The sequence below is a fragment of the Strix uralensis genome, chromosome 31 (genome assembly GCF_047716275.1).
Source record: "Strix uralensis isolate ZFMK-TIS-50842 chromosome 31, bStrUra1, whole genome shotgun sequence".
In the NCBI taxonomy this organism is placed as follows: domain Eukaryota; kingdom Metazoa; phylum Chordata; class Aves; order Strigiformes; family Strigidae; genus Strix; species Strix uralensis.
Window position 1 is genome coordinate 2553011 of NC_134002.1, and position 71316 is coordinate 2624326.

Here is a 71316-nt window from a genome sequence, read left to right on the forward strand (position 1 = left end):
GTCACTGCTCAACTGGGCAAGTCCTCGCTGGCCCTGATGCACGGGGCCTTCCGTGCATCTTCCTCCCAATGAGGGAATGGCCATGTCTCCTTGGAAACATGAAGAGGTTTCTGTTGGCCAAATCGCCGAGTTTCTCAAGGTCTCCCTGGAAGAAGGTCCGTTTGGTCAGCTGTTAATGTCTGTGTGCTGATGGCTCATCCTGACTGAGGTGTGTCTCACACAAAAACAGCAGGAGGACTCTCAGTATACTGCAGGAAATAAAAGGATGTACTAGTTCAATTTCTGGCCCACAGGAGAATTACTGTAACAACCATCTCTAACAACAACAAAGGAGGGTTCAAAGTAAGCAAACGAAGAGCCAATAGAGTAAGGGCAAATAAAGTTTGATGTGTTAGGCTGTGTTAGTGGCCACTTCCCAGCAGTGCTACAGGCTTGGGGAGGAGTGGGTAGAAAGCTGCCAGTCAGAGAGGGACCTGGGGTGTTGATTGATAGCCAGATGAACATGAGCTAGCAGTGTGCCCAGGTGGCCAAGAAGGCCAATGGCATCCTGGCCTTGTGTGGCCAGCAGGGACAGGGAAGGGATCTTACCCTTGGACTCGGCGCTGATGAGGCCGCACCTCAATTTCTGTGTTCAGTTTTGGGCCCCTCACTACAAAAAGGACATGGAATTACTTGAGCGTGTCCAGAGAAGGGCAATGAAGCTGGTGAAGGGTCTGGAGCACATGTCGTACGAGGAGCGGCTGAGGGAACTGGGGTTGTTTAGTCTGGAGAAGAGGAGGCTGAGGGGAGACCTCATCACCCTCTACAACTACATGAAAGGAGGTTGCAGAGAACTGGGGATGAGTCTCTTTAACCAAGTAACAAGTGATAGGACAAGAGGTAAAGGCCTCAAGTTGCACCAGGGAAGGTTTAGACTGGATATTAGGAAGCATTTCTTTACAGAAGAGGTTGTTAGGTGTTGGAATGGGCTGCCCAGGGAGGTGGTGGAGTCCCCATCCCTGGAGGTGTTTAAGAGTAGGGTCGACATAGCGCTAAGGAATATGCTGTAGTTGGGAACTGGCAGTGCTTGGTTAACAGTTGTACTAGATGATCTTCAAGGTCCTTTCCAACCTAGATGATTCTGTGATTCTGTGATTCTGCATATGTAGTGACCTATATAGAATCATAGACAATATGGATCCCTCCAGGAGATGGTCTTAGACCCTCTGTTTACCCACGAGCTGGCCCACACTCTTCTTCCCTCTCCTGCTGACCCCTCAGCTCTCTCCTGACTCAGACACTAAAGGAAGCAGACAGAAGGTGGAAGGAGGGATGAATAACCTGGAAGAAATAACCAAACACTGTCCAAGCATGCAAGGATGAGGTTAGGAAAGCTAAAGCCCAAATGGAAATGAATACGGCCGGGGATTTCAAAGACAACAAGAAGGGCTTCATGAAGTATATATGTAACAAAAGGAAGATGATGGAAAATGTGGGCCCATGGCTCACAGAGACCGGGGACCTGCTTACACACACATGGAAAAGGGTGAGGTACTGAATGTCATCTTTGCCTTGGTATTTACGAGCAAGATGGGCCTTCAGGAATCCCGGGATACAGAGAGAAGACGGAAAGGATGGAGCAAGGAAGATGTCCCCTTGATAGAAGAGTATCAGGTCAGGGAACACTGACCTGATGGTGAAGTGGCCAAACTGGCCATGGACTGGTGATACAAAAGTCCTTGGGCCCTGATGGGATGCAGTAATGAGTGCTGAGGGAGCTGGCAGATGTCATTTCAAGGCCACCCTCAATGATCTCTGATTCATTATTGTGACTGAGAGAAGAGCTTGGAGACTGGAGGAAAGCAAATGTCACTCCTGTCTTCAAGAAGGGCAAGAAGGAGGAACCAGGGAACAAAAGGCCAGTCAGCCTCACTCTGACTGCTGAGAGGGTGATGGCATTTTAAAGAGAAGAAAATAATCAGGAGTAGTCAGCACGACCACATGCTTACCAACTTGATAAAATTCTCTGATAAAGTGGTGGCCTAGTAGATGAAGGGATAACAGTGGATATTGTCTGCCTGGACTTCAGGAAGGCTTTCAACACTCTCTGCCACACGAATCTCACAGAGAAACTGTCGATGTATGGGCAGGATGAGCAGACTGGGTGGTGGGTGGAAAAGGGGCTGAATGGCAGGACCCAGAGGGTGGTGATCAGCAGGGCAAAGTCGAGCTGGAGGCCAGCAGAGAGCGGTGTGCCCCAGGAATCCATACTGGGTGCAGTCCTGTTTAACATTTTCCTTAATGAGGTGGAAGATGGGGCAGAGGAGGGGTTGATACATCAGAGCATTGCGCTGCCATCCAGAGGGACCTCAACAGGCTGGAGAAATGGGACAAGAGGAACCTCATGAAGCTCAGCAAGGGGAAGCACAAAGTTCTGCCCCTGGGGAAGAACAGCCCCATGCACCAGTATATGCTGGGGGCAGCCAACTGGAAAGCAGTTTGGCCGGAAGGGCCCTAGGGGTCCTGGTGGACGCCAGGTTGAACCTAAGCCAGTAATGTGTCCTTGAGGCAAAGAGGGCGAATGGCATCCTCGGCTGCACTGGACCAAGCATTGTGGGCAGGCACAGAGAGGTGATTGGTCCCTTTATGCAGCACTGCTGAGACCACCCCTGGAGTCTGGAGTCCAGTGCTGGGCTTCCCAGTACAAGAGAGACATGGACATACACAAGGGTGATGAGGGGTCTGGAGCACCTCACATGTGGGGAAAGGCTGAGAGAGCTGGGACTGTTTAGGCCAGAGAAGAGAAGGCTCAGGGGGGACTTTCTTATGGTCTAGAAACCCCTGAAGGGAGGGTGCACAGAGGTGGAGCCAGGCTCTTTTCAGTGGTGCTCAGTGACAGGACCAGAGGCAGTGGGCACACGAGGGAACACAGGGGATTCTCTGGGAACATCAGGAAATGCTTTTTCACTGTGGCCAAGCACTGGCACAGGTTACCCAGGGAAGTTCTGGGCTCTGTATCCTTGGAGCTATATAAATGCTCTCTGGACACAGATCTGGGTAACGAGTTCTGGTGGCCCTGGTTGAGGATGGGGTTTGTTATAGACTATCTTGCCAAAATGATGCAAGTTAGGACAAATTAGATTTTAATTATTTATTTTAGCAAGCGGCAATAAGCAAAACAGCGCTGGGCGGCCGGGGAGTCTCTGCTCCACCAACGGCGCGCACTCACTTCCCGAGAGTCCGTCTTTTTTATATCCTCCGCCTTCCGTTATCGGGTCTCTCTGAGAGGTGTATCCTGCGTCTGCGCACTTTGCAGCTAGGGGGTCGCTCCATCCGGGTCTTCCTCACGTCACCAGCTTCTCGTATTTCCTACTTTCCTGAGAGTGGCTCACAAAGTCTTTGTTTATATCTTACAGAATATAGACACTACCCCCCTTTTTTTTTCTTCTTCTCCCCTTTGTCTTTCTCCCCTTTGTCCTTCTTCCCTTTCTCCCTCTTTTCAGTCTTTTGCCTAGTAGAAGTCCTTGCTTCAGCATTTCAACTTAGATAAGCACTTACAGTCAGTTAGTCGTTACACAGTGTAATAGTTAAGATTAAGCTTAGGCCAACATAGTTTATGGAATAACATGTCACGAGCTCCCAGTATCTTCAATGGAATTTGATGAACAAACAGTTTACTGTCTATCACAATCCCCCCTTTTTCTTTTTATCATTTTGTTCATCAAATCGTTGCAATTCTTGTTGACTTAACAGGAGAGTTTTTTTCAATTTAAAGTCATCATCTAATTGATTGTTTTTGGCTTTAATGAGTATTGGACGGGTGACAGATATCAGATATGTTACCCGTTGCATCATTTTCCAAGTTATGACATATAATATTATTGACAAAGTCAAACTGATTAAGATTAATATCAAGAGAACCACAATGGGGTGACACAACTTGTTCAAGATGTCTGTAGTAGTAGGTGACCATCCAAAAAGGGTGTCCCACCAGTTATGTTCTGCATTCTTTTTTGCTCTTTCCAAGACTCGGTGTATTTCTTCCACATTGTGATGAACAGTTATTAGAGTTTTCTGTCCGTTTTCTCTAACTTTCTCTAAAATTCTAACTAAGTCTTTGTGTTGAAGTAACTGCTTAACCAAAGTGAGATTCATTCCAATGGGTGTAGGTTGTAGATTATGTATTAATGTATAATTGGATTGCAGGAGTTGGTAAGACGTGACCGGGGTTAAATAGGAAAAGTCACATCCAATTACCTTTGTGAAGTTGCAAACACAGAGATTTGAATAATTTTTTTGTCTCTGTTATGATCTTCTCTACGGTTAAGAATTCACAAACCGTCCTCAAACATACACAACCTTCGCCAATATATATAAGTACTGTTTTAGGATTTTCATTGGGATGGACCTCAAAGTGACAAATATTTTGTTCGGTATCTAAACAAATATCTTGTGCCTCAATTGCATTGCCTTCACAAATGAATCCTTGTTGTTCCCGTACAATGCAGGACTCTAGATTGACAGTTTGCCATTTTTCGTTTACCTTTCGGGCCCATACTCTATGCTCAGAAGGATAGAGTATGGTTCCGTTGTGATTCAGCCCTAATGCAATGACAGGATAAATTTGGTATATGGTGGCATTGTAAATAGTGAGTATAAAGGTAGTAGCTGTGTTTGTGATGGGGTCATAGGTAAAGTTTACCAGGTTCCACCAGGATTGGAGTTTCTTTTCAAAATTAGTAGCACTGTCCCAAATTATTCTCCGAATTTCAGTAGGAAGAATACCTTCTTCACCTTCTCTTATAATTGAGGCAGCTATCGACTGCATCCATATTTGAGCCTGGATGCAGCTGAGAGCTAACGAGAGGTTATTTTGAAGCACACTGAGTGCATCTGTAATCAATTCATGATCCTTTATATTTACCTTTTCCCCTTTTGGTAATATATTCGACAACAGCCACTGGTTAGCCCCCAAAGCCAATAAGGAAGATCGCAAAGGCCTTTGTATATTAGTTAAATCACTAATTGAGGTAGCCAATTTGTTCATTATCACCTCCGAATCAATACTATTTAAAACTCCCAATCCTGTTCCCAAAGCACCGGTTAAGTCTCTCTGCGTTCTTTTTGTGTGAGGAGTTTGTTTTTGCAGCCAGGTTGTCCATCCCTCGTAAGAAGTCTTTAGGAAAGGTGAACATGCTGGCTGAATATTTGAAACATTATTTTGCATTAACAATTCAACTTGTTTGAGAGACCACGCCGGGTTAAACAGCATTTGTTGTTTACCTGTATTTCTAATTGCATATGGTCCAATTTTAAAAATTCTTGGGCTAAGCACGACTGTTGGTTGTGTTGGAACAGTATGAGTAGTCTGAGTAGTCTCTTTGGGAGCGTGGGTTGTGGTTGTTGTAGTTTCCTCCTGTATATTCAATGGAAATCGGAAAGATATAGCTTGATCTCCTGACCTGGTCCCTCCCAAACAAACTATGGACACCGGTTGGGTTGCAGTAAATGCATACCAACAGGCTTCCGACTCACAACGGGTTTGAGCTATTTTAGATTCCGTTTTGTCTCTGATAACGATTTGAGTAAAAGGGGGCTGACGGACGGTTTGAATTAAAGGGTGCCGACTTATTATCACATTTACATTGAATACTCTGCAGCCTATCTGTATCTCATCTCCTTTTTTAGCTGTCCAGGTATGGGATGAATTCTCCCATTTATATGTTTGTAGTGTTAGGTTATTGCTTAGTATGGCGGTTGCTAACTCTGTCCCATACAAATCTGCATCCATACTTCCTGTATGTCCATAATAAGCATCTGTCCAAGGTCATATAATTTGATTAGTTAGGGTATGTTCAAAAGGTTGGTGGGATTGGTTAGTCCTTCTAGCCCATCCTGGTAGTGTATTCATTGTGGCTAATACACCTAGCCAGACTATCCAATAGCTCCAATAGAAGGCTGACGGGATTCTATAGATTTGCATATTTTTTCTTAGTCTCTTTTGTATCGGGGTGTCTGACACTCTCGTCTGGCCCTTCTCCCTCAGAGGTCCTTTTTTCTTCAGAGTAGGGCAGTAAAGTTTTCCCCACTTTGATACGTCTCTGCCTCCTCTGCCTACTCTGTTGCTTAGAGCAGCAGGGTGTTCCATCTTCTCGGCAGCAGCCGTATTCTTCAGGGGTACGTTTGCCTCTACTCCGGGACACATAGGTCTCCCAGTTTTTATCTTTGACCTCGGGTTCACGACAGGGGACCCAGGGGATGTGCTTTCTACAGATCACCCTTAGGATCTGAGAGTGCTATTGAGTAGGCCAATTAGAGTGAGTGCACTCTCTTTCAGGATTTATCCCTTTAGTAAATATTTTCTACCAAGTTTTAGAATCTCCAGTTTTAGGGCCTGATTAGTTAATCTCCGTTCTCGTTAATAACACTGATTACAACTAGACCGAAGATTTATTCCATGTGCATTATGAATCCCCCAGCCTTCTTTACATACATTACACTTTACATTTTATGCATATAAAAGGAAAACAAATATAAGTTTCAATTGGACAAAAATATCAGGGTCTCACTCATCGAGTCCTTCGTAGGTTCTTATCTCACAATGTGTAGAGAGTTCTTTCAGGTTTTCCGAAGGGTGACTCGTAGATCCCCAGGAGGGCTGGTCACTTTCCAGGCCGGATCCTGTATAGGTCCCTTTACCCGGCTTGCGTGTGTCCACCCCTTCTCAGCAGTCCGAACAGCAGTTTCTGTAGTGATAAGAGCAACATAGGGTCCTTCCCAACGGGGGGTCAAAGAAGATTCTTTCCATGATTTGGTTAGTACTTTATCTCCTGGTTGGATTTGATGCATGGCCACATCCAATGGAGGCCTATGTACTACCATCCCCCGAGCCTGTAGTTGTTTTCTCCTTGTCATTAGCTGTATCAGGTAGGACTTTATCTTTAATTCTTCAAGTTGGGGGTGATCCGGTGGCATTTCTAAATCATAAGGCATCCCATATAGCATTTCAAAGGGAGAAATGCCTACATCAGTTCGGGGCTGAGTTCTGATATTTAACAAGGCTAAAGGGAGACACTTTACCCATGACATTTTAGTTTCTAACATTAGTTTGGTAAGTTGTTTTTTTATTTCTCCGTTCATACGTTCAACTTTCCCTGAGCTCTGCGGGTGCCACGGAGTATGGTATTGCCACTGTGTACCCAGGGCAGCCAAAGTCTCTTTGGCTACTCTGGATACAAAGTGTGGACCTCTATCTGAGTCTATTGCTTCTATTGCTCCATACCGAGGTATAATTTCTTCAAGTAATATCCTTGTTACTGTGTGAGCTGTGGCTCGGGCTGTGGGAAAGGCTTCTACGAATTGAGTTAAATGATCTATAATTACTAATAGGTATTTATACCTCCCCACCTTTGGTAATTCAGTAAAGTCTATTTGTATTCTTGCAAAAGGTCTATGAGCCAATTCTCGCCCCCCATATACTCGTTTTCTTATTTGATGTTCATTTACTTTTTGACAAACGAGACATTCTCCTATCACTTGTTTGGCTATATCATATATCCCAATGCACATGTATTTAGTTGCAAATTGATCCACTAATGCCTGAGTTCCCCAATGAGTGTTTTTATGGAATTGCTGCATTATCTTGGTAGCTATGGGTTTTGGGAGAACTTCTCGGCCGTCCGGGAGTTCCCATTTTCCATTAGCTTTCTGTTTAATCCCCATTTGATTTAATTTTGCTTGTTCTTGAACAGTAAAACTTAAAAGTTCATAGGATTTTCCATGGAAAAAGCACCACTTAAACCCTGGTCTTTCACATACACATTCTATACCGTCTACTCCGTATTCTTTTCAGCAACCATAACAGGGGAGGTAATTATCTCCACAATTAACACACCGCTTTCTGTCCTCTATCGGATCATCCAAGTCCAGTGCTGATAGCGCTGCTCTCTTTGCCTCTTGATCAGTAAGGTTATTCCCCCGTACTAAAGGATTTAGCCCCCTCTGGTGTCCTTTTACGTGTACTACCGCAATTTCGCTGGGCCCTCGTATAGCTTGTAAAATTTGTGATATTAACTCCTGATGTACTAGGCTCTTCCCCCGAGAATTGATTAAACCTCTTTCTTCCCATATTTTCCCAAAGGTATGTACTATTCCAAAGGCATATCTAGAATCGGTGTATATAGTTCCCACTTTTCCATTTAGTAATTGTAAAGCCTTTAATACTGCATATAATTCACATGCCTGTGCTGACCAGCTGGGACTCAAGGGTCCTGATTCTATCACCTTAAAAGTTTTTCCATCAATTATGGTATACCCTGATTTTCTTTTCCCTTCTACCACTCGAGAGGATCCATCTACAAATAATTTTTCTCCTTTCCCTAATTCCTCCTCTTCCAAATCTGGTCTTATCTTAGTCTGCTCCTCGATGTTACGGAGGCAATCATGAAAAAGATCTTGACTAGGTTCTTCATACAAAAATTGGGCTGGATTTTGTAACGATGTTGTTTCAAGGGTCAGGTGGGGGGACGTAATGAGGATTGCCTCATATTTTACTAGTCTAGCATCGGTTATCCATTTTTCTGCTTTTTGCTGTAACACACCTCTAATATTATGGGGTGATAGTACCCTAAATTCACTACCAAAAGTTATTTTATGCGCTTCCTCAACTAACAAAGCAGCTGCCACCACAACTTGTAGGTACGTAGGCCATCCCCGACTTACGGGGTCCAGTAATTTTGAGATATATGCTACTGGTTTCTTTTTTCCTGCCCATTCCTGGGCTAATACTCCAAATGCAGTTCTTTCCTCTGTGTTGACAAATAAGAAAAATGGTCTTTTTAGGTCGGGCAAGCTCAGAACAGGAGCATTTACTAATTCAGTTTTTAGTTCCTTTAACTGTTGATCATCTTCCTGAGTCCATTTTAATAATCCATTTTTAGTTATTTTGGTGTATAAAAACTTTACCTTTCCACTATACCCTTCGATCCACTGCTTACAATATCCAAATAGCCCTAATAGCTGCCGGACTTGTTTTTTAGTTTTTGGACTTGGTAGGGAAAGTATCCCTTTCACCCTTTCTGGATCCAATTTCTTAGTTCCTTGACTTAATCGATGTCCTAGGTATTTAACTTCCTTTTCAACAAATTGCAATTTGGATTTTGACACTTTCAGTCCCTTTAAGCTCAGGAAATTTAACAACTTGATGCTTTCTTCCCGAACCCTTTCCTCATCCTCCCCTGCTATTAAAAGATCATCTACATACTGGACTAGGGTAAGGGTATCTCCTATCTGGTAATCCTGCAAAATTTGTTCTAAAGCTTGCCCAAACAGGTTTGGGGATTCAGTGAAACCTTGGGGTAGGACTGTCCACCGGAGTTGAGTTTTCCTGTGGGTGTCTGGGTCCTCCCACTCAAAAGCAAAATAGTTTCTACACTCCTCTTTTAAGGGACATGCCCAGAAAGCGTCCTTCAAGTCTATTACACTGTACCACCGGTCGTTCGGGTCTAATTGACTTAAGAGAGTGTGTGGGTTAGCTACTACAGGGAATCTAGTTACAGTCCTTTTGTTAATTTCCCTTAGGTCATGGACTAATCTATACCCACCATCTGCCTTCTTGACAGGTAAAATGGGAGTATTAAAAGGGGACATGCAGGGTTCCAATAATCCCTGCTTTATTAATCTCTGAATTTCTGGTTTTAATCCTTGCCTTCTCTCCAGAGGTATGGGATATTGCTTAATCCTCACCGGTACTTCAGGATCCCGGATGGTTACCATAAAAGGTTCAACATTCAATTTTCCCACCGTATCCGGAGTGTACCACACTTCAGGGTTGATTTTAGTCTCATCTTCAACCCGTAGGGGGCATAGTTTGATTTCAAGTTTGTGTTCTGTTACTTCCAAACTAATTCCTAATTCAATCATTAGATCTCTCCCCAGTAGGTTATAATCTGTCTCAGGTATTAACAATAGGGATCCCACCCCCACTTTAGAATCTGTTTCAAGGAGTACATCTTTAATTACCGGTACTCCGAATGGTTCTCCTTTCGCCCCAACTACTTGTACTTTTTCTGATGAAATCTTACATCCTTGGGGCAATGATTGAACAGTAGATTTCTCCGCTCCTGAATCTACTAAAAATTCTACCTCCTGTTGCTGAGGACCTACTTTTAACTTTATCAAGGGCTCAGTTCGTTCTCGGGTCCCCAGCAAATAGAGCCCCTGACACCCCTAATCTTCTTTAAACATTCTCTCATCCATCATTCTCCTTCTGCAGCTCTTCTTTGTGTGACCTTTTCTTCCGTAATAAAAGCAGACAATACTCCCTTTTTCTCTCTCTCTTTCCGGTTCCTTTGATCTATAGCCTGTTCTTTGACCTTCTTGTTTTCTCCCAGCACTGTTCACTCTCTGTCCTTCCCTTATCGCAGCTACCATCATTCTGGTATGTTTCTTTTGAGTCTCGTCCTCCCTTCGGACATAGACTTTCTGTGCTTCTCTCAGTAATTCATCCAACCCCCGATCCTGCCAATCTTCTATTTTTTCTAGCTTCTTTCTAATATCTATCCATGCTTTTGCCACAAATTGTGTCTTTAACAATGCCTGTCCCACTGGGGTATTAGGGTCTAGTCCTGAGTAAAGCTGAAGATTTTTCCTCAGTCTCTCTAACCACTCAGTAGGAGTTTCATCCTTTTTCTGATGTTCACTAAAGGCTTTATTTATATTTTGTCCTCTAGGGACTGATTCTCTTATACCCTGGATTACAATCGTCCTCAGGTCTTGCATATGACCTCTATCGATTTCATTTTGATTATTCCAATTAGGTCGATTTAGAGGCCATTTTACATCTGCTGCCGGACCTTGCTGATGCTGTTGATCCCAAATTCTCATTCCTGCTCTCCTGATCATATCCCTTTCTTCAACAGTGAATAGTATAGCCATTATGGCTTGTATTTCATCCCAGGTATAGATGTTTGGTCCTAAAAACTGATCCACCCGCTCCGCCACACCTAAGGGATCCTCCAATAGATTCCCCATCTCTTTTTTAAATTCTCTGACGTCCCCTGAATTAAGAGGGACAGTCACATATCCCATGCCAGGCTGGGGTCCTCCCATCGCAACCTCCCTTAGGGGGTACAAGCCACTATCACCCCACCCCATTCTAGTTTGACTACGGGTTATTCGTCTCGGTTCTTTCGGGGATTCAGGTGGGGAGTCTGAATTCTCTGGGTCCTCCGGCGCAGTCGGAGGAGGTGAAGGCGCCGGAGGTGGGGGTGGAGGTATGTAAGGAGGAGGAGAGGTGGGAGGTTCGTCCTCATCACGTACCTTCTTTTTCTTAACTTTTTCTTTTAGAGGATATAGATTTATTCGGGTATCTGATGCTATCCATACCTGTGCATATTCACTCTCCTCTAAATTAAAGGGTTCCCTTGAGTTGACATAAATGTTTAGGGCTTGGCAGACCCATTCTTCAAAGGACCCAAAAACAGGCCAATAGAGATGATCGCCTCTGATTTGTTTCCCTCCCCAAACTTCCATACAATAATAAATCATTTTTGCTTTGTCCTTACCCCGCCTAGAGGGGTAATCTTCCCAATGGTTTAACATCAAGCCTAAAGGGCTATCTGGTGGTATTTGGGGGTACCTCACCTCGGGTCCCAAATCACCCATGGGATCAGAAGGCTTGCTTTTCTTCTGTCCCATCTTCCGGAGCGCCTTCACACACTCACACAATTCGCTTCCCCCTTTTCGTGACCCAGTCCCTCGCGGGATATGGGAACTGCACTACCGAGGGGTCCGCACTCGCTTCGCCCTGCTGGGCGTCTCACACACCACGCTCCGGGAAACCCAACCCCAACCGAACGGTAACTGGCCTATACTCACGCAACCCTGCGTCTTCGTCCGGGCCTTCGTGCACAAAGATTACGGGGTTACCGGTATTTTTTTTGCTTGTTGCCGAGTTTTGGAGTTTGTCGGTAGAGGGCGTGATGTGATAGCACTCAGCCGGGGCCGCTGAACTCAGCGGGGCGCGCCTCCCCGTATGGGGCTTCCCACCAGATTGCCTCTATCCGAGTCACGGCACCAATTTTGTTATAGACTATCTTGCCAAAATGATGCAAGTTAGGACAAATTAGATTTCAATTATTTATTTTAGCAAGCGGCAATAAGCAAAACAGCGCTGGGCGGCCGGGGAGTCCCTGCTCCACCAACGGCGCGCACTCACTTCCCGAGGGTCCGTCTTTTTTATATCCTCCGCCTTCCGTTATCGGGTCTCTCTGAGAGGTGTATCCTGCGTCTGCGCACTTTGCAGCTAGGGGGTCGCTCCATCCGGGTCTTCCTCACGTCACCAGCTTCTCGTATTTCCTACTTTCCTGAGAGTGGCTCACAAAGTCTTTGTTTATATCTTACAGAATATAGACACTACCCCCTTTTTTTTTCTTCTTCTTCTCCCCTTTGTCTTTCTCCCCTTTGTCCTTCTTCCCTTTCTCCCTCTTTTCAGTCTTTTGCCTAGTAGAAGTCCTTGCTTCAGCATTTCAACTTAGATAAGCACTTACAGTCAGTTAGTCGTTACACAGTGTAATAGTTAAGATTAAGCTTAGGCCAACATAGTTTATGGAATAACATGTCACGAGCTCCCAGTATCTTCAATGGAATTTGATGAACAAACAGTTTACTGTCTATCACAACCCTTTCAGTTTAAAACCTTCTTTGCAGGTTGCCCAGCTTGTTAGCAAAGGTAATTTTGTCCCACTTCATCAGGTGAATCTCATCTCTTCCTCAGGAAGGGTCTCAAGGTCATAGAAACCCATTACTAACACCAGTGGCAAAACCAATTGTCTACCTGCAGGGTCTCTTCCCTTCTCAACCCATTTCCCCTCACCGTCAGGACTGAGAAGATCATTGTGTCCAGGATAACATTGTGGCCAAAAAGCAACATCTCTGTGCATAATTTTTATTAATTCTTCAGTTCTTCCAAATAGAGACATTTCCATAGTGTAGCCTAAAACCAGAAGATTTACATATTAAATAATTTTTTTTTTTTCTGTTTTCCTCACTTTTCACCTTCTAGATCAAGAAATACCTACATTCTCCAGTTTATACTGACTCTGCGTGTGCCCTGATGAAGTCTGGAAAAGCAAGCTCAGTGAGGTCACACACTCTATGGCCAACCTTTGTCACTGTGTCCCCACCACTGAGGTCTCTCTTCTCAGCCCCCTGGGCTTTTTCAGATCCCGCCTTTCTGTCTGTAGCTGAAGGTTGCAGCTCATTTGCACCAATTCCCACCTCCTCCATTTGGAGAGCTGGCTGCACATAAAGCTGTTTCTTACTTGCCAGCAAAGAAAATAAAGGAAACCAAAGTTCAACAGAGAAAAAATAAGTCAGTCTTTTGCACCTCCCTTTTCCACAGGAGGTGACTGTATGGGGTGTATGTGACAAGGCGTTGGTAGCTGGAGGAGCTGCAAGTGTGGCTCTGTGGGACCAGCCCAGGGGTTGCCCTGTACCGGACAGAGCTGTTTCCAGCTCCACAACAGTCTCAATACAGGACACAGATCAGCCCATCAGCAAAACTGGTTGTCCCTCTGAGAAAACACTTTCAAGAAAAGGCAGAAAACACCAGATCCGTAGAGATGGAGGGAGCAAACATATTGAGAAACCACATGGGGAATAACAAGGTTGGAGAAAGAGGAGGAGGTGCTCCATGGTGGAGCAGACCTTCCCTGCAGCCCATGGAGGATTACTGCCAGAGCAGAGAAAAACTGTGGGAAGGAAGGTGTAGCAGAGAAAAACTGTGGGTTTGGCTGTGACCCCCAATCCCCAAAATCTCCTACACTGCTCAGGATGGGGGAGAGGAGTCTGGAGTGAAGGAGTGAAGCTGAGCCTGGGACAAGGAAGAGGAAAGGTGTTATTTTAATGTTTGTCTTTTTCCCCCATTACTTGGATTGATAATTAAATCTCTTTTTTAATTGACAATAAATTGAGTTGCTTTCCCCAAAGTAAGTCTTGCCCTCAGTGGGAACTGGGAAGTGATCTCCCTGTCCTCGTCCCCACCCAGCAGCTTTCTCATTCCCATTCTTCCTATTTTCTCCCCCATCCCGCTGGGGTGGGAGAGGCAGTGAGCCAGCAGCTGGGTGACAGTTTGGTTATTAGCCACATTTAACCTACCACAGCAATAAGATGCCTCGGCTGGTGGATGAGGGCAGAGCAGGGAAGGTGTTTCACCTCCATATTAACAATTCTTTTCACGCTGCATCCCGTCACACCCTGATAGGCGTGAGTGAGGTGGACTGGAAACAGGGTGAATGGCTGGATCCAGAAGGCCATGGCCAAGAGCACAAAGTCCCCGTGAGACCAGTGGTGAAGCCCAGTGGCCAATACTGAGTCCAGTCCTGTTTAACCTCTTGATTACTGACCTGGACAACATGACAGAGTGCACCCTCGCAGCAAGTACACAAGTTCACAAGTCTGCATGTTTGTAGGTGATACCGAACTGGGAGGAGTAACTAATACACAAGGTGGTCAGAGGGACCTGGAGAGGCTGGAGAACTGGACTGAGGGGAACCTCGTGAAGTTTGACAGAGAGATATGTGAGGCCCTGCCTCTGGGGAGAAATAACCCTGGGCACCAGCACATGCTGTGGGTCACCTGGCTGGAAAGATCTTATGCATAGAATGACCCAGGGGTCCTGGTGTTGACCATGAGACAGCAATGTACAATTGTGTTAAAGAAGGCCAATGGCCTCCTGAGTTGCACTAGAAAGACCTATAAGGCCAAGGAAGATGGTCCCTCCTCTGTACTCAGTGCTGGTTAGGCCACACCTGGAGTATTGTGACTTGTGCTGGGCTCCTCCCCACAAAAGAGAGCAAGTCTAGCAAAGAGCCACAGTTAAGGGATAGAAGTGTCCTTCATGTGAAAAAAGACTGCGGGTGCTGAGCCTGTTCAACCTGGAGAAGAGAAGGCTCAGGGGGACCTTGTCACTGTTTCTAAATCTCGGAAGGAAGGCTGTTAAGAAGAGGCAGTCAGGCTTTTGTCAGTGGTGCCCAGTGACAGGACAAGAGGCAATGGGCACAAACTAGAACAAGGGAAATTTTAGCTGAAGAGAAGGAAATTCTTTTCCCTACCAAGGTGACTGTCCACTGGACCAGGTTGCCCAGAGAGGTTGCAGAGCCACCACCCCTAGAGATACTCGAAACCCAAATGGATGTGGTACTGGGACATCTGCTCTAGCTGACCCTGCTTGGGCAGGTGGTTGGACGTGGCAATCCTCAGCAATCCCGTCCAACCTCATTCTATTCTGTGATTCTGCAATACCTGGCAGTGTTTCTGAGGACTTTTCTGTAGTTTCCCCACACCTGTTTGACTCCTGTCACCCGCAGGACACTGTCCCCTCTTGGGAGGTGAAATCCTGAGGACAGGATTGACCAGTGTGAGCAAAAGCCACTGACAGCAGTGTGCCCTATCCCCAGCTGTACTTTACAGCCTTTCTTTTGGGTCAGAAGGGACCTCTGGAGTTTCTAGTACCACCGTCTGCTCTGAGCAGGGATAATGTCACAGCTAGATGAGGTTGGTCAGTGCTTTCTCCAGCTGAGCTGGAGATCACAAGCATGATGATTTTTTTCCCCTTAAGCTCACTGGACATTTCAGTGAGTCCCATCGTGACCATTGGGAGCTGCTCTGGTACCAGAGGGATTGCTGGGACTGATGGGACCTGCACTGCCCTCCCTGCCACCCCTGCAGACTCTTGGATCCTGGTGCTCTCACAGTGAGCAGGGGAAGGACCCTGTCTGGCTGCGGGCTGGTGTAATCCTGAGGGCCTGGCAGTGGTGCTTGGAGGGACTGGGGAGCATTTCCAAAGGCACCAGGTGTATCTCCAGCTCTATCAGCTGTACTTTATTAATGGTGACATGAATCACTCTCCAGCCTCCCTTCCCCATGCCTGCTGGGTCTCTTTTTCCTCTCCTAGGGTTGCAGAGTCCTCGTTCACCTGCAGAAACTGGGACTGAACACTTTACGTTTGGGTGACTCGACCTCAGAGAATCTCACACTCTCTGGGGCTCCATTCTCTGCCCACCCCAGGCACACCCTGTCCCTGGAGATCGCCCACGCTCTCCAGCCAGCTCCAGGTTCCCCTCCTGAAGGGCATCGCCTGTCACCTCCCATGTGGGACCGGCCTGAGTATGTTCCTCAGTGCCCACTCATCATCTTCACTGTTACAGGGCGCTGGCAGAGGAGTCTGAAGTCCAGCTGCCAGCCTGAAGAGGGTAAAGGTGACTGGGAGCTCTCTGCTTCTGAAGCCATGAAGATTCATAACAAAAAGCCCCTCTTTTCCAAGTGTAATTCCTTGGGCCTATTCTTGACATCCACACTGGAAGAAGAGCCCAGCCTTCAAGAATTCTAGTAGTGAGGTCACATTTTATTACAGAGGTGTTGTAAGAAAGTTAGAAATGTTTTTACATGGGCTCCAGATGTCACAATAGATTAATGCCTCAGCAGAAGTGGGATGAATCAAAATGTTTGTGTAGGATCATAGTGATAATGATAAAGATGATGATGAGTGTATCATCAGTAAGTTCACAGATGACACCAAGTTAAGCGGGAGTGTCGATCTGCATGAGGACAGGGAGGCTCTACAGAGAGACTTGGATAGATTGGATCAGTGGCCAAAGTTAACAGGATGGGCTTCAACAAGGCCGAGTGCCAGGTCCTGCACTTGGGCCACAACATCCCCCTGCATGGCTACAGGCTTGGGGAGGAGAGGCTGGAGCTGTCTGGAAGAAAAGGATCTGGGGGTTCTAATTGACAAGCAGCTGAACAGGAGCCAGCAGTGTGCCCAGAAAGCCAACGGCATCCTGGCTTGTATCAGCAATAGTGTGACCAGCAGAAGCAGGGAGGTGATAGTCCCCCTGTGCTCTGCACTGGTGAGGCCACACCTGGAGGGTTGTGTCCAGTTTTGGGCACCTCAATACGAGAGAGATCTCGAGGGGCTGGAGCGAGGGCAGAGGAGGGCAACGAGGCTGGGGAAGGACCTGGAGAATAAATCCTGTGAGGAGAGATTGAAGGAGCTGGGACTGTTCAGTGTGAGGAGGAGAAGGCTGAGGGGAGACTCATCACTCTCTACAGCTCCCTGAAAGGACGTTGTGGAGAGATTGGTGCTGGTCTCTTCTCACAGGGAATTAGTGACAGAACAAGAGGGAACGGCTTTAAACTGCAACAGGGGAGGTTCAGACTGGACATGAGGAAAAAATTTTTCACAGAAAGAGTGGTGAGATAGTGGAATAGGCTGCCCAGGGAGGGGGTGGATTCCCCATCCCTGGATGTGTTTAAGGGTCGTTTGGATGAGATGTGGGGTAGGGGAGAGCTCTGTAGAGTAGGGCTGATGGTTGGACTTGATGATCCCAAGGGTCTTTTCCAAACTGAATGATTCTGTGATTCTGTGATTAGGAAACATTTGTTTCCTGAGAGATGATCAAACACTGGAAAGGGCTTCCTAGAACTAGTCAGTGTCCCAATCCTGCAATTAGACAATGCCCTTAATAACATGCTTTAACTTTTGATCAGCCCTGAAGTGGTCACACAGTTGGACTAGTTGGTCACTGTAGGTCCCTTCCAACTGAACTATTCTATTCTGTTCTGTTCTATCTTATGCCATGCTACAGTATTCTACTCATTTAATCCAAAAATGTCACATTTTTGTGACAAGCAATGGACCTACAGCTCTTCCTGGCAGTGCACATTTGGGCCGCAGCACCTCAGCTGGGGCACCAGGGTGGAGCCCAGCCTTCTCCCAGGGAAACCTGAGCAGTCAGTGCTGTGCTGCTCTGTGCTGCTGCATGTACAGCGCGGTCTTCACGCCTGTGCTGTGTTGCACGGGTCCCTTGGCCACAGGACAACCTCAGCAGCTCTTTGTCACAGAGGAGCCTGCAGGCAGCTCCCACTCTCTACTGCTCCTTATGCCACCTGCCTGGCTGTGCCTGTACCTAACAGTGCAGCAAGAAGTTCTCATGAGAACGTTTTTCGTCTTTGACTGCAGAAATGATAAATAATGTTGTTCCCTTCTAAGAAAGTCCCAGAGTAGCTTGAATGTCCAAACCAGGAGACTCTCATCAACAGATCTACCTACACCTGCTCTTTCTAAAATCAGCAGTGGTCCCACAGTATCTCTGTTTGTTCTTCAGCTGTTCCTGAAGTACTAAAAGCTCATCTTGGTGCTTTTGAATTCCTGTTCAAGCTTCAACTGAGTTTTGGTATGGACCATTGTTGTCCTTCTAGGATGTCATCCTTGAAGACAAGATGTATCCAGGCACACTGTGAATATGATTGGTCTGTTCCTTGAATATCCTTAAGGGGGTGAATAAAGACCCCAGTGTGATGTGCTTTTTGTTTTTTCTTTCTCCCAATTTAAAAAAACCCTTCTGTGCCTGATTCCCTCCAGTGCTCTAAGGAAAGCAGGTGGAAATTGCTGCAAAGAAGCTGTCACAGTCAGGTGTGGGCTTCAGTGGAGAAGTCTGATGTAAAGAAAAGTGATGCAAGTCCCAGGGGGCCAATGAAAGAAATAACAATGTTGGTGAGGTGAGGAACAAGGGTGTCCATAGAATTGTAGAATGGTTTGGTTTGGAAGGACCCTTGAAGACCATCTTGTTCCAACCCCCCTGCCATTGCCAGGGACACCTTCCACTAGATCAGGTTCCTCAACCTGGCCTTGAGCCCTTCCAGGGAGGGGGCATCCACAGCTTCTCTGGGCAACCTGTGCCAGTACCTCACCACCCTCACAGGGAAGAATTTCTACCTTATATCTAATCTAAATCTGCCCTCTTCAGTTAAAAGTCATGACCCCTCCTCCTATCCCTACACTCCCTGATCAAGAGGGTCTCCCCAGCTTTCCTGTAGCCCCTTTAAGTACTAGAAGGCTGCTGTAAGGTCTCCCCGGAGCCTTCTCTTCTCCAAGCTGAACACGCCCAACTCTCTCCTCCTGTCTTCATGAGGGAGGTTCAATGACAAGTAAAGGACAACAAGGGCACAACAACTTCCAGCTTCCCCATGGGGCTGCGAGGAGACAACGAGACTCCAGTGCCATGAGGACATGTCTTCTCATGGGCAACTGCCATAGCCAAGGTGTGGTGGTGCAGATCCCCCGGGCCACCTCAGGACCAGCCAACATTGTGTTCTTGTCTTGGTTCCAAGTGCAGTGGGCTGGGACGATCTGGCACGTTTTTATCTTGGCTACAAGTGCAGCCAGTTGGGACAATCTGGTACTTTCATGTCCTGGTTATAACTACAGTGCAGTAGGACGATTGGGCACTTCCTAACTGTACCTGAAACTCCTGCTGCCTGGATCGTAGCGTGCTCTGAGAGGTACCAGAATTACCTGACAAGAATTGTGGCCGATATGAAAAAGATACTGACCAAAGTCAATCATCTCGTGATCCTATAAATAGCGACCCTAAGTGTGACCCTTTGAGCTCTACGGGATAGTAACAGGCTGTGCCCCAGTATCACCCTCTGAGATGGGATGCCTCTTAGGGCAGATTTTGTGAGGATTTCATAGAACAAATTTCATGAAGATTTCCAAGATCGTCTGCTGATAGAAACTGATGAAGAGAAAGGGTTCAAAAATTCTCTGCTGAAAAATGATTAAATGAAGTTTCAGTGATTACTTGGTACCAATAATTTACTATCACACATTAAACTCTATACCCCTCTGTGCGTGTATGTTTGAGTGTGTGTCTATTTGATTCAGGACACTTTATGATGTTGATTATAATGAATTTTATTAAATCAGCCTTATAATCAGCCAGTGATTAAGTATTGCCAAAAATCATTCAACCTAATCTTGTGGTTTACCTTCATAGTGTTAATGCATCTTAACTTTCTGCTACCTCAAAATTTTGTGGGATATATAATCACTCATTACCCAACAAATTAGTGTAAAAAGTAAACAAGATATTTTCCTTAATCTTTATATTAATTCCATTAGACATAAACTCTTGACCAGGTCTGGGACTAAGATTGGATCTAGCTGCACCTAGACTCCTCTCTGAGAAGGCTTTTGAAAGTAAGAGGGCCCCATCTGAACCTCGTGATGCAATGGGAGGGTCCCCCTACACTCCTGCATCTTCGGTCTCTGTGTAAATCATTCTAACTCGATTCTACCTCAATTTTCCTTTCTGTGTTTCTTCCATGTAGTAAGCAATAGAGTGAAACTTGCCATCAAATTTCATTAAGTCACACTCTTACAAATTCACATTAAAATCACTTTTTGCTAATACCTTTCCTCATGATACTTTAAGTGATCTAAAACACTCATCGGTGACACGAGGGGACAAAGACCTGGGTTCTGTTGGTGCCTTTCAGCCTTGCCAGCGCCCTTTGCCATCCCCACCACAGGCTGTTCTACCCTGTCCCACTCCTGCCCCTCTCTCCCTGCAGGCTGGAGCACCCATCTCCCTTCCCCGCCTTGCTCCCACCCCACCATTTCCCGACCTTCACTGATGTTTCCCACTACCAAGGAAAGCTCTACCACCTCAGAAACTGCCCTTCCAGCAGGGAACCCAACCCAAAGGCTTCCTGTGGCCTTTCACCTGACCAGAGAGCAGGAACCCCACCAGGATCTTCTAAACCACATGACCGCTGCTGGCCTTTCAGCTTCTCGGATGGACGTGACCAAGCCATGTGCCTGCTGCTGTCCCACATGTACTCAGGTGGAATGGACATGACAGCCCATGTCCAAGCCCTTCTCCTGGGTAAGGCCTATGGGTACTTTGGCAGAGGCACTTTCCAAGCCTTGTACTTGCTGCTGGGCTTTCACCTCCAGAGACAGAACTGACCTCACGGTCCCCTTCACAGCCACACGCTTCCTACTGAATTGTGAGATTCTGAGACACAACTGACCTCATAAGACCATACGTATCCATCACCCTCCTCATGGCCCAGGACCTGACCAGATCAAACTCTGCTTGTTTATTAACATCTATGAAATGTATTTCTTACTAACGGTCTGAGTGGAGAAACATTCTTCACAGGAACTGCTGTAGTTATGTTTGCACATTTTATAGCTCCTCTTCTGCCTCTTTTTTTATTTCCTTCTTCCTCAGCCTCTTCTGTCATCAGAAACCTCGTCAAGGGAAAGATTCATGGAATCACAGAGTAACTCAGGTTTGAAGAGAGCCCTGAACAACCTCTTGTCCGACTTCCAAGTGGAAGGCAGGGTGAACCAGGTGAGGTTGTTCCAGGCCTCTGTCCAGCTTTGCATCACCCACAAAGGAGCTGAAAGTGCGCTCTGTCACATCATACAGGGGGATGGTAAAGATGTTCAATGTGTTGGCCCAGGTGACGCTCACTGAGGGATGTCACTAGTGACCGGCTGCACTCAGGACTTTGTACCACTGATGACATTTGGGCTTGATCACCCAGACAACATTCCATCCACCCTAACATCCACTTCTTCAGCCCAGGTAGCCCCAACCTGGCTATAAGGACACCACGGGACACCATGTCAAAGGCCTTGCAAAATTCCATGTGCACAACATGCCCTTCTGTCCCCTGCCTGTTTTGGTTCAGAAATCCCTTTTTTGTCCTTCAACTACCTGGAGATGGGTGCAGGAGGACGTGTTCCACCACCTTCCCAGGGATGGAGAGAAGATGATCAGCTTATAACTCTCCCCCTATAATTCTCACATTCTCGTTCCTGCACTTGAAGATGGGTTTGACGTCTGCCTTTTCCATGGACCCCAGAACCTCTCTGATTCCTCTGATACTTTTGAGGGCTCAGTCCAGAATCACAGGCGAGGCTGACGTAGCGAACAGGAGCACTTGCAATGAGCTTGTCCAAGGCAGCTGAGATGAGTCTCACTGGGAGAGTGGGGGTTGTTCCTGGAGTCACACACAGAGACGTGTCAGGGCTCTGTCAGGTGTCCACATCTCAGCTGGCCTCATGCACTCATCTTACACACAGGAGCATTCAGAGACACATGTCCTTCTCTTGCACATGCAGAGGCAGTGCATTGCAGGAGTCATAGTGTCTCTCTGGCCTCCTGCTGCCACTACCAGAGGCTGAGTGACCCCTCATCCCTGTGGTGATCAACCTGCTCTGCACTCATGTGAGATGCCCCATGGCATGAGGAATGGACTCAGGGCCCTTGGTTCAAGGAAACACCTCCCAGTGCTGCATTAAGGTGGTTTCCCAGGTGATGTTAGTCTCAATGAGTAGTGACCTCATGACACTGTTTGTCCCACACACCTTCAAGGCACCCCCAGGAATGGCTGATGGCATTTGTGCTCTCATACTTCACACACATGACGTGCATGCTTACATCTCCTCCTCACAATGCAAACATGGACTTCTGAGCTACTTATTTATGTACCTCCATGGAGGGAAAAAGTTTCTCCCCAGTGTGGGGTGAGAGGCCAGTGCTGCAAAGGGTGTTTGGGAGGGGCTAGAGAGTGATGATTTCCCTGGGTCAGTGTCATGGTTTAACCCCAGCCAGCATCTGAGCCCCACACAGCCACTCACTCACTCCCCTGGGTCCAATGGGGGAAAGAATCACAAGGGTAGAAGTGAGAAAACTCATGGGTTGAGATAAAGACAGTTTAATAGGTAAAGAAAAAGCCACACATGTAAGCAAAGGAAAACATGGAATTCATTCACTTCTTTCCATTTGCAGGCAGGACCTCAGCCATCTTCAGAACATCTGGGCTCCACAATATGTAACGGTGACTTGGGAAGGAAAATGCCATAACTCTAAACGTTCCCATGTTCATCCTTCTTCCCCTAGCTTTATATTATTGAGTGCGATGTCAAAAGGTATAGTATATCCCTTTGGTCAGTCGGGGTCAGCTGTCCCAGCTGTGTTCCCCTCCCAGCTCCTTGTGCATCCCCACCCTGCTCACTGGTGGGGTGGGGTGAGGAGCAGAAAATGCCTTGACTATGTGTAAGCCCTGCTCAGCAATAACAAAAACAGCCCTGTGTTATCAACACTGTTTATAGCACAAATCCAAACCACAGCCCATACCAGCTACTAGGAAGAAAATTAACTGTATCCCAGCCAAACCAGCACAGGCAGCTTCCCCAGTGTGTCCAGTGAACATGGGCACAGACTAGATCCCAGTCCTTCAAGTCTCTCCCAGGAGGCCTGGCTGTGCGAGGACACTGCTGCGTGCCCCCACCCTGCAAATCACACTGTTCAGCTGTTCACTGGTGTTTTCATCTGCGGGCCACTTCCTTGGGCATGTTCTTGAGATCAGGTTTGGAAGAAGACCTCAGCCTTCAGGCAGTACCCTGAGCCGATCCTCTTTCATGATGGAACTGCTCTTATGGAGGCCAGCTCTGTCACAGAAGTGCCCATTGCCTGTCCCTGCCTGCAGTCACAGAACTGCCACGCAGCAGGAGTGTGACCAAGCTGCCAGAGCACTCAGGCCTTACACCAAACTGAAGGGATGAGAAAGAGAGTGTGGAAGTGAAAAGAGAACATCTCTGGAAGACAAAGTGCTCATGGCAGGGCTCCCATGTTGGGACTTTCTTCCCATCCACATCTGCACACAGGAATTGTCCCTGCAGGTCCATAAAATCTCAGAGGAAAGATCTCAGAAGAAAAAAAAGTCACTGCAGGCCCTTTATTATGTTAAAACACACATCATGACTCCTCATTATACCCAGCCAATTAGTCAGAAAAGCAGACAATGAATTAGAAAGGGGATGACAACAGCATTAGAAGTAAAATATCACCACCAACAACAGAAAGAACAGACAAAAGGCTGGTCCTGTACAGAGTTATATTATAATTTTTACAAAGAAGATGAGCAATTTATTGCTTCAGAATAACATTTAGTTATCAGTTTCTTCAGGGCATCCTTGATCTCCTGGTTCCTCATGCTGTAGATGAGGGGGTTCACTGCTGGAGGAACCACCGAGTACAGAAATGACACCACCAGGTCCAGGAATGGGGAGGAGATGGAGGGGGGTTTCAGGTAGGCAAACATGGCAGTGCTGATAAACAGTGAGACTACAGCCAGGTGAGGGAGGCATGTGGAAAAGGCTTTGTGCCGGCCCTGTTCAGAGGGGATCCTCAGCACCACCCTGAAGATCTGCACATAGGACACCACAATGAAAACAAAACATCCAAATGCTAAACAGGCAGTGACCACAAGAAGCCCAACTTCCCTGAGGTAGGAGTGTGAGCAGGAGAGCTTGAGGATCTGGGGGATTTCACAGAAGAACTGGTCCAGGATGTTGCCTTGGCAGAGTGGTAGTGAAAATGTGTTGGCCGTGTGCAGCACAGCCCAGAGAAACCCAGTGCCCCAGGCAGCTGCTGCCATGTGGACACAAGCTCTGCTGCCCAGGAGGGTCCCGTAGTGCAGGGGTTTGCAGATGGCAACGTAGCGGTCGTAGGACATGATGGTGAGAAGGAAATACTCTGCTGTAGCAAAGAAATAGAAGAAGAAGAGCTGTTCCACACATCCCAAGTAGGAGATGTCCCTGTTGTCCCAGAGGGAATTGGCCATGGCTTTGGGGAGAGTGGTGGAGATGGAGCCCAGGTCGAGGAGGGAGAGGTTGAGGAGGAAGAAGTACATGGGGGTGTGCAGGTGGTGGTCACAGGCGATGGTGGTGATGATGAGGCCGTTGCCCAGGAGGGCAGCCAGGTAGATGCCCAGGAAGAGCCAGAAGTGCAAGAGCTGCAGCTCCCGTGTGTCTGCGAATGCCAGGAGGAGGAACTCAGTGATGGAGCTGCCGTTGGACATTTGTTTCTACTGGACATCAGGACCTGTACATGTTGGAACAATCAGTGAGAAGTTAGGGCAGATTTCTCTGAACAAAAGATACTCCACTTCTTGCAGAAACTTTCCAAACTGATTCACCTCTTCCACAAAACCTTTGGCAGTTCCACCTCATGAGCTCTGGTTCCAGCTGGCTGAGGGTACCCAGGGGAGCAGGGGTCTCTGCTGTGGGCTCTGGAGGAGTCAGTGCTATGCTACAACAGCAGGCAAATAGGAACGTGGGGTCATCTCAGATCAAATCCCCTTCTGATAACAAAGACTTATTCATATTTATCCCCCCTATTCACCCAACTGCAGAGCAGAGCTGTAGGGATTTCTTATGTTTAGTCTGTTCTAGTGGCCCCATCCCACCTGAGGAGTGTTCTTAAGGCAGAGATCCTTGGCATTTCTGCTGCACTCCATGGTGGAATCTTGTGAGTCCTTAAAGAAGAAGGGCCTGTCTATTTGTGCACAGTGAGGGCAGCCGCTGTGTCCATCAGTCCTATCCACAGCTGCCTTGTGCCTGCACCTATCTGAGCTGGAGGACAATCGCCCTCAGGTGTTCCCTGCAAAAGAAACTGGACCCTGCTGAGAGCAGAGGATCTCAGCTCTCCCCTCCCAGCCAGGGACACAGAGGTGTCTTTACAGCTGCCCGCATGCATCCCAGCAGCATTTCCATGTCCTTAGCACTGAGATGTCTTCTCCAGGGGGTTGCTAGAGAAAGAATGCCTTGGGGCAGCTGCGCCCTTCTGGAGGGCAGCCTGCAGCCAAGGAGGACCGCCAAGGGAAGGAGTCGAAGAACCAAAATTTGTGATGTCATGAAGGGGGATCAGGTCATTGCCCACCCCACCCACTATGGTGGCTGGAGCCCCAGAGTAAAGCAGGGGACTGAGATGCTTTTCCTCAGATCCATCGGCATGACAGAACCCGCAGCACCAGTGTCTGAGCTGTGCTTGAGGCCTCCCCCTCCACACCAGTGAGTGCAGCAGTAAGAAGAAGGGCAGCAGGGAGAAGAGGGGAACACGCCAAAGTGCTCATGCCAAGGAAGGCAGAACAGGGAGACAATGCTGGGCACTCGGGCATTTCTCCTCCTCTGTTGTCAGGCTGCTGGAAGGGCAACTCATCACCATGTCCCTGTGACATTAATGGCGGGGGGCTCTCCTGGGTGGGAGAGGAGACCAGGGAGTTGCTCAGTGAAGGTGTCTGCACTGCAGGGGATGGCAAAGAGTCACCATCCTCCCACAGCATTACTGGTAGGAACTCCCTCACAATCCTGCCCATGTTTCTGCTGCCTGGAGCTGTCACACTCGGGAGCTGTTTGTCTGTCCCTAAGTCTCCTCCCTGTCAGTGCTCACAGCCCCCATCCCACCCGCTGTGTGCTCAGCTCTGCCCTGCAGACACCTCCTGGCAGCAGGGCCCTGCCCAGGGGCATCTCTGTGTGTGCACAGTCTTAGGAGCAGTATAAACAACTGCTAAGGAGACCTGGGGACTCAGTGCCTTCTCCAGAATGGAGAAATAAATTCCCATCTCCTTGTGTCTACTCAGGCAATGAACAGGGGAAAACACAAAGCACAGACTCTTTCCCTTTCAGTTAAATGCTGGCTTGATGTACTTCTTCAAAAAGGCTCTCACTATATGTCCTAGGGGTGATCTGGAGCTGTGAGCAGCCCTGACCCACGCAGCACCCTCTCCACAGCAGAAGGACCCTGCCCTGCCGGGGGTCTCTCCTTCCCCACACAGCTTCTCCCCACAGCGCTGTGGGCAGCTCCCCGGGCAGGCTGAGTGCTGAGCCTGGCAGGTGGCAGAGTCCCTGCCCCAGCACACAGCCCCTGGGCTGCAGGGACCCTGCTCTCAAGGACAGCCCTGGGCACCCCTGGCTGCACCCGCACCTGCACACCCCTGCAGCCGTCCCCGGGAGAAGGCAGCCGCCATGGCCTGTCCCTCTGACAGTGCAGCAGGGAAGCCCTGCTCTGGAGCACTGCCTCCTCCTCCAGACACCAGGGACATTCCTGGCGGCTGTGCCGGCTTCACCACATCCCTCCACCACCTGCAGCTGCATTGCCCTGCACCCAGAGACTTACTGTGTCAAGGGCTGCGAAGATTTCTCCTCCAGTGAGCTCTCAGCATCGTGCCACTGCCGTCTGCCTTTCCCCTCTCTGTGCCCGGCTCCTCTGCCCTCGGTGCCTGCAGGCAGTGCCCTCAGCCCTGCTGCGCTTTGCAGAGGAGCTGCTCCTGGGCAGAGCTGTCTCTCTCAGCGCTGACCACTTGCCCTCAGCTCCCTCCGTCCCAGGAGCACGGCCCAGCTCCGCAGCAGAGGACCAGCCCAAGGCATTTTAATGACCCCTCAGGTGGGTTTGGTGCTGAGTCCATGAACCTCAGACAGCAATAGGAAGTTGAAGATCCCTCTGAAGACATCCAAGCCAGATGCAAGCCAAAAGATCCTTGGAGTGTTAATGGGTCCCACTGAGGACCATTACTGACCAAGCCTCCCCAGGGGCTGGTTACAGCAGAAAACTCCAGGCAGAGATGACAGGTAAACAAAGGTCATGTCAGGGTGGAAGAGATTCTCAATAAATCTGGATGTTTTTCATTAAGCCTAATGCGGAGGTCTGATACCCAGCCCTTGGATCTCCCTTTCCAGGGCAACATGTCCCTCACACATTGCTCAGGGCTCTTCCTGGGGCAGTGTGATGTGGGGATGGGCAATGCCAAGGGCAGGACTATGGTCCAACACCTCCCAGGCTCTCGGGTGGGGAAGGGGAGGCCATGAGACCCAGTGCTGGAAGGGGAAGGTGCTTCCTCATTAACATCAGTGGCAGAGACAACAGCCAGAGCCAAGGGCAGAAAGAGCTCATCTCTGCTGGGGGATTTTCAGACTTTCCTCATCCCTCTATCGTCTCCACCACAGGCTGTCCCACCGTGTCCCACACCTGCACCTCTTTCTCTGCAGGCTGGAGACATCCACCCGGCTACCACACCTTGCTCTCACCTGCGCATCTTCCTTCCTTTACTGAGATCTCTCCACCCTCCCTGGCTGATCCTTGAAACACAAAGCCTGGGACTGCTCCAGTCTCCCTCTGGGTGACTTGTTACACCACAGCACTGCCCTTCGAGTGACATTTCTCTGTGTCCAGTCTGGGACTCCCCAGCTGCACTTTAAACCATTATTTCCTTGTAATCCTGTGTCTTACTAAAAAGAAAAGCTCCATCATCTCTGAAATCCCCCCTCAGTGACTCCTATAGTTCCTGGAGCCTCCACACCACTGGGCCAAAGAACTCCAGGTCCCTCAGCCACCCCACACAGCTCATGGGCACCAGGTCCCAAACTCCACCGTGTCAGACCTTCACTCAACACTCTCCAGGTCCCCTCTACTTCTCCAAAATGGGGAGCCACAACCTGGGACTCACCCATGTGTGTGGGGACACAGCAGTGCTGAGTGGAGGGGGATGGTAACTCAGGGTATCTGGGTAGCCCACGCTTCTCCGAATGCAGCCCTGTAGGCAGCTGCCCTTGTTCATTGTGTCCATCCTCTCCTGGCTCATAGGGCATCCCTCGTAGTGGCCAGGCCCTTCTCCTCAGAGTTGCTGCTCAGCTGGTCAGGTCCAAGCCTGTCCTGATGTACGAGGCTGTTCGCCCCCTGCTCCCAATGATGTAGGATTAGCCGCTTTTCCTTGTAAAACGTCAAGTTTGAGAAATCCCAGGTTTTGTCAAGGTTCCGATGGACTGTAGAAAAGTTTGTTCAGCTTTTAATATTTGTGTGCAGCTGGCTTATCTTGACTGGGGTGTCTCTCACAAGAGAAGAGCATGAGGAGTTGCAGGGCAATACAAATCCCCTCTTGTGCAGAAACTGCGGGGTTCTGGGGGTCTGGTACTGATAAGGCCATGGGGCTGGACCCTGAGGGGAAGATTCCCTTTATGGGAGAGAGCCCTTCACCTTTTCCAGCTTCACCCAGCGCTCGCCACACTGCAGAGGAAGATGAAGGTCGCAGTGCTCACCATGGCCCTGCTCTTCCCCATCTTGCTGTGCACCCTAGAAGATGCTCAAGTGAGTCCCCAGTGCCACGGGGAGGTGCTCAAAGCTGGGGATGGGTCTTGGCTGCATGACATTAGCTCTCCTGCAGAACGAAATCATAGTGGGGAGCATGAAACCCCTTGCCTTGGCCTCTCCCTTTCCCAAGCCAGGGGCTCCTGCAGGCTCCCCTGCACCTCCAGCCCCCAGCAATGCAGCTTTCTCCCCTCCACAATTCCATCTCTTCCCCCCCTTCCCCCACAATTAATGTTCTTGTGCCCAGAGCCTCAGTTCCTGTTGGAATGGTTGGACCCGTCTCTTCCCTGGGAGTGCCCCCAGAGATTTCTTGTCCTGATGCCACCACATCCATCCATTTTGTGCAACCCCATCCCCTTGTTTTGGTCCCTTCAGACATCTCATCCCTGGGATCTCTTTCATGTCCTATCTAGGGTTCCCAAATCCCCTCCCTTTGATCCCTCCCAAAGCCTTTCTTTCTGTCTTCCCCCTCAGTCTTTTGCTTTTCATCCTGTCCACTGCAGCAGTGTCCCCAGATCCCTTTCCTTGAACCCCCACTCCCAAACACTCTCCCAATCTTGTCATTTTTGTCCTCTGTGGTCCTCTTCCTTCTGACCCCACCAACCACTGTGCTTGAAGTCTCCATGTCCCCTCCATTTGAATTCCTTTAATCCTCACTTGCATTCGACACAGTCCTGTCCCTGCAATACCCCCAGCCCACTACCCTGGTGTCCACTAATTCACCCCAGTGCCCTGTCTTAGTGTTTCCCCCCACCTCAACCCCATCCTCTCTGAAGGACATGAATTCCTCACTCTCTCCTTGTCTCCATCCTCACCCCTTGTCCTTGCATGGACAGGTATGCCAGGTGACACTTGGAGGAACAGGGCCAGGCAGAGCAGAAGGGATTTTTCCGCTCAGACGAGGGGAAGCCATGGGCCTGCGGGGACTGGGGACACCTGTGTCTCACCACCAGCCCCACCAAGATCCACTCCAGACCACCCTTTTGCTGGTCTTCCCTAGGCATTCTTCGAAGCAAGTGCAGGTTATGGCGTGGTGGTAAGTAGTGGGGTGGACTTGGAGGGCATCCAGTCTGGGGAACTGGAAGGCACTTTGGTCCTCCCATCCCTTGCTGGTACTGGGGACATCGCAGTGACCAGTGAGGTCTCATGGTCTTTCTAACAGGGTGTATTTAAGAAGGTAGGTACCATGAGAGCTGATGGCCTCAGACCCTCCCATCCCATGGCCAGGACACTCCAGGGCATCCAGTGTGCCCCAGTAAAACCCTGGGCTTTACCACCTAACCCTCCAAAGCCCTTATTCCCATACTCTGATCCCATCACCCGTGCTTTTGATCCTGGTGCAGCAAGCTGTGCAGATCCCACCTGTTGAAGTGTTATTTCATTTTGCTCCTGTGAGCTCTTTCAGTGTTTTCCTACAAGGAAAACTATTGTAGTCATCACTTCTACTGCCCCAAAAAGAGGATGTCCACACGGGCATTTGTTGCTGCAGTTTTGTATGAAGGTCAGGACATGCAGATGGCCCGATCACCAGTGGAAGGGTTAGGGTTTGATTGTCTCTTACAATCAAATTTAACTTATGACCAAGGGATACACTCAGCCCAACAGGACCTGAAGCCCAGGCTGTACATGGAGCACAGCCCAGGCCTGGGTCTACTCAGGTTTACTGTTATGAGGATCACTGACTCCTCAATGCACAGTGATCTTCTGGTCAGGACCAATGAACCTCCTGATGAAGGACAGCAGGAGGATGAAGTCTCCTTTAGACAGCTGGAGAACGGACACAAATTTAGGCCCTGGTAACCAGTGGGGACTGTGAAGACCATGGACCTCTGCTAGGTGGCCTTGGTTGAAGGGAAGGTGGAAAATAATCCCCGACCCAACATGGGGGAATGTTCTCCTGGACTTGTTTTTCACAAGAAGACAGGGCAGGACTGGTGGAAGATGTGGAGGGCAGCTGTGGCTACAGTGCAAGTGAAGGTGGCAGGGTTGAAAACCCTGAGGGAAGTCAACAAGAGAAATTGTAACAGTGCTGAGAGGAAGGATCACCTCCACCAACCTGCTGGCAGTGCTCTTCCTAATGCAGCCCAGAAAGCCACTGGCCACCTCTGCTGCAAAGTTGCAAAGCCTGGAGAAGAGACGGCTTTGGGGAGACCTAATAACAGCCTTCCCATATCTTCTTGGGTGTCCTCATGGAAATGCAGCCAGGCTCTTCACTATTGTGCATGGTGAGAGGATGAGGGCCAATGGGCATCAGCTGAAACAAGGGAGGAAAAACTTTCTGCTCATCAAGACGGTCAAGCACTGGAGCAGATTTCCCAGAGAGCTTGTGTCATCTCCAGCCTTGGAGCTTTTCAAGCTGAAAATGAATGGAGCCCTGAGCAACCTGCCATGACCCAGAGGTGACGCTACCTTGAGCAGGAAGTTGGACTAGAGATCTCCTCAGGTCCCTTCCAGCATGAAGGATTCTGCATTTTGATCCACCATGGATCTTTCCTTCATGGTGGGAGGGAAATCACTCAGGTTCCTGGTGGCCACAGACGTCAATGAGAAAGTTTGGTCAGATGATCTGTGAATTTTTTGATGCAGGCATGCTTGGCAGGTACCTCCAAACAGTCCTGATCTTTTCCATTGCTTCACCTTTGTCTTCTCTTTTTCCTACTCACAATTTCTTCCCCTTGACCATCCTTGCACCCTCCAATGCAAATAGCCCATCTCTATTTACCTTTTCCTCTTTGGTCCTAGTTTGGCTTCCTTTGCAATTTCATTTGGTGTTTCTGAACTTGTCACCATGGGAATGTGTACCTTGGTGAACAGCATCATTGAAGAGGTGCCTCCTGTTATTATCTGTTATGTCCTGCAATTCCTTATGCTCCTATTGTGTCAAAGTCACCCCATGTCAGGGTGAGCCATCTGCAGGCACACATCACCAGCTGGCCCAATGGAGCTTCATTCCTGGGGAACCCTGAAAATCTCTGGGGTTCAGTCAGTAGAAACCTCATGAAGCTTTACAAGGCCAAGTGGCCAGTCCTGCATTTGGGGACAGAATAACCCCATAGATGGGGGCATGCGGGGACCTGACTGGCAGAGGAGTGACCCCGAGGAGAAGGGCCTGGGCATCACTAGGGATGCCATACAAGGCAGAGGTGCATGTCACCGTGAGTAAGGCCAGCTGCCTGTGGGGCTGCGTTAGGGGGCATGTGGCCAACTCAGACAACGGAGTGATCATCAGCACTGTGGTGGCCACATCATGACTAGTGTGTCTGGGTGTGGGGCTCCCTGTTCTGAAGGAATGAGGAGGAACTGGAGAGGCACCAGAGCAGATCTGCCAGGATGGGTTTTGGGGACTTTGTGGAGAGGCTGAGAAACCTGGGCTTCTTTAGCCTTGTGAGGTGCAGCTTCAGGGCAATGTACAAATAGCCTGCAACTGCTTGAAGGGGGGTTTCAGAGATGATGGAGCATTTCTTGATAGTCGGAAGAGAAGGAAATCTCAACAAAGTGCATCTGGGAAGGTTCAGACTGCATTTGAAGAAGAAGCTATCTCACTCAAATGATAGCATTGTGGTGCAAGAGATCACCCCGATGGAGTCAGGATCAGCCCATGGCTTTGTCTTCCAAGGAACAGGCGGTGAGGGTGGAGAGACATCAGTGAAGGTGTGGAAATGCTGAGGTAGGAGCTAGGTGGGAAAGCAAGATGGGTGTCTGCAGCCTGGAGGGAAAGAGGTGCAGGCATGGGAGAGTGTGGGACAGCCTGCAGTCGAGATGGCCAAGGGCTCTGGCAAGGCTAAAAGTCCCAACAGGACCAAGTTCTTTCTCCCCTTGGCTATGGCAGTTGCGTCTGCCACTGAGGCCTGACAGGAAAAACTTTATTTTGAGGCTCTGGACTTCATTTACTCTTCACCATTGCTTGGAGAAGCCGGGAGGTGTTGTGCAGTTTTCCTACACTTGGCATTGCTCACCCTCACACCCCACTGCCCCCAGGAAGAGCCCTGAGCCACACATGAGGGGCAGCATCTCCTTCCCAGGGCCTGAGGGTCAGGGCTTGGCCTTTCTGCTTCATAAAACAAACCAAGGGGTTTCTCAGCATTACAGCCACCTGCAGGGTGCCTTTGCCTACCTGCAATCACAGCCTCCAATTATCTGCTCTAACGAGTCCCTGGAGAGGCTTTGTCAGTAGTGGCCCTCAGTGGGGCCAATCAGTGCTTCAAGGTACTTTGAGCTTTGCTGCTGACTTTGACTTCTTGAGTACTTTGCTCAGTCTCCTCTCAGTATCTGAGGTTCATGGACTCAGGGCCAAATACACCATGGGGCTCATAAAATAAAGAAAACCTTAATGAGCTATTTCTCTTCCTTTAGTTTTCTTCAAGGCTTCAGGACTTGTACAGCTCATTGGAGTCATTTCACAGTGTAGTTAAGCAGGAAGATTTCAAATAGGATCTAGTAAAAATTATTTTTTATTTTAACAGTTATTTTTATTGAGTTTTCAGATTAGAGAAGAGGTGATAGAAGCCTTCTGCAATTGATATTGATCCAGAGGGTCTCCTCAGGAGCTCTGCACAGGTAGCAGAAGCAGCCCCTTGAGGTCTGGCACTGTCTGGACAACCTTGCTCCTCACCTCCCCAGCCTCACCATTTCTGTCATTGGCCAGCTGGGATTTACATCCCTTTTCCTTACATCCGACTTCTCCACTGCAGTCTGCAGCGGGAGGTTACAGCTCCATTGCACCATCTCCCACCTGTTTTCCTTAGAGAACTGGTTACACACAGGCACAGAAGAATTTTTCCTTTTTGCAAGCAAAAAACAGTGAAGCATGATCAAGTTTCATAAACAATAAAACACACTGCTCAACCATATACTAAGTACATGATATCTCTAATGAGGTCATCTTTCAACAAGGGATAATCTTGGGGGATAATATTTTAGCTACATAGATACAAAAAGGTAGATATAAACATAATGAAAGATTTGGCTAAAGAGAATTAGACTATTGAGAGACAGGCAAGGTTTGAGTCCCTGAAGCTCAAAGCAGCAGCACAGGTGAGAGGTGTCTGAATGAACAAAGAGTAATGGAAGGAGAAAACTGCAGTTCTGGGCCCCACAATTTCAGAAGGATGTGAAGGTCCTTGAATGAATCCAGAGGGGGGCAAGAAAACCGCTGAAAGGTCTGGAAGGAATGTCCTGTGAGGAGCAGCTGAGGACTTGGTGTTTGTCTAGTTTGGAGAAAAGGATGTTTAGGGGTGACCTCATGGCTCTGTGCACCTTCCTGAGGAGGGGATGTGGAGATGGAGGTGCTGAGCTCTTGTCATGGTATCCAGTGACAGCACGTGTGGGAATGGTTCAAAGCTGCATCAGGGGAGGTACAAACTTGGCATTAGGAAACATTTCTTTACCAAGAGGGCAGTGGAGCACTGGAACAGGCTTCCTAGAGAGGTGGTCGACACCCCAAGCCTGTCAGTGTTTAAGAGGCATTTGGACAATGCCCTTAATAACAGGATTTATCATCAGACCTGAAGTGGTCAGGTATTTGGAGTAGATGGTCATTGTAGGTCCCTTCCAACTATTCTATTCTATTCTATTCTATTCTATTCTATTCTATTCTATTCTATTCTATTCTATTCTATTCTATTCTATTCTATTCTATTCTATTCTATTCTATTCTATTCTATTCTATTCTATCCTATATTCCTGTACAAGTTGGATCCCTCCAGCAGCTGGGCTCAGACACTCACTCTCCTCAGCAGCTGCCCCTGGATACCAGCCTCCCCAGTTGCAGGCACCTGGACATACAAGCCCTCGAGGCTGCAGCCCCATTCCAGATGCTGGTACAGACCACCCCAGTCACACACAGACTCTTAAGTTCACTCACTCCAGTCTCTCAGTTGCTGGCACTAATGACATATGGGCTGTCTGACCCCCTGCTCCTGCTCCAGTTGCTGCACTCACACCCCCATGCTCACATGTTCACACAGAAGAGAGATTCCCTCACACAGGAAAGAGTTAGAAATTAAGTTTAATGAGAAGACAGGACAGGCTGCCCTTGGTGGGGTTCTCCCCTAAACATCCCATAACAAGTGCTGTGCAATCCAAAAATGCTCTTCCCCTGCATCCCATCATGTGTCCCACACCCCTAGGCAACAATCCCCTCAGTCCAAATGCTGACCCAGAGCTGCTCTCAGTGGCTCATCCTGACGGGTTTCACCCCTAGATAAGGGGGCTGGTGGCTCTCCCAGGGCAGCCCTGGAAGGAGCTGGGACAAGACGTTCATTCCTCAGGAGCCTGTAAATTGGGATCCCACCTGCCCCTGTGCCTCGGGGCTCTTCTCGGTTTGTGGAGATGGGCTCCTGATGAGCTGGTGGCTCTGCTGTGATGGGCCTGGGAGCAGCTGGGGCAGGGTGTTAACTGAGTTACTCCTTCTGCCATTGTTGGTGCCGCCTTTGTGTGTGCAGATGAGCTTCTTCTCACTTCACCTGACACAGTCCAACAAGAACAGAAATCTCCTGAGGCATCTGTATTTGGAGGTGACACACCTGTGCACTGGTGTTATTTAACAGACGAGAGCAGATCACTGGAATTGCTGTCCAGAAATGCACCGTGATTAGGGGAAAAGCTGTAGTGTCGCACGGGCAATGGCTTCGTTCAGGGCCAGGATCACCGTCTTGTTTCTAAGTCTGTAGATGAGCGGATTTAAGAATGGGTACAGGACAGTGTTCAGCAAAGCTACAGATCTGTTTGTCTCCAAGGAAACATCTTCTGAAGGTCACATGTAGAGAGCAATGCAGCTCCCATCTGCAATGGCCAAGGTGGTGAGATGGGAAGAACACGTAGGAAAAGCTTTTTTCCTCGCAGAGGCTGCTGGAAGGTGTAGAACACAGAAAAGGATGCGCATGTAAAATGCCAGAGTTAAACATAAGGCAGCCAGTCGGCCAACTGATATTAAACCAGAGTCTATTTTCCACAGCAGGCTGCTGTCAGAGCAGGACAACTTGAATAAGGGGCAGTTGTCACAAAGGAAATGGTGGATCTTGTTGGAGCCACAGCAAGTCAGCTGGTAGAGGAGGACCAGACGGTAACTCGAGAGTGTGATGCCCATGACCCAGCAGCAGCAGCCAGGTGGATGCAGAGCTGAGGCTTCATGATGGCGACATAATGCGAAGGCTGGCAGAGAGCAACGTAGCGGTCAAAGGACATGACAGCAAGGAGAACCAGCTCTGTACAGCCCAGGGCAAAATAGAAATAGGATTGGGCAAAGCACCTCCTTTGCTGTTGTTGGATCTGTTCCGTGATGTTTCCAGGAATAGAGGGGAGGCTGACAGGCTGCTAGTTCCCAGGGTCCTCCTTTCTACCCTTTTAAAAAATGGGTGCAATAGTTCCCTTTTTCCAGGCATCAGAGTTTTCCCTGACTGCCAATACTTTTCAAATATCCTGGAGAGTGGCTTCGTAACTAGATCAGCCAATTCCGTCAGGACTCTGGGATGGAGCTCGTCATGTCCCACAAACTTATGTATGTTCAGTTCCCCAGGTGGTCCTGAACCTGACCTTCTCTTACAGTGGGAGGGACTTTGCTCCCCCAGTCCCTGCCTTGTGGTCCATCCACTCGAGAGGTGTGCGAAGAGAGGTTGCAGTGAAGACTAAGAAAATAATATTGTTGAGTACCTCAGACTTCTCCTTCTCCACTGTTACTCGTTTGCCAGTTTTGCTCATCAGGAGGATGCAGTTTCTTTGATCTTCCTTTTCAGGCTGATGTACCTGTAGAATCCCTTTTTCTTATTCTTTGCATCCTTTGCCAAGTTCAGCTCCAGCTGCACCTTGGCCTTCCTGACCCCATCCCTACACAACTGGGCAGCATCTCTCTACTCATACCAGGGTACCTGTCCCTGCTGCCACTGCCTGTGCATTTCCTTCTTGCCCTTTACTTTGACCAGCAGGTCTCCACTCACCATGCCAGTCTCTTGGCTTCCTTCCTGATTTCTTACACCTGGGGATCGACAGAGGTTATTCTTCCCTCCAATGCAGGACTGGCCACTCTCTCCTTCTAAAACTTAACCTTTCTCTTGTCTGAGTCCCAGAGTTTCTCAAAGGCCTCCTGGACTGAAGCTCCATTTTTCTGGCTGTCAATATTTGTGTGCAGGTGGCTCACCCTGATTGCGGTGAGGCATCAACACAAGATCACAGGATAAGAAACTGCAGGACACCACATCTAATAAAAGGAGTTGCTGGGTTTGTACTGACCAAGGCAGGAATCAACATGACAACTGTGAGAGACGAGAAACCAGGCCTGTGAGAAACTAAGAAAAACAGTCTGAGAAAGCAAAAGTTGAGGCTGATCAAAGAAATGCCTCAAACACTCGCAAGACAAAACTATGAGTCACAGGGTGCATTCTGTGGAGGTCGAAGCTGATAAGGCTGCCCGAATAACACAAGATGGGACTGGAGGAGGGAGCCCTGTGAAGACAGGACGGCTCTGCTCTGGTGCACCTGGCCAAAACTTCAAGGGCCATCTGTCCGGTGAATGACCTTTGCTTCATTATCCACGAAATGCATATTAAAGTTAACACCCCTCAATATGCTAACGAGGGCTAACATGATCATGCTAATTACATCATCCCATGAAACACCTCACCCCTCCCCGTACATGGGATACGTAGGTATGGGGGTCGACCTAGGGGATGGACCCAAGGAAAGTGGGTATAAATCAAGAAGGGAAGAGGGGGGGGGCCCCGGAGGAGAGAGAGTGCAGTGAAGCGAAGAAGACGGATGCCAGTGAAAAAGACGGATGTCTCCTGTGCCTCTCGGAACCCTCGTCGGCAGGATCAGCGCAGAAACCCAGACCGGTGATCTGTATTTCCCCATTCCCTCTATCTCCCTCTTTTCCCTTTCCTATTAAGAAATGCAAGGCATATTATATTGCTTGCCACAACTTGCTATATACTTAGCCAACTATCGTGTGTTCAATTAGTACATTGTGAGTAGTTAATAAATGTTTAGACTTGGAGACTTGTTGTCCGCTCCATTGGGGATTTGCGAATCTGAGTCACTTGTCCCCCTCGTCTGAGCGGGACGTGACATTAAAATTGGCATAGTCGGCAGGATCCCCTTCGGTGTCGGAAAGTCTTATGAGATACTGGTTCTCTATCCGACCAACTCGGACAGGGAGAACTGGGAATTGGCCCCTCAGCTCTACGCTGGGAAAGGGTCGGAGGGATACCGATTCTCTATCCGATAAGAACAGGGAGAATCGGGAAGTGACCTCTCAGCTCTAAGCCAGGAGAGGTTCGAGCAGTGGCAAGCCATGACTGGCCAGGAAATGTCGGTGCTTGACTGCTCCCCTATTTTTGAGAAACTGAAGGAGTATAAGGCTTGTCCTCCTCCTTTAGTAGAGGTTTGGGCCCACGATAATTGGCATAATCCAGAAGCAGTGGCAAGCTATATTAATGTACTTGCGGGACTGCAAGGGTCGCGACCAGGCAAAGGAAAAGCTGTAGTGTGCGCTGTATTAGGGGCAGCACTGACTGCAGCCCAAAAAGATAAACATGTTAAGAAACAATTAGAAGGGGAAATGATCAAATCCTTACAAGATCTGGTAAAAGCTCTCCAGGATCAATTGGTTGAGGAACGTAAAGTTACTGAACAAAAAGCTAAACTCTGGCAAGAGCAAACTGAAGTTCTGAAAAGCCAATTAGCTGATGAGCGTAACACCTCTCAGCGATTTCACATGGCTCTGTTAGATGCCTTGGACCGAGAAAAAATCTCACGGTCCGAAAAAGAGAGGAATGAACAAGAAACCTGCAACCGGACAGATTTCGGCTCTGTTCCGGATAGTGAACAGGGAGTTACGAGTCTGGCAAAAGCAGCAGCCAGACCCTTGTATCCAACAAAGGATTTAGAGATAAGCCGAGAAATTTTTTACCCCGAAAATGAGGGGGCAAATTTAAGACCATTAATTAAAACGGAGACCACCGAGGGTCAGGGTGGAAGAGCTCCGCAGGTCACCATTCGAACTACACCATATCCAGCGACTGAGCTTGCGAAAATTCAGGAGAAATATACCAGACGAGCTCAGGAAACTGAGACTGAATACGTGTGGAGGGTATCTTTGACTGGTGGCGACCGAATTTTGTTATCAGAAGATGAGGCCCAGGGATACTGGGGGCCAGGGGTTTTCTTAGTTACTGATGACCAGAGAGCGCCGTGGTCGTTAACTCAACGAGCTGCTTATTGGGCTGGGGGTCTGGACCCCTTGGAAAGGGGGGATCCAGTATGTATTGAGACCCCAACCGTAAATCATTTGACTGAAAGTCTGCAGAAGGCTGCTTGTCTCCAATTAATGCATGACAGGCGTTTGGTTCCGCAGCAGCCTTCCCCAATGCTATTAATTGCTAACCCTGATCAAATGACTCCCCTGATTCGGGGTTTGCCGGACTCTTTGAAATCACATGCAGTACAATTACAAGATCGTTTGCGGAATGCATTAGCCCCGCGAGGGGGGAGACGGGCGGGGGGAGAAGCCATGACCTGGGGAGAGATAGCTCAGGACTTAATAAATTATGGCCGGAGAATGGGCCTTACCAGGGGAACGGGTAAACCTAAGCCCTCGGTACGCAGAGTGGAACAGCAGGAAAATCCGCCTCCTTCCCCTCCACAAGTTGTAAGAACAAAGAGAAACCTCTTGTGGACTGAGGGAATTAGACAGGGGATTCCCCGAGAGTTAATGGATGGTATGCGTACTACAGTTTTAGAAAAGCTCATTCGAGCCTGGAAAGACAAAAGAAAGCTGCCCCCCCCAACCGAGCGGACCTTTCGAGAAAAGGGAGGGACAGAGCTGGAAACTAACGAGATGGTGGTAATTGCTTCTCAAACACCAACTGCCCCTGAAGAAGACTTGATTGATTTAGGGTCGGGAAACTGGATGCGCCATCCCCAGTAAGTGAGCCGGGGGATGGCGGGTGGGTCCACTTAAGGAGGCTCATAGAGAATACTAAAGGAGACTTGTTGATTACCTTTCCGCTCGGTCCCTTTAAAACTCCAGTTACATTTCTAGTAGATACGGGTGCTCAGATTTCAGCACTCCAAACTGAGGTTGCCAAGCGGAATGGCATAATTGCTGACAAAAAGCAGATCTGGGTTACAGATGTTTTCGGGGACTCTAAGCCACAGCTGACTGCTCGGGTGAAATGCTGGTTACCTGGGAATGAAACTGCAACAGAGGCTATGATGATCCTGGGAAATTTCCCCACAAATATCCTGGGACTTGACCTATTGAAGGGACAAGCTTGGGTGGATTCAAAAGGAAGGGAATGGAAATTTGGGTCCCCAACTGCCTCTATAAGACTTCTACAGCAAGCGCCTGCGCTTCCTCCTTCTAAAACTGTTAATGTGAAACCTTACGCCTTACCGTTAGGTGCAAGGGAGGGGATCACTCCGGTAATAGCAGAGCTGCGGGAGCAAGGGATAATCGTTCCAACTCACTCACCCTATAATTCCCCAGTGTGGCCAGTCCGTAAACCTAACGGAAAGTGGCGTCTGACAATTGACTATCGGCGATTAAATGCCAATACAGGTCCTCTAACAGCTGCAGTATCTAACATAGCTGAACTGATTGCAACCATACAGGAACAAGCCCACCAGATCTTAGCAACTATTGATGTGAAAGATATGTTCTTTATGGTCCCCATACAGGAGGCAGACAGAGATCGCTTTGCCTTTACATGGGAAGGCGTGCAATTTACTTTTACACGTCTCCCCCAGGGATACTGCCATTCGCCGACCATCGCTCATTATGCACTAGCACAGGAGCTTGCTCAAATCCCTCCAAGGGAAGGGGTCAGGATATATCAATATATTGACGATGTTCTGATTGGTGGCTCTGATGCTGCTGCAGTGGGACAGACCCAGACAGAGATAATCACCCACCTAGAAAATTTAGGGCTCCAAATTCCAGCTGAAAAGGTACAACTCCCATCCTCTGAGGTAAAGTTTCTGGGTATTTGGTGGCGGGGAGGAACAGTGTGTATTCCCCCAGAAACTTTAACTACCCTGGAAGAAGTAAAGAGCCCTGAAAATAAGAAGGAGCTGCAACATGCCTTAGGCTTGCTGGTATTTTGGAGGAAACATATTCCCGATTTTTCCATCATAGCTCGTCCTTTATATGATTTGACACGCAAAAGGGCTACTTGGGACTGGACTCCTGTCCATGAAGAAGCCTTAAAGCTGTTAATCTTTGAGGCTGGAGTATATCAGACTTTAGGGCCGATACATCCAACAGATCCATTCCAAATTGAGTGGGGTTTTGCAATTCATGGACTATCCATACATATGTGGCAACGTGGGCCGGAGGGTACCACTCGCCCTATAGGGTTTCATTCGCGCAGTTTCAAAGATGCAGAAAAGCGTTACTCGATCTGGGAGAAGGGTCTTTTTGTGGTTACCCTAGCTTTGCAGGAAGCTGAAAAAATCATAAGGCAGCAACTAATCATTCTACGAGGACCCTTTAAGGTCCTGAAACCAGTACTGGCCGGAACCCCCCCTCCTGTGGGGGTTGCGCAGCGAGACACAGTGAGGAAGTGGTATGCACAATTAGATCATTACTGCCACACATATCAGATAGAGGAGGGGGCACCCAAAGTGCTCAAAATACAAGATCCACCTTCTGACCACCCTGAACCTCCTCCCTCATACATAAAACCTGCTCCCCCATTTGAAACCCATCTAAAGAATGTATGGTTCACCGATGCATCTTCTAGAAGAGAGGGAAAGGTATGGAAATACCGAGCAGTAGCACTGCATGTTGACTCGGGGGACCGAATCATAACAGAGGGTGAGGGAAGTGCTCAGGTGGGAGAGTTAACAGCGGTATGGAGCGTGATTGTTAAAGAAGCTGAGACTACAGAACCAGTATTTATTTACACAGACTCCTATGCCGTATTCAAGGGATGTACCGAATGGCTTACATTTTGGGAACAAAACCACTGGGAAGTAAATCGGGTACCAGTGTGGCAGCGTGAAAAGTGGGAGGAAATCTTAAACATTGCAAAACGGAAGTCCTTTTTAGTAGGATGGGTTGCTGCACACCAGTCAGGAAATCACCCTGCCCACCTGCTAAACAACCAGGTGGATTCAATGACTCGTTTGATGAGAACTGCTACAGAAGGTGAGGAGGAGAAATGGGAACACTTACTGGAATGGCTGCATGTAAAGCGGGGTCATTCAGGAAGCAAAGATTTGTTTAAAGAAGCGATAAGCAGGGGATGGTCCGTAACCAGGGAATTGTGCAATACCATTATTTCAGCGTGTAGTCTATGTCGTACTCGGCTGGGAGAGCACAACCCTCTTAAGGACCAACCCCTACACCTAAGGGACAACAAGGGACTATGGGACACCTGGCAGGTGGATTATATTGGCCCTTTCCGGCTCTCTGAGGGAAAACGTTATGTATTGGTGGGGGTGGAAATAGTATCAGGCCTAACTCAAGCAGAAGCTGTATCTCGAGCAACTGCAGAAAATACGGTGAAGGGGTTAAAACGTTGGTTTAGCTACTTGCCTAAGCCCAAATCGATCCAATCAGACAACGGTAGTCACTTTACTGCCGGGGTGGTTCAGGAGTGGGCTCAAGATGAAGGAATTCAGTGGATTTTCCATACTCCATACTATCCCCAAGCAAATGGAATTGTGGAACGCACCAATGGACTGTTAAAGCAGGCCCTAAAACCCCTCGAACCAGGATGGCCACAACGGGTGTCAGACGCAGTAATGAAGATAAACAGCCGGTGGGGAATTAATGGATGCCCACGACTTACCGCGTTCTGTCCTAAGCCTCTGTCCATACTCGCCAGGAAAAAAGAGACTAAAGACCCTGCAAACCCGCTCCATTATCCTGGACAACCTGTTCTAGTAGACTTGCCCACTGTGGGGCAAGTACCCCTAACCCTAAAAACTCCCATCAATATTTGTTCATGGGTGGCTACTGATGCCCATGGGAAAGAATACCGCATCAATACCAGGTGGATTGTCCCTTCTTTCTAACCATCATTGTTTTGTCATGTATATATGTGTTTTACAGAGCATTGATCCTGGACAACAGGAGACCTATGTTACTTTTAGCACTTTCAATGGTTGTAGGCATTATTGGCTAGTTATTATTTGTAATCTGCTTACATTATTATATAATTTGTGGAATCATACCTGCTGAGTGTGGAATAAATCATTGCCAATCAATTACAATCAACGATCCAGGAAATTTTACAGGTACATTTAATGAGTTCACTTATTAGAAGGTTAACCTGGAGTTGTGCCTTAAGTTACCTTATTGGGAATCACCTCCAAAATAAAGGAAGCCTGTGAGCCACCTGTGACTGCAAACTGGTGCTTGCAAATACCAAACAGATCACAGTGCTAGCTCATATAACTGTATGTGGTCCTTACAACACCACATCCATCAACAGCAAGATGCAGTCATCAAAGACTAGTTGAAGGGGTCTGATCCCACAAATTAAGCATTAATGAATTGTACCTGAATATTAAATTGTATTCCCATTTAAATCCTTATAGACCTGATAATGTCATTGTGTAACCTCAAATAGTTTTAGAAAATTTAACTTAGCAATTATATGTACTAACAAGATATGCCTTTAAGGAATTAAAGGTGCAGACCCAACAAGCATCTAAGATGACGTTGCAGAATCTGGCTAGCATTGCTGAAGGAACATGGACTGTGCAGTGTGCTGAATCTGACTGAGGGAGAATGCTGCATCACCATCCACAATGCCACCACCTCTACAGAGGAGACCGTGCCATGATGAAGATGATCAACAACGGGAAGTGAGAACCTTTTTATTGACTGATGGACTAGTTTGATGGATGGAACCCTGGGTCATGGGTCACATCACTGGGATCCTCAGGACTCACGGGGTGGGGAAGATGGCTTGTAAATATTAGTATTGTGATATTATGCAAATTTTTGCTTTTAATGGTATGCCTTGCAGCAATTAGCTATATGCTCTCTCACCTTCTGTCTTCCTTTTCCCTATACCTTTTGGGATCACAATGGTCAAAGAAGAACTTGGAGTGTTTGAGTCACGGGGTGGGATGTGAGAGACGAGAAACCAGGCCTGTGAGAAACTAAGAAAAACAGTCTGAGAAAGCAAAAGTTGAGGCTGATCAAAGAAATGCCTCAAACACTCGCAAGACAAAACTATGAGTCACAGGGTGCATTCTGTGGAGGTCGAAGCTGATAAGGCTGCCCGAATAACACAAGATGGGACTGGAGGAGGGAGCCCTGTGAAGACAGGACGGCTCTGCTCTGGTGCACCTGGCCAAAACTTCAAGGGCCATCTGTCCGGTGAATGACCTTTGCTTCATTATCCACGAAATGCATATTAAAGTTAACACCCCTCAATATGCTAACGAGGGCTAACATGATCATGCTAATTACATCATCCCATGAAACACCTCACCCCTCCCCGTACATGGGATACGTAGGTATGGGGGTCGACCTAGGGGATGGACCCAAGGAAAGTGGGTATAAATCAAGAAGGGAAGAGGGGGGGGGCCCCGGAGGAGAGAGAGTGCAGTGAAGCGAAGAAGACGGATGCCAGTGAAAAAGACGGATGTCTCCTGTGCCTCTCGGAACCCTCGTCGGCAGGATCAGCGCAGAAACCCAGACCGGTGATCTGTATTTCCCCATTCCCTCTATCTCCCTCTTTTCCCTTTCCTATTAAGAAATGCAAGGCATATTATATTGCTTGCCACAACTTGCTATATACTTAGCCAACTATCGTGTGTTCAATTAGTACATTGTGAGTAGTTAATAAATGTTTAGACTTGGAGACTTGTTGTCCGCTCCATTGGGGATTTGCGAATCTGAGTCACTTGTCCCCCTCGTCTGAGCGGGACGTGACAACAACCCTCTTAGAAACCCTCTAGGAGGCCAGGAAGCCAGCAAAGCCAGGGGCAGTGTGGAAAGAGCAGAGTTGGGCTGTTTGTAGAGGAATGTATGAGGGTGATCAAAAAGAACATGGGTGGGAAAAGAAGGAAAAAGAAAAGCAAAGGTTAAGCTCAGATGAATCCTGCATCAGAGTTTCCCTGCCGAGCAGCCCTGTGCCAGTGACTTCAGTGGGACAAAAATACACATCTGATCACTCCAAACTTATGTCTGCTCCCATCCATGGTCATGGGGAACGTGAGCGCTCTCCCTGTCATCATCAAGGGAGTAGCTGTGGTGGAAGGAAATGCACCGTCACCCATCCTGGAAGGGACCTCGGGAGGTCTGTAGGCCAAGCACAACCACTGTCAGTGGAGAAAGGAGAAACGAGGTTTGGGCTGTTTGTATGCTGGGCTGTGGGAGTGGAAAAAAAGTCTATAGTGCCTCTATAGACACGCGTCCTGTAGTGATCTCTCCAGGAGCCAATCTTAGACTCTCCAACTGTCCAGGAGCTGGCTCTGGGTTCTCCTCATCCCTCCAGTACCCCCCCCTGCCCCAAACACACACAGACAAACACAAGCACACACACACCAATATCTCTCTCCAGCACAGTCACAGAACCACTGAGGCTGGAAGGCAGCCAGCTTCCACCTTCTCCGTGATGCCTCTTCATGCTTCATTTTTGTCAGGACCTTCATCCTCATCCAAAGCAGACGCCTGCCATGTTGCTTGACTTCCTGCATGTTTGGATGGACTTTTCTGCAGCTTGAAGAGGAGACCCTTGACCATCAAACAGCTCTCCCCTCTTCTCTTCAGTGTCGTATCCCGTGGGAATCTTCCAAGCAGGTTCCTCAGCAGGCCAGAGCCTGCTCTCCTGAAGTCCTGCTCTTGGTCTTCTTCCCTTCTCTCAGGAGCCTCAGCTCTACTTTCTCACACCTGACTGTTACATCCCTGACCAGCTCCTCCTTGTTTCTAAGTATGATTTCCTGCAGGACACCTCCCCTCACTGCCTCCTCTCTCACGCTTGTCTGGGAGATGTTGTCAACTCCAGAACCTCCTGGATGACTTTCACTTTTCTACATTGCCCCTTCAGCAAATATCGGGATAGTTCAGGTCTGCCATGAGGACCAGGGCTTCTTCCAGTTGAATGAATCTTCTTCATCTACTTCCTCTTACTCATCAGGGGGTCCAGAGCAGACATCCACCCACCACAGTGTTGTTGCCATAAAGCTGGTATGAGAAAACCCTCTAAGACTCAATGTGAGTTTTAGAAAGCAGCAGTCTTTATTTTGGTGCCAGATGAACAGGGGACAACTCCTGCTGAAGTGTTCGTGCTGATCGTCTCCAAAGTAAAAACTTATATAGTAGCCAATCATCCATATTCAACATGATTCTGAGAAATCGTTAACATATTCAACACTTTTCCTGGAACTCATTAATATATGTAAATGTCCTTCTTGCATGCGCACTTAAGTTCTTAGGTGGCCTTCAGGGGTCCTCTGGTGGTCTCCGATAGTCATCACGGTGCTCGCTGGTTGACCCTTTTCCTTGCACATGCTCGATTTCTACTTGGCTAATTCCCATCTTCTTGCTTAACTCGTACCAGTTCTGTCCAGAACAATTCTTTCTTCTCGCAGGTCACCTGAGCCAGGACCTGCCACTAAGATTCATTTTTCTCTTCTCTTCTTAAACCTCCGAGTTAATCTGTTACAAGTATTTCATAAATTAAATTTACCACTAACTACTACATATATAAGATGATTAAATTACAATTTTTACTTTAACAATTTTTTATAAAGACCTTTTATTTTACTGTATTGATTACTGATTTGATTTTATATATATATTTATCAATATCTATCTTCATTTCTGTCATTAATCACAATTATTCGTTTGATTTCTTGATCCCTAAATCAGGATAGTGAAGGTAAGGGGATTTCAAGCAGCACTGTTGGTGCATAACAAGTTTCCTTAGTTACATAAGACCTAAACAAATATTATAACCAACACATATGGTTCCTAAAGCTCATCTAGTTTCTATGATTGAGTTTCACATCACACAACCTTCTAACACTCTATTTTTACTACATTTAAATCTAGTGCTTTTTATATCAGTCTTGCCCATGACCCTTCAGCTCTCAGCTGACTCATCCTCCATCCCCAGGCAGAGCTCCACACGTTCCTGCTGCTCTCCTCCATAAAGGGCAACTTCCTGTCCAGGTCCAGCCCCATGGCCTTATCAGTACCAGACCCCCAGGACCTCACAGTTTCTCCAGCAGAGGGGATTTAGCACCCTGCAATGCCTTATGCTGTTCTCTTGTGAGAAAGACTTCAGGATGTTCTATTAAAAGCTTAGGTAGCGCAAGCACTTTCTATCTACTAAATTCTGTTAATCTCGCAAAACACCTGTGTTGAGTCAATTAATCATCCTTTGTTCAATCTGTGTCTATGTGATTAGCTTGACTGGGTTTTAAACCAGTTTTGGGTTGGGACTATACAAGAAGCAGGCTAAGAACACTTTTCAGGCCTGTGGAGCAGCATTCTGGTTACATTGGTAATATTACAAGATCACTAAGTCCTGAACACATTTCACTAGGCCTTAAAATCTATTTCAGATATACCAGAGGTTATATTTAAAATTCTTCTACAATGGTGACACTCAATGGGTTGCAGTCAGTGGCTACATGTCCAAGGATCACCACTTGGATGAGTGGCACCCTCGGGGGTCAGGGTTGGGACTGGCACTGTTTAACATCTTTGTTGGCGACATGGACAGTGGGATCGAGTGCACCCTCAGCAAGTCTGACAATGACACCAAGCTGTGTGGTGTCGTCGACACGCTGGAGGGAAGGGATGTTCCATCCAGAGGGACCTGGACAGGCTGGAGAGGTGGGACTGTGCAAACCTCATGGAGTTCAACAAGGCCAAGTGCAAGGTCCTGCACATGGATCAGGGTAATCTTAAGCACAAATAGAGACTGGGCAAAGAGTGGTTTGAGAGCCCTGTGCAGAAGGACTTGGGGGTGTTGGAGGATAGAAAACTGGCTGTGAGCCAGAAATGTGCTCTTGCAGCCCAGAAAGCCAACTGTGACCTGGGCTGCATCAAGAGAAGTGTGGCCAGCAGGTCGAGGGAGGGGATTCTGCCAATCTGCTCTACTCTGGTGAGACCCCACCTCGTGCACTGTGTCCAGCTCTGGGGCCCCCAATGTCAGAAGGACATGGACCTCCTCGAACAGGTCCAGAAGAGGCCACAAGGATAATCAGGGGGCTGGAGCACCTCCCTTATGAGGAGAGACTGAGAGATTTGGGGTTGTTCATCCCAGATAAGAGAAGGCTCCAGGGAGACCTTCTAGCGGCCTTCCAGTACTTAAAGGAGGCCTGCAGAAAAGATGTGGAGGGACTCTTTATCAGATGTTGTAGGGATGGTATGAGGGGTAAGGGTTTTAAATTGAAAGATCGTGGATTTAGTTTAAATATAAGGAAGAAATTCTGCGAGTGTGGAGAGACACTGGAACACGTTGCCCAGTAAAGTTGTGGATGCCTCCTCCCTGGAAGTTCTCCAGGCAACCAGTTCCAGTGTCTCAGCACCCTCATCGTAAAACATTTCTTCCTTATAACAAAACTAAATCTACCCTCTTTCATTTTAAAAATGTTGCCCCTTGTCCTGTCATTACAGGTGCTGGTAGAAAGTCTCACTCTGTCTTTCCTGGCCTATGACCACTACGTTTTCATCTGCAAACATCTTGGAGAGTGCCCAGACATCTCCCAAGATGGCGTTTGGAGGCCTCAAACAGATAAGCAGTGTGCAGAGGCTGAATGGTCTGGGCTCACTGGTGTGGAGACTCCGGACAGAATAGGAGTAGCCCAAGAGTGCTTGAAGAGAGGTTTCAGAGATGGTAGAGTTTTTCTCTGTGTGTACAGTCTTCTCTTCCTCAGCTGCACTTTCTGGCATTATTTCTTTCTCCTGCTGTTGTCCACTATGAAGAAAAAGTATTCATTCCAAGGCCAGTGTTGCGGTTTAAGACATAACCCAGAAGGAGTCTGGTCAGTGCAAGGCTTTTGGAAGATATCAAAACCCAAAACATAATACTTCAAGAAAGAGCCAGGGAGAACAGTGAGATATCAGTAAACGAAAGAAGATGATCAAGTGAGAGCCAGGTGAGAAAACTGGGTGGGTGACTACACCCTCCACGGAAAGAGGTGATGAAACACAGTAGGACAGCCAGCGGTGGAGATGACAGAGGGTTGTGGAAAAGCTGAAAATCCCAAACAGTCAACCTCTTCCTGATTTGGCCATGGCTGGTGTTTCTGCCACTGATGTCTATGAGGAGGCACAGTCCCCTGCAGCACTGGGGCCTCATTGCCCCCTTGTCCCTACTCAGGAGCCTGGCAGGTGCACATCTCCATCACCCACTGCCCCAGGAAGAGCCCTGAGCAATGGGTGAGGGACAGGATCTCCCTTCCCAGGGGCTGGGGGTCACGGCTTGGCCCTTTCGTCAATGGGGTCAGGGCTTGGCGCTTTGGTTTCATGAAACACATGCAGGTTTCCTCAGCATCAGAGCCACCTCTGCTTTGCTTTTCCCTACCTGCCATCACTGCCTGCACATTTCTGCTCTAAGTGGAGCCTGGGGAGGCTTTGTCAACAGTGTCCCTCAGTGGGACCCATTAAAGCCACAAGAAACTTTGCAGTTTGAATCTAAATTGGACTTCCTCAGAGGTTTCTTCAGCAGCCTCTCAGTGTTGGGCTCATGGACTTATCACCAAACCCACCTGAGGGGTCATTAAAATGCCTTGGGCTCGTCCTCTGCTGCAGAGCTGGGCCGGTCTCCTGGGACGGAGGGAGCTGAGGGCAAGTGGTCAGCGCTGCAGAGAGACAGCTCTGCCCAGGAGCAGCTCCTCTGCAAAGCGCAGCAGGGCTGAGGGCACTGCCTGCAGGCACCGAAGGCAGAGGAGCCGGGCACAGAAAGGGGAAAGGCAGATGGCAGTGGCAGGATGCTGAGAGCTCACTGGAGGAGAAATCTTCGCAGCCCTTGACACAGTAAGTCTCTGGGTGCAGGGCAATGCAGCTGCAGGTGGTGGAGGGATGTGGTGAAGCCGGCACAGCCGCCAGGAATGTCCCTGGTGTCTGGAGGAGGAGGCCGTGCTCCAGAGCAGGGCTTCCCTGCTGCACTGTCAGAGGGACAGGCCATGGCGGCTGCCTTCTCCCGGGGACGGCTGCAGGGGTGTGCAGGCGTGGGTGCAGCCAGGGGTGCCCACGGCTGTCCTTGAGAGCAGGGTCCCTGCAGCCCAGGGGCTGTGTGCTGGGGCAGGGACTCTGCCAGGCGCCTGCCAGGGTCAGCACTCAGCCTGCCCGGGGAGCTGCCCACGGCGCTGTGGGGAGAAGCTGTGTGGGGAAGGAGAGAGCCCTGGCAGGGCAGGGTCCTTCTGCTGTGGAGAGGGTGCTGCATGGGGCAGAGCTGCTCACAGTTCCAGATCACCCCTAGGGAATTTCTGGGGTACTTTTCAAGAGGAAGGTCAAGATTGGACTACCTAAAAGGGGTGGAGTGTTTGCTTTGAGTTTTCTTGTTTTGGTTGCCTTGGTGGGCACTGGGAGAGTGGAATTTATTTCTTCTTTCTGGAGAAGGCACTAAGACCCCAGTTCTTGTTAGCACTTACCAGAATTTTTCCTGAACTCCTGCACACACAGAGATGCCCTTGGGCAGCGCCCTGCTGCCAGAAATTTCTGCAGGGCAGAGCTGAATACACAGCGGGTGGGATGGGGGTGGCGAGCACTGACAGGATGGAGACGTCTTGACAGAGGCACAGGTCCTGCCTGCGGCAGCTCTAGGCAGCAGAGACATTTGCAGGGAGGGAGAGGGAGCTTCTCAAACAAATGCCATAGGAAGGTGATTTGGGCACCTCCCTCTCATCCCCTGCAGCACAAAGACCCTCAGGGAGCACTCCCCTGGTCTCCTCTCCCACCCAGACAGCCTTTGCCCCCAGGTTTGGGGGATTTCCAGCTGAGTCTTCTTCTTGGCATCCTGACCTGCAGTGAGGAGAAACCCCTGAGTTCCTCTCTGTCTTTCCCTATCCTTACTCCTTACTCCCTTGACAGGAGTTTTGGGGCATTTCTCTGTGTTTCCCCTCCTGACCTGGTTGCCTTTGTCCCCACCTTACCTGGGGGCTCTGGGCACGGCAGTGTGTGGGACTGGCAATGAGCTGACTCTCACTTAAGGACACCCCATCTTCAGGGCTTTGACTCTTTCCCTGGGGTCCCGCTTCTCCTGTGGTCTCTCTGCGCCCCATGGAGAAGACAACTCGGTGCTAAGGCCATGGCAATGTGGCTCATCGTCTGTGTGTGGGCAGCTGCAATGAGCCCTGTGTGTCCCTGCCTGGGAGGGGGGAGCTGAGATCCTCCTCAGGTACGGAGAGATGTTGGGGAGGGGTTTGGGGATCTGCACTTTGAAACTGGATTCCTCCGCTGTCAGAAGTTTCCAGTTTCATTTCAGGTGAACATCAGGCTTTGATCATCCTCCAGCTCAAAGAGAGGCAAGGAAAGGGCAGCTGAGAGCAGGGCTGATGGACAAAGCAGCTCTCCACACTGCACGAAGGGACAGTCCCTTTGCCTGCCAGCACCAACAAAGTTTCATATGGAGTGGAACAGGAATGCCAAGTGTTTCTGCCTTAGGAAATGCTCCTCAGCTGTGGTGAGACAACTAGAACAAAATAAACAAAATCAATTCCCCACAGCTCTGCTCTAATGTCAGGTGAAATGGGAGAAACAATGCTGAAAAGCTCAGTTCTATCAATAGTGGATTTAATTTGAGATCACCCGTGTTCCTATTTGCCTGCTGTTGTAGGATAGGACTGATTCATCCAGAGCCCACAGCACAGACCCCTGCTCCCTTGGGTACCCTCCGCCAGCACCAACCAGAGCTCATGAGGTGGACATGTGTGGTCGTGCAATTCCTCCCCGCCTTCTCTCGGCACTTGTAGTGACTCCAACTCCCCTCCTTGCTCAGCCACTCAGTGCCCCTTCGCCAAGCCTGGCTCCTGCTCTCCCTATTGCCTGGGAACAGTCCATCACCTCCTGACAGCCTGGTACACCTGTACCTGGGACATGGTCCAGGGAAAACAATAACAGAATTGCACATCCATCAAGTTCTTGTGCAAAGTGGTGGAAGATACCAGAATGCGCCATTATTTGAGCTGGGCTGGAGCTAAAAAGTACCTGAGAAAAGTCAGTTACCTTGGACCCTATAAATAGGGACCCCAAGTGAGACCCTCTGAGCTCTCCTGGATTGCAGTGGGCCTGTGACCAGCATCTTCCCTGAGCTGGGATGCCTCTCAGGTACCAAAATCCTTGAGCTATGGTCTGCCGTTAGAACTGACGGGAGACCAGGTCGAAGTTAACCCTCTCGAATCTCAATTATCGCCCGTTGAGGAATGTCGATGCACTGTGAGTATTTACTCCAAACTCAACAAGAGGGAAATTTTAACTGGAAGCTGGCTTCTCTTTCACCCACTCATTCTCTCTTCCTACCGATGTGTTTAGGTATACACAGTTATTTCCACGAGTGTGGGTACATAGTTATTTCACTGGATCCAAATATTTTTGTCTGTCTGAGTGTCTGTATGTCTTGTCTTTGTGAATGAGCATGTATATATGTATTGATTGAAGGTACCGTACGGTAAGTTAGTGTGAATCTTGTCATCTTTGAATCTGTAGTTAAGTCACTATTTTAATTATAACATATTTTACTGAATGACTTTGTAAATCCTTAAATTGGTTAATGATCAAGTGCTGCCAGTCACTAATACAGCTCACTTAGCTGTGAAATCATTACAGTGTTAATACTTTCATCTGCGACAACCTGCCAATGGTCTCCTGAAAGAGGCAAAGGAGTTTAGTGGGGTTCTGTGAGAAGTGGAGCAAGTTTTGTTCAGAGAAGTCTACCCTAACTGCTCACTGCTTTTCCTCCATTTACAGTCCCCCATGTCCAGAGGCAGCAGATGTCCAACAGCAGCTCCATCACTGAGTTCCTCCTCCTGGCATTTGCAGACACACGGGAGCTGCAGCTCTTGCACTTCTGGCTCTTCCTGGGCATCTACCTGGCTGCCCTCCTGGGCAACGTCCTCATCATCACCGCCATCGCCTGTGACCACCACCTGCACACCCCCATGTACTTCTTCCTCCTCAACCTCTCCCTCCTCGACCTGGGCTCCATCTCCACCACTCTCCCCAAAGCCATGGACAATTCCCTCTGGGTCAACAGGAACATCTCCTACTTGGGATGTGCTGCCCAGGTTTTTTTCTTTCTCTTCTTGATCTCAGCAGAGTTTTCTCTCCTCACCATCATGTCCTACGACCGCTATGTTGCCATCTGCAAACCCCTGCACTACGGGACCCTCCTGGGCAGCAGAGCTTGTGTCCACATGGCAGCAGCTGCCTGGGGCACTGGGTTCCTCAATTCTCTCCTGCACACTGTGAACACATTTTCACTTCCACTCTGCCAAGGCAATGTCCTGGACCAGTTCTTCTGTGAAATCCCCCACATCCTCAAGCTCTCCTGCTCACACTCCTACCTCAGGGAAGTTGGGCTTATCATGGTTAGTGCCTGTTTAGCTTTTGGTTGTTTTGTTTTCATTGTGGTGTCCTATGTGCAGATCTTGAGGGCCGTGCTGAGGATCCCCTCTGAGCAGGGACGGCACAAAGCCTTTTCCACGTGCCTCCCTCACCTGGCCGTCATCTCCCTCTTCATCAGCATGGCCATGTTTGCCCACCTGAAGCCCCCCTCCATCTCCTCCCCATCCCTGAACCTGGTGGTGTCATTTCTGTACTCGGTGGTTCCTCCAGCAGTGAACCCCCTCATCTACAGCATGAGGAACCAGGAGGTCAAGGATGCCCTGAGGAAACGGATAACTAGATGTTATTCTGAACCAATAAACTCCTCATCTTCTTCAAAGCAATTATAATATAACTCTGTACAGGCCCAGCCTCTCGGCTTTTTCTGTTGTTGGTGGTGGTATTTTACTTGTAATGATGATGTCATCCCCTTTCTGTTTCACTTCTTTTCTGACTGAGTGGCTGCATAAATGAGGAGCCAGGATCTCTGTGTGTTTTAACAAAAGAAAGGGTCTGCAGTGATGTTTTTTTCTTCTGAGATCTTTCCTCTAAGACTTTTTTGGAGCTGCACGGACAATTCCTGTGTGCAGAGGTGGAGGGGAAGAGAGTCCCAGCATGGCAGCCCTGTCAGGGAGCACTTGGTCTTCCAGAGATGTTCTCATTTGCACACTCTCTTTCTGGTCCCTTCAGTTTGGTGTAAGGCCTGAGTGCTCTGGCAGCTTGGTCACACTCCTGCTGCGTGGCAGTTCTGTGTCCACAGGCAGGGACAGGCTGAGGTCTTCTTCCAAATCTGATCTCAAGAACATGGCCAAGAAATTGTCCCATCGATGAAAACACCAGTGAACAGGTGCACAGTTTGATTTGCAGGGTGGGGGCACACAGCAGTGTCCTCGCACAGCCAGGCCTCCTGGGAGAGACTTGAAGGACCAGGGTCTGGTCTGTGTCTGTGTTCACAGGACACACTGGGGAAGCTGCCTGTGCTGGTTTGGCTGGGAGAGAGTTAATTTTCTTCCTAGTAGCTGGTATGGGGCTGTGGTTTGGATTTGTGCTATAAACAGTGTTGATAACGCAGGGCTGTTTTCGTTATTGCTGAGCAGGGCTTACAGAGAGTCAAGGCCTTTTCTGCTCCTCACCCCACCCCACCAGTGAGCAGGCTGGGGGTGCACAAGGAACTGGGAAGGAAGACAGCATGGACAGCTGACCCCAGCTGACAAAAGTGATATTCTATACCTTATGCCATCATGCTCAGTTATATAAAGCTGGGGGAAGAAGGATGAACATGGGGACGTTCAGAGTTACAGCATTTGTCTTCCCAAGTCACCATTACATGTGATGGAGCCCAGATGTCCTGGAGATGGCTGAGGCCCTGCCTGAAAATGGAAAGTGAATGAATTCCATGTTTTCCTTTGCTTACCTGTGTGGCTTTTTCTTTACCTATTAAACTGTCTTTATCTCAACCCATGAGTTTTCTCACTTCTACCCCTGTAATTCTGTCCCCCATTGGAGCCAGGGGAGTGAGTGAGTGGCTGTGTGGGGCTCAGATGCCGGCTGGGGTTAAACCATGACACTGACCCAGGGAAATCATCACTCTCTAGCCCCTCCCAAACACCATTTGCAGCACTGGCCTCTCACCCCACACTGGGGAGTTTCTTTTTCCCTACACAGAGGTACATCAATTAAGTAGCTCAGAAGTCCATGTTTGCATTGTGGGGAGGAGATGTAAGCATGCACATCATGTGTGCGAGGTGAGAGAGCACAAATGCCATCAGCTATTCCTGGGAGTGCCATGAAGGTGTGTGGGACAAACAGTGTCATGAGGTCACTTCACATTGACAGTAACGTTACCTGGGAAACCACCTGAATGCAGCAATGGACGGTGTTCCCTTGAACCAAGGTCCCTGTGTCCATTCCTCATGCTGTGGGGCATCTCACACGAGTACAGAGCAGGGTGATCACCACAGGACTGAGGGGCCTCCCAGCCTCTGACAGTGGCAGCAGGAGGCCAGAGAGACACTACGACTCCTGCAATGCACTGCCTCTGCAGGTGCAAGGGAAGGACTCGTGTCTCTGAACGCTCCTGTGTGTAAGATGAGTGCATGAGGCCAGCTGAGATGTGGACACCTGACAGAGCCCTGAGACTTCCCTGTGTGACTCCAGGAACAACCCCCACTCTGGCAGTGAGACTCATCTGTGCTGCCTTGGACAGGCTCATTGCAAGTGCTCCTGTTTGTTATGTCACCCTCGCCTGTGATTCTGGACTGAGCCCTCAAAAGTATCAGAGCAATCAGAGAGGTTCTGGGGTCCATGGAAAAGGCAGATGTCAAACCAATCTTCAAGAAAAGCAGGAACGTGGAAGCGCTGGAGAACAACGAACATGTTATGAGTGATCCAGACCAAGGGGCCTCACTATAACAACAAGCTGCAGCTGTGTTCAAGGACATAAGCAAGGCCGAGATAGTTTTAGAAACTACATTCCTAGGCAAAAGATAAAGAAGTTGGACTGTTGAAAACAGGATGCCTACCTAGTGGGAAAGCAGTGCGTGGACAGCACATTGGGACCAATCATAGAGGGCAGAAGAGCGCGTGAACAAGTAGCTTTAGCCTATTAGCAATAAGATAGCGGCGCGTGAAGCTTTGTGATAGTGTATAAATAGCTGTGTAGCCTTTAATAAAGTGGCATCAAATTGATCACATTGATTGTCTAAGTTGTGTCCGGGACTTCCGCGTCAGCACAGGAAAGAGAATTGGGAGAATTACAGGCTGATGAGCTAGCTCCATCCCTGGGAAGGAGGTGGGACATGTCCTCCTGCAGCCATGTCCAGGTAGTTGAAGGACAAGAAAGGGATTGCTGAACCAAAAGGGGCAGGGCAAAGAAGGACATGTTGTGCACATGGAATTTTGCAAGGCCTTTGACATGGTCTTCCATGGAGTCATTATAGCCAGGTTGGTGCTACCTGGGCTGAAGAAGTGGATGTTAGGGTGGGTGGGATGTTGGCTGGGTGATCAAGCCCAAATGTCATCAGTGGTACAAAGTCCTGCGTGCAGCCGGTCACTAGTGGCATCCCTCAGTGAGCAGCACCTGGGCCAACACATTGAACATCTTTACCATCCCCCTGTATGATGTGACAGAGCGCACTTTCAGCTCCTTTGTGGGTGATGCAAAGCTGGACAGAGGCCTTGGACAACCTCACCTGGTTCACCCTGCCTTCAACTTGAAAGTCGGACAAGAGGTTGTCCAGGGCTCTCCTCACACCTCAGTTACTCTATGATTCAAAGAGTCTTTCCCTTGACAAGGTTTTTGACCACAGAATAGGCTGAGGAAGAAGGAAATTTAAAAAAAGGCAGAAGAAGAGATATAAAATGTGTCAACATAACTCCAGAAGTTCCTGTGAAGAATGTTTGTCCACTCAGATCATTAGTAGGAAATATATTTGATGGATGTGATGAAACAAACATACTTTGATCTGGTCAAGTCCTCGGCCATGAGGAGGGTGATGGATGCGTATGGTCTTATGAGGTCTGTTGTGTCTCAGAATCTCACAATTCAGTAGGAAGCGTGTGGCTGTGAAGGGGACCGTGAAGTCAGTTCTGTCTCTGGAGGTGACAGCCCAGCAGCAGGTACACGGCTGGGAAAGTGCCTCTGCCAAAGTACCCATAGGCCTTACCCAGGAGAAGGGCTTGGACATGGGATGTCATGTCCATTCCCCCTGAGCACATGTGGGACAGCAGCAGGCACATGGCTTGGTCACGTCCATCCAAGAAGCTGAAAGACCAGCAGCGGTCATGTGGTTCAGAAGATCCTGGTGGGGTTCCTGCTCTCTGGTCAGGTGAAAGGCCACAGGAAGGCCTTTGGGTTGGGTTCCCTTCTGGGAGGGTAGTTTCTGAGGTGGTAGATCTTTCCTTGGTAGTGGGAAACATCACTGAAGGTCGGGAAATGGTGGGGTGGGAGCAAGGCGGGGAAGCGAGATGGGTGCTCCAGCCTGTAGGGAGAGAGGGGAAGGAGTAGGACAGGATAGAACAGCCTGTGGTGGGGATGGCAAAGGGCACTGGCAAGGCTGGGAGGCACCAACAGAACCCAGGTCTTTGTCCCCTCGTGTCACCGATGAGTGTTTTAGATCACCTAAAGTATCATGGGGAAAGGTATTAGCAAAAAGTGATTTTAATGTGAATTTGTAACAGTGTGACTTAATGAAATTTGATGGCAAGTTTCACTCTATTACTTATTACATGGAAGAAACAGAGAAAGGAAAATTGAGGTAGAATCGAGTTAGAATGATTTATACAGAGACCGAAGATGCAGGAGTGTAGGGGGACCGTCCCATTGCATCACGAGGTTCAGATCAGACCCCTTTGCTTTCTAAACTCCTCCTCAGAGAGGAGTCTAGGTTCAGCTAGATCCAACCTTAGTCCCAGACCTGGTCAAGGGTTTATGTCTAATGGAATTGATATAAAGAATACGGAAAATGTCTTGTTGATTTGTTATGTTAATTTGTTGGGGAATGAGTGATTATATATCCCATAAAATTTAGAGGTAGCGGAAATTTAAGATTTATTCACACTATTAAGGTAAGCCACAAGATTAGGTTGAATGATTTTTGGCAATACTTAATCTCTGGCACTTAATCAGTTATAAGGGTGGTATCATAAAATTCATTATAATCAACATTATCAAGTTTCCTAAAACAAATAGACACACACACAAACATACACACACACAGGTACAGAGTTTAACATGTGATAGTAAATTACTGGTACCAAATGGTCACTGAAACTTAACGAAATCTAATTTTAGTTAATTCCTCACTAGTCTTTGTCATTTCTCAGCAGAGAATTTTTGAACCCTTTCTCTTCATCGGCATCTCTCAGCAGACGATCTTGGAAATATTAATGAAATCTGCTCTTTGACATCCTCACAAAATCAGCCCTAAGAGACATCCCAGCTCAGAGGGTGATACTGGGGCACAGCCTGTTGTGATCCCGTAGAGCTCAAAGGGTCACACTTAGGGTCGCTATTTATAGGATCATGAGATGATTGACTTTGGTCAGTATTTTTTTCATATTGGCCACAATTCTTGTCAGGTAATTCTGGTACCTCCCCGAGCGGGCTACGATCCAGGCAGCAGGAGTTTCAGGTACAGTTAGGAAGTGCCCAATCGTCCTAACAAACTGTAGTTATAACCGGGACATGAAAGTACCAGATTATCCTCATACGACATGTGCTCCAGACCCTGCACCAGCTTCACTGCCCTTCTCTGGACACGCTCGAGTCATTCAATGGCCTTTTTGTAGTGAGGGGCCCAAAACTGAACACAGTAATCAAGGTGCGGCCTCACCAGTGCCGAGTACAGGGGTAGGATCCCTTCCCTGTCCCTGCTGGCCACGCTAGTGCTGATACAAGCCAGGACGCCATTGGCCTTCTTGGCCACCTGAGCACACTGCTGGCTCATGTTCAGCCGGCTGTCAACCAACACCCCCAGGTCCCTCTCTGACTGGCAGCTCTCCAGCCACTCCTCCCTAAGCCTGTAGCGCTGCTGGGGGGTTTTGTTGCCAAAGTGCAGCACCTGGCATTTGGCCTTGGAGAAGTGCTACAAGTCCCAGGGTGCTGATGGGAGAAATGGCCCGGCTGGGGAGGTGAGGAATCAGGATATCCATGGAGTGTCTGACCTCCAGGAGGAGCTGGTCCTACCCCTCCTGACAGCAGGAGGACACCCCCTGCATCAACATCAATTAGAGAATGCTGCCATCACTGCTGCTGTAAAATGAAAAAATAATACAACACACTTAAAAATAAACTATACTTCAGTAGTAAATGCTCAGTGAAATCTTCCCCTTTACGTGCACTCCAGAGACCTCTCCAGTTAGTTACCCAGTTCTTGAAGAAAATAATTGAGAGAGACATGTCTTTTTGCATTTTCATGAGCCCCATGGTGTCTTTCGTGCCGAGACCATGAGCCTCAGACACTGAGAGGAGCCTGAACCAACGGCTGAAGAAGTCAAGGTCAGAAGCAACACCTACAGTTCCCAGGAGTGTTACTGGGTCCCACTGAGGGCCATCCCCAACAAAGCCTCCCCAGGGGCTGGTTAGAGCAGAAAGGTGCAGGCAGGAATGAGAGGTAGCAAACCCAATGTAAAGGTGGTTCTGATGCTCAGTCTGCCTTCATGTGTTGAAGCCAAAGGGCCCAAGCCTGACCCGCAGCCCCTGGGAAGGGAGATCCTGTCCCTCCCACATTGCCCAGGGCTCTTCCTGGGGCAGTGTCATGTGGCAATGTGTGGTGACAAGGGCAGGACTAGGGTATGGCACTGATGGGTCTGTCCTGGGTGGGACAAGGAGACCATCAGCTCCTGGTGCCATGAGGCTGAGGTTTGTCCTGGTAGGCCTTAGCTGCAGAAGCAACAACCATTGGCAAGGGGGAAATGACCTTGGCTCTGCTGGGGGCTCTTAGCCATGCCAGAGCCTTCACTTGTCTCTATCACAGGCTGTGCTCAGTGTCCCACACCTGCAGCTCTTTCCCTGCAGGCTCTCAACATCGTCTTGATTGCCTGTAGCAGATACTCACTACAGTGTAGCCCCTGTGGCTCTGCCCACTAATCCATTGCTTCTCAGCTGACACATCACCTCTTCCCAAGCAAAGCTCCATGCATTCCCACTGCTCTCCCATGTGCAGGACAACTCTCCTCCCTCTCTTTTTCAGCCTGTGTTTCTGCAAATGCAGCACCCATCCATCGCAGCTCTCCAGTGGTGTCAGCAATGCCCACATCTTTGTTATCCAAATGAGACTAGAGCTCTGTGACTGCACACGGACATCTAATTCCTCTTGTCTGCTCTCCATGTCACCCTGAGCAAGAGGCCTTGTTCAGAGCTGCTTAGACTGTGTGTGTATCTTATCGATGGGAATGTATGTAATGTTTATTGGGAACTGTAGGCCGCAAAACCATTTCCCATCACACATTGCAGGCCCCACAAATGCTTCCCATCATGCCCAAGGCCACTTAGTAGATACTGTTATCCATACAAATGTTCCTTATTAAACACAAGGACAAAGTGGACACGCCAGACAGGTCAGCGTGTTCCTCAAACCATCAACAATAATTAACAAGGAACTTCTAATCAGAAACTACAGTCCTTGAAGAAGAGAAACATCCTGGGACATGGAAGCTTGTTAAAATTGTCTTATGTGAATAAGCTTAAGACCCCTGCCCGGATACAGACCCTTACCCTCCGAGCTTGTGCAGAATGTTGACAAACACACAGTATGTTACTAAACAATAAGGGATAGGAGTGATAAATGACTAAGCAATAACCATTATACGAAATATGTAAACACCTAGATTGGAGTGTATAAATACTTTGTAATTCTTTGGTGTGGGGTGCTTGATTTGTGGATACTTTCTCCCTAGCACCCTGCGCAGAATAAAGCAATATCTCCTCTCTAAACTAATTTCTGGTTTTGAGAGTCTATTTCAGATAACATTCAAGCTGTGAAAATTCCTGTGCAAGCTCTCAAAAGAGGTGTCCAGTCATGCTGATCTCCCAGAAAGGGCAGGAGAGCATTTCCATCGTGCTGTCCTGTGGGCATCTCCTTCTTTATGTGCACGTTTGAGATGTTTCCTCCTAAGCTCTGTTTTGTTTATTACTATGTCCCTTCGGATCTCATCATTCCAGACCCTTTCCTTGAAAGCCTGTCCACCATTTCCTCATGTGATTATTAGCCATTGTCTCCTTTCATCCACCCACCCTTTCACTTTAAAGTCTTCTTACCAGGTTGCCCATCCTGTTCGCAAAGGCATTTTTCTCCCACTTCATCAGGTGAATCCCATCTCTTCCTCAGGGAGGGTCTCAAGGTCATAGAAGCCCATTACTAACACCAGTGGCACAACCAGTTGTCTATCTGCAGGGTCTGTTCCCTTCTTGAACTTTTTCCCTTCACCAAAAGGACTGAGGAGAAGATCACCTGCACCCAAGTGCTTTTGAACACTATGTCCAGATTCATGTCATCAGGCTTGACACTTTCCAGGTGTCCTGGGGCAGTCTCAGTGGTGCTCGTGTGGAAGAGCAGCTGGGGTAACATTCCAAGGGTTGGACAAGCTTCAGCAGCCTCTCAGCAATGCACCCTTGGATGAAGGAGAGCTGACAGGGCTCCTTGGAACCTGCTGGAGTAACAAAGGCAGCAACGATGGGAGACATCAGTAAAGGAGGGGACATGCTGGGGTGAGAGAGATGTCGGTTAGTGCGTTGGTGTGTACACCCCGGTGAGGAACAGAGATGCAAGACACTGTGGGACAGCTTGTGGTGGAGAAAGCCATGTCCTGTAAAAAGCAACATCTTTGTGCAAAATTTTATTAATTTTTCAATTCTTTAAAATAGTGACATTTCCAGAGTGTATCTTAGAAAAGATTAACATATGAAATACATTATTTTTTCAATATTGTTTGTGCAATTTTCTTCATTTTTCATCTTCTACATCAAGAAATATCTACAGTCTCCAATTTTTACTGACTCTGCGTATGCCCTGATGGAGTCTGAAAAAGCATGTAGGAAAAGCAAGCTCAGTGAGGCCAACCTTTGTCACTATATCCCCACCACTGAGGTCTCTCTTCTCAGCCCCCTGGGCTTTTTCAGATCCAGTCTTTCTGTCTGTAGCTGAAGGTTGCAACTTATTTATACCAGTTACCACCTGCTCTATTTGGAGAACTGCTTGCATACACACTCACAGGAAGTTGTTTCTTAATTGTCAAAAAATAATAATAAAGGAAACCAAAGTTCAACAAACAAACAAAAAAAAAAAGTCTTGCACCTGCCCTCTCCACAGTGGGTGACTGTATGGGGTGTATGTGACAAGGGGTTGGTAGCTGGAGGGGCTGCAAGGGTGGCTCTGTGGGACGAGGCCAGGGGTTGCCCTGTGCCAGACAGATCTGTTTCCAGCTCCACAATGGTCTCAAGGCAGGACACAGATCAGCCCATCAGCAAAACTGGTCGTGTCTCTGTGAAAACATATTCAAGAAAGGGAAGAAAACATCAGACAGGAGGGAACAAACACATTGATAAACAAGAGAAGGAACACTAATGTTGGAGAAAGAGGAGGATGCGCTCCATGGTGGAGCAGATCTTCCCTGCAGCCCATGGAGGACCAGTGGCAGAGCAGAGAAAAACTGTGGGAGAGAAGGAGTAGCAGAGAAAAACAGTTATGTACTGGTTGTGACCCCCAATCCCAAACACCCCTGCACTGCTCGGGATGGGGGAGAGGAGCCTGGAGTGAAGGAGTGAAGCTGAGCCTGGGAGAGGGGAGAGGAAAGGTGTTGTTTTAATGTTTGTCTTTTTCCCCCAATTAACTGAATTAATAATTAAATCTCTCTTTTAACCAGTAATAAATGGAGGCAGGAATGAGAGGTAGCAAACCCAATGTAAAGGTGGTTCTGATGCTCAGTCTGCCTTTATGTGTTGAAGCCAAAGGGCCAAAGCCTGACCCGCAGCCCCTGGGAAGGGAGATCCTGTCCCTCCCACATTGCCCAGGGCTCTTCCTGGGGCAGTGTCATGTGGCAATGTGTGGTGCCAAGGGCAGGACTAGGGTATGGCACTGATGGGTCTGTCCTGGGTGGGGCAAGGAGGCCATGAGCTCCTGGTGCCTTAAGGTTTAAGTTTGTACTGGTAGGCCTTAGCTGCAGAGGCAACACCCCTAGGCAAGGGGGAAAAGTCCTTGGCCCTGTTGGGGGCTCTCAGCTATGCCAGAGCCTTCAGCTGTCTCTACCACAGGCTGTGCTCAGCATCCCACACCTGCAGCTCTTTCCCTGCAGGCTCTCAACATCATCCTTTCTTCCCCACCTTGCTCTCACCCCAGCATTTCACTGCTCTTCCTGATACAGAATAGTAAAGAATAAATAGACTTTTTCAGCTGGAGCGGACCTACAACAATCATCTAGTCCAACCACCTGACTAATTCAGGGCTGACCAATTTAAAGCTGTTATTAAGGGCATTGTCCAAATGCCTCCTAAACACTGACCATCTCAGAGTATTGATCACCTCTCTAGGAAGCCTGTTCCAGTGATTGTCCACCTTCTTGGTAAAAAAAATGTTTCCCCATGTCCAGTCTAATTCTCCCCTGCCGCAGCTTTGAACTGTTCCCACACGTCCTATCACTGGATCCCAGGGAGAAGAGAGCAGCACCTCCCACTCCATTTCCCCTCCTCAGGAAGCTGCAGAGAGCAATGGGGTCGGAGATCAGCATCTTCTTCTCAAAGCTAGACAAACCCAGAGTCCTCAGCTCTTCCCCATGTGACATTCCTTCCAGCCCTGTCACCAGCTTTGTTGCCCTCCTCTGGATGCATTCAAGGACCTTCATATCATTCTTCAGTTGTGGGGCCCAGCACTGCACACAGTACTCAAGGTGAGGCCGCACTAACACTGAAGGTCTATTCACCCACCCTGACTCTTCCTTGAAAAACAAAACTATGGGATGGTGCAGACTCCCTCTCCATGTCTTGTTGCCTCACAACACTGCCCTTGGGATGACAATTCTTTAACTTCATTCCCATTCTCAACCTCCCAAGATTCTCTTAGTTCCATTATGACTTTCTCATGTTTTTTTCCACCACAAAGAAAAGACCCATCGCCTCTGAAACCACCCTTCAAGCACTCTCAGGCTAATCTTTACTGCCTGGAACCTCCCTGCCATTGGCCCAAAGATGCCCATGTCCCTCCGCCTCTACTCAGAGGTCATGCACTTGAGGCCCTGAACCCCATCTTTGCAGACCTCCCCTCAGCACTCTCCACCTCCTCCCCACTCCTACAAAATAGGAGCTGCACAGAGGGACACATCTGTGTGTGTGTAGCCACACCAGTGCTGAGTTGAAGGGGAAGCTAACTCAGGTTTTCTGGGTTGCCACATTCTTCCTAATGCAACCTCCTAGGCAGCTGGCCTTGTTCCTGGGGAGCATGCACCACCGGCTCGTGTGCCGTCCCTCCTAGTGCCCAGGCCCTTCCCTTAGGGTCACTGCTCAGCTGGGCAAGTCCCAGCTGGTTCTGATGCATGGGGTTATTCTTCCTCCCAGTGCAGGACTGGCCACATCTCCCTGGAAACATCAAGAGGTTTCTGTTGGCCAAATCGTCGAGTTTCTCAAGGTCCGCCTGGACGAGAAGCTCCATTTGGTCAGCTGTTAATACCTGTGTGCTGATGACTCACCCTGACTGAGGTGTGTCTCACACAATAACAGCAGAAGTCACAGCATACTACATGAAATAAGAGGTACTAGTTCAATTTCTGGTCCAGAGAAGAATTACTGTGACAAACATTTCTAAAAGATCAAAGGAGGGTACAAAGCAAGCAAACCAAGAGCCAATAGAGTAAGGGCACATAAATGCTGATGTGCTTGGCTGTGTTAGTGGCCTATATGCATATGTATATAGAATTTTAGGCAATATAGATCCCTTCAGGAGTTGGTCTTAGACCCTCCATTTACCCAGGATCTGGCCATCTCCTGACTCAGACACTAAAGGAAGCATACAGAAGGTGGAAGGAAGGTGGATAACCTGGGAGAAATAACCAAACACTGTCCAAGCATGCAGGGATGATTTTAGGAAAGCTAAAGCCCAAATGGAAATGAATACAGATGGGGATGTCAAAGACAACAAGAAGGGCTTCATGAAATACTCGTGTGACAGAAGGAAGATGATGGAAAATGCCGGCCAGCCCATGGCTTAATAAGACAGGGAACCTGCTTACACACACATGGAAAAGGCTGAGGTACTGAATGTCTCCTTTGCCTCAGTCTTTACTAACAAGATGCACCTTCAGGAATCCCAGGTCCCAGAGAACAGGGGGAAAGAATGGAGCAAGGAAGATGTACCCTTGATGGAAGAGTATCAGGTCAGGGAACACTGACCTGATGGTGAGGTGGCCACACTTGCCATGGACCGGTGCTACAGAAGTTCTTGGGCCCTAATGGGATTGACCAATGAGTGCTGAGGGAGCTGGCAGATGTCATTTCAAGACCACCCTTGATAATCTCTGAACAATTTTGTGACTGGGAGAAGAGCTTGAAGACTGGAAGAAAGGAAATGTCACTGCTGTCTTCAGGAAGGGCAAGAAGGAGGAACCAGGGAACAAAAGGTCAGTCAGCCTCATCTTGATTGCTCAGAAGTGATGGAGCAGGGAAATCTGGAAACCATTTGCAGCCAATTTAATTACAAGAAGATAATCATGAGTACTCAGCATGACTACATGTTGGGCAACTTGATAAACTTCTCCAATGAAGTGGCTGGCCTGGTAGATGAAGGGAGAGAAGTAGATATTGTCTGCCTGGACTTCAGGAAGGCTTTCAACACTCACTGCCACAGGAACCTCACAGAGAAGCTGTTGATGTATGGGCAGGATGAGCAGACTGGGTGGTGGGTGGAAAAGGGGCTGAATGGCAGGACCCAGAGGGTGGTGATCAGCAGGGCAAAGTCGAGCTGGAGGCCAGCAGAGAGCGGTGTGCCCCAGGAATCCATACTGGGTGCAGTCCTGTTTAACATTTTCCTTAATGAGGCGGAACATGGAGCAGAGAAGAAGTGAATACGCCAGAGCATTGTGCTGCCATCCAGAGGGACCTCAACAGGCTGGAGAAATGGGACAAGAGGAACCTCATGAAGTTCAGTAAGGGGAACCTCAAAATCCTGCCCCTGGGGAAGAACAGCCCCATGCACCAGTATATGCTGGGGGCAGCCAACTGGAAAGCAGCTTGATTGGAAAGGCCCTAGGGGTCCTGGTGGACACCAGGTTGAACCTAAGCCAGTAATGTGCCCTTGGGGAAAAGAGGGCAAATGGCATCCTTGGCTGCACTGGACTAGGTATTGCCAGCAGGCACAGAGAGGTGAGTGGTCCTATTACGCAACACTGGTGAGACCACCCCTGGAGTCTGGAGTCCAGTGCTGGGCTTCCCAGTACAAGAGAGACACGGACATACACAAGGGTGATGAAGGGACTGGAGCACCTCACATGTAAGGAAAGGCTGAGAGAGCTGGGACTGTTTAGGCCAGAGAAGAGAAGGCTCAGGCGGGACTTTCTTATAGTCTAGAAACCCCTGAGGGGAGGGTGCACAGAGGTGGAGCCAGGTTCTTTTCAGTGGTGTTCAGTGACAGGACCAGAGGCAGTGGGCACACGAGGGAACACAGTGGATTCTCTGGGAACATCAGGAAATGCTTTTTCACTGTGGCCAAGCACTGGCACAGGTTACCCAGGGAAGTTCTGGGCTCTGCATCCTTGGAGCTATTCAAAAGCTCTCTGGACATGGTTCTGGGTAACCAGCTCCGGTGGCCCTGCTTGAGGTTGGGCCAGATGATCTCAAGTGGTCCCATTCCAACCTCAATCAGTCTGTGATTCTGTGATTCTTTACATCCTCCCTTCAAATATTTCTGCACAGTGATGAGATCCCCCTTGAGCCTTCTTGTCTCCAGGCTAAACAGTCCCAGCTCTCTCAGGGAACTCTGGAGAGATGCTCAAATCACTTAATAATCTCCACCAGCCCTAAGATGAGCTTCCTGCAGGAAGTCCATGTCTTTCCCATACTGGGGAGCCCTGCACTGGCCCCAACACTCCAGGAATGGTCTCACCAGTGCTGAGTAGAGGGGCAGGATAACTGCCCCCACTCCCAGCAGCACTCTTCCTAATGCAACACAGGAGGCTGGTGGCCACCTTTGCCACAAGCATGCACTGCTGGCTCGTGTTCAGCTTGTTGTCCTCCTGGGCCACAAGGTCCTTCCTCACAAAGTTGCTTTCCAGTCACTCAGAAACCAGCACGTACGGGTTCATGGGTTTATTCATCCCCAGGGGAAGGACTTTGCATTTCTCTTGGTCAACATCTGTGAGGTTCCTCTCATCCCAGTTCACCAGCCTGTCCAGGTCCCTTTCAATGGCAGTGACACTCCCTGGTGCATTCACCACTCCTCCCTAATGTTCTAATCTTCAAGCTTCTGGAGGGTGCACTCAGTCCCATCATCTAGGTCACAGAATGAAGAAGTTAAACACTCTTGGACGCACTATTGATAACTGGGGCACACCACTAGCAACTGGCCTCTAGATGGACTTTGTGCCCATGACCACCGTCCTCTGAGTTTGGCCACTCAGCCAGTTCTAAATGCATGTCATTTTCCACTTATCTAGACCAAACTTGTCAAACTTGTCTAGGAAGATGCTATGGCAGAAGCATTAACTGGCTCCCAGATCCTCCTTCTTGTCTTTCTTGGATATGGAACCGACATTTCTTTCTTCCAGACCTCAGGAATATCTCCTGATCCCCAAGAGCTTTAAATAATAAATAGTGGCATTGCAATGAATTCAGCTAGGTCCCTCAGCCCACATGGGTGAATTGTGTCAGGCCCCAAGGACTGATTTATGTCCTGTTTGTCTAAACATTCTCTAATTTAACACACCTCCTCCAAGGGTAAGTCTTCCTTACTGCAGAATTCTCCCCTGGTCGCAGGTCCTGGGGTTCCTGAAGGCTGCTCTTATCACCAAGTCCCTCAGACTTTTCCTTGTCCTGTGTCACCAAGACTCCTGCCCCACTCAGCAGAGTCCCAGATTTTCCCAAGCCTCCCTTCAGCTGTTGATGTACTTCTACAAACTTTTCTTGCTGCCCTTCACATCCCTTCCCTGATTCAACCCCAGATGAGCTCTGGATTTCCTAGTCCAATATCTCAATATTTGTTACCCTTGAGAAATTTTCTTCACCGTTTGTGCCCTGCTGTGTTTCCCCTCTGAAAGACATCAGTGGGTTTCAAGTCCCCATGAAGAGCCAGACCTGTGAACATCTGAAGATGCCTCATCTGCTTCTTCCCAAATCCTCCTGATTGCCCGTAGCAGATACTCACAGAGTCACAGAATCACAGAATCAACTAGGTTGGAAAGGACCTTGAAGATCATCTAGTCCAACCGTTAACCTAACACTGACAGTTCCCATCTACACCATATCCCTAAGTGCTATGTCGACCTGACTCTTAAACACCTCCAGGGATGGGGACTCTACCACCTCCCTGGGCAATCCATTCCACTGCCTAATAACCCGTTCTGTAAAGAAATACTTCCTAATATCCAGTCTAAACCTTCCCTGGTGCAACTTGAGGCCATTCCCTCTTGTCCTATTGCTTGTTACTTGGTTAAAGAGGCTCATCCCCAGCTCTCTGCAACCTCCTTTCTGGTAGTTGTAGAGGGCCATGAGGTCTCCCCTCAGCCTCCTCTTCTCCAGACTAAACAACCCCAGTTCCCTCAGCTGTTCCTCGTACGACATGTGCTCCAGACCCTTCACCAGCTTCGTTGCCCTTCTCTGGACACGCTCGAGTCATTCAATGTCCTTTTTGTAGTGAGGGGCCCAAAACTGAACACAGTCATCGAGGTGCGGCCTTACCAGTGCCGAGTACAGGGGCAAGATCACTTCCCTGTCCCTGCTGGCCACGCTATTTCTGATGCAGGCCAGGATGCCATTGGCCTTCTTGGCCACCTGGGCACACTGCTGGCTCATGTTCAGCCAGCTGTCAATCAACACCCCCAGGTCCCTCTCTGACTGGCAACTCTCCAGCCACTCCTCCCCAAGCCTGTAGCACTGCTGGGGGTTGTTGTGGCCCAAGTGCAGCACCTGGCATTTGGCCTTATTGAAGCTCATCCAGTTGCCCTCAGCCTATCGCCTCAGCCTGGCCAGGTCTCTCTGCAGAGCCTCCCTACCCTCGAGCAGATCAACACTCCCACCCAGCTTGGTGTTGTCTGCAAACTTACTGAGGGTACATTCGATCCCTTCATCTATATCATCAATAAAGATGTTAAACAGGAGTGGCCCCAAAACCAAGCCCTGGGGGACACCACTCGTGACCGGCCTCCAACTGGATTTAACTCCATTCCCCACAACTCTTTGGGCCCGGCCATCCAGCCAGTTTTTTACCCTGCAAAGCGTGCGATCATCTAAGCCTCAAGCAGCCAGTTTCACCAGGAGAATGCTGTGGGAAACGGTGTCAAAGGCCTTGCTAAAGTCAAGGTAAACTACATCCACAGCCTTTCCCTCATCCAATAAGCAGGTCACTGTCATAGAAAGAGATCAGGTTTGCAAGCATGCACTACAGTGTAGCCCATGTGGCTCTGCCCACTAATCCATTGCTTCTCAGCTGACGCATCACCTCTTCCCAGTCAGAGCTCCATGCATTCCCACTGCTCTCTCATGGGCAGGGCAGCTCCCCTCCCCCGCCTTTTCAGCCTGTCCTTCTAAAACGCCAGCACCCATCCATCGCAGCACTCCAGTGGTGTCAGCAATGCCCCACATCTTTGTTATCCAAATGAGACTAGAGCTCTGTAACTGCACATGGACATCTAATTCCTCTTGTTTGCTCTTCACACTGTGAGAATTATTGTGCCAGCTTTCAAAAGAGGTGTCCAGTCATGCTGATCTCGCAGAAAGGACAGGAGAACATTTCCATCCTGCTGTCCTGTGGGCATCTCCTTCTTTATGTGCACATGTTTGAGGTGTTTCCTCCTAACCTCTCTTTTTTTTATTACCATGTCCATTCTGATCTCATCATACAAGACCCTTTCCTTGGAAGTCTGTCCACCGTCTCCTCACATGATTATTGGCTATTGTCTCCTTTCATCCACCCTTTCAGTTTAATGTCTTCTTTCCAGGTTGCCCAGCCTGTTAGCAAAGTAGTTTTGTCCAACTTCATCAGGTGAATCCCATCTCTTCCTCAGTTAGGGTCTCAAGGTCATAGAAACCCATTACTAACACCAGTGGCACAACGAATTGTCTACCTGCAGGGTCTCTTCCCTTCTCAAAACTTTTTCCCTCCCCATCAGGACTGAGAAGAAGATCGCCTGTGCCCAAATGCCTTTGAACATTGTGTCCAGAGTCATGTTGTCATGCCTGACACTTTCCAGGTGTCCTGGGGCAGTCTCAGTGGTGCTCGTGTGGAAGAGCAGCTGGGGTAACATTCCAAGGGTTGGACAAGTTTCAGCAGCCTCTCAGCAATGCACCCTTGGATGAAGGAGAGCTGACAGGGCTCCTTGGAACCTGCTGGAGCCACAAAGGCAGCGATGATGGAGAGACATCAGTAAAGGAGGGGACATGCTGGGGGGAGAGAGAGGTGGGGTGGTTGAGTCAGTGTCTATAGCCTGTTGAGGAACAGACAGAGATGCAAGACACTGTAGGACAGCTTGTGGTGGAGACAGCTATGTGCCCTAAAAAGCAACATCTCTGTGCATAATTTTTATTAATTCTTGAATTATTGCAAATAGAGATATTTCCAGAATGTAGTCTAAAAACAGAAACTTTGCGTATTAAATAATTTCTATTTTTTTTTTTTTTTTTACTATTTTCCTCAGTTTTCACATTGCAGATAAAGAAATACCTGCATTCTCCAATGTATACTGACTCTGTGTACTCTGTGTACAGATGGAGTCTGATAAAGCATGCAGGAAAAGCAAGCTCAGTGAGGTCACACATTGTATGGTCAACTTTTGTCACTGTGTCCCCACCACTGCGGTCTCTCTTCTCAGCCCCTGGGCTTTTTCAGATCCAGTCTTTCTGTCTGTAACTGAAGGTTGCAGCTCATTTGCACCAATTCCCACCTGCTCTATTTGGAGAAGTGGCTGTACACACACTCACAGGAAGTTGTTTCTTAATTGCCAACAAAGTATAACAAAGGAAACCTTAGTTCAACAGGAAAAAAACAAAACAAAACAAAAGTCTTTTCACCTGCCTGTTCCATAACAGGTGACTGTATGGGGTGTATGTGACAAGGGGTTGGTAGCTGGAGGGGCTGCAAGGGCGGCTCTGTGGGACGAGGCCAGGGGTTGCCCTGTGCCAGACAGATCTGTTTCCAGCTCCACAATGGTCTCAAGGTAGGACACAGATCAGCCCATCAGCAAAACTGGTCGTGCCTCTGTGAAACATTCAAGAAAGGGCAGAAAACACCAGATCAGTAGAGCTGGTGGGAAAAAACACATTGAGAAACTATGGAGGGAACAGCAAGGTTAGAGAAAGAGGAGGAGGCACTCCATGGTGGAGCAGATCTTCCCTGCAGC

General features: G+C 48.6%; 2 protein-coding genes across 2 annotated transcripts; one reads left to right on the forward strand and one right to left on the reverse strand.

Annotated features, from left to right (window-relative positions):
- Positions 1-23751: 23751 nt before the first annotated feature.
- LOC141936072 (olfactory receptor 14A16-like) lies at positions 23752-24768 on the reverse strand. Its single transcript, XM_074852799.1, has one exon. The coding sequence runs from the start codon at positions 24703-24705 to the stop codon at positions 23752-23754; it is 954 nt and encodes a 317-aa protein (XP_074708900.1). The 5' UTR covers positions 24706-24768.
- LOC141936073 (olfactory receptor 14J1-like) lies at positions 24735-53990 on the forward strand. Its single transcript, XM_074852800.1, has 8 exons — positions 24735-24749; positions 24846-24881; positions 29767-29802; positions 29929-29943; positions 50644-50708; positions 51654-51766; positions 52993-53586; positions 53974-53990. Exons 1-8 carry the CDS (start codon positions 24735-24737, stop codon positions 53988-53990), a joined length of 891 nt encoding a protein of 296 aa, XP_074708901.1.
- The last annotated feature ends 17326 nt before the right edge of the window (positions 53991-71316 follow it).

Excerpts from the sequence above, each read along its gene's own strand:
- LOC141936073 (XM_074852800.1), top strand. Across the intron at positions 24,882-29,766 it reads CTGGTTCCAGCTGGCTGAGG|GCATTCTTCGAAGCAAGTGC; the intron begins GTACCCAGGGGA and ends GGTCTTCCCTAG. Across the intron at positions 51,767-52,992 it reads CCTGACAGCCTGGTACACCT|CAGAGTTTTCTCTCCTCACC; the intron begins GTACCTGGGACA and ends TCTTGATCTCAG.
- LOC141936072 (XM_074852799.1), bottom strand. The coding sequence starts at position 24,705 with ATGTCCAACGGCAGCTCCATCACTGAGTTCCTCCTCCTGGCATTCGCA.